The sequence below is a fragment of the Carassius auratus genome, chromosome 8, assembly GCF_003368295.1.
Source record: "Carassius auratus strain Wakin chromosome 8, ASM336829v1, whole genome shotgun sequence".
NCBI classification, from domain to species: domain Eukaryota; kingdom Metazoa; phylum Chordata; class Actinopteri; order Cypriniformes; family Cyprinidae; genus Carassius; species Carassius auratus.
Genome location: NC_039250.1, coordinates 20,640,712 through 20,708,068, shown reverse-complemented (window position 1 = coordinate 20,708,068; position 67,357 = coordinate 20,640,712). Strand labels below are relative to the sequence as shown.

General features: G+C 35.8%; 5 protein-coding genes across 5 annotated transcripts; 1 reads left to right on the top strand and 4 right to left on the bottom strand.

Annotated features, from left to right (window-relative positions):
• Positions 1 to 1,713: 1,713 nt before the first annotated feature.
• LOC113106815 (serine-rich coiled-coil domain-containing protein 1-like) lies at positions 1,714 to 5,146 on the bottom strand. Its single transcript, XM_026268835.1, has 2 exons — positions 5,027 to 5,146; positions 1,714 to 2,877 (listed from the first exon to the last, which is right to left on the bottom strand). The coding sequence occupies exon 2, from the start codon at positions 2,731 to 2,733 to the stop codon at positions 1,714 to 1,716; it is 1,020 nt and encodes a 339-aa protein (XP_026124620.1). The 5' UTR covers positions 2,734 to 2,877; positions 5,027 to 5,146.
• Positions 5,147 to 8,591: 3,445 nt separating this feature from the next.
• On the bottom strand, positions 8,592 to 12,911 carry LOC113107555 (osteoclast stimulatory transmembrane protein). Its single transcript, XM_026270150.1, has 3 exons — positions 12,569 to 12,911; positions 10,682 to 11,681; positions 8,592 to 10,292 (listed from the first exon to the last, which is right to left on the bottom strand). Exons 1-3 carry the CDS (start codon positions 12,628 to 12,630, stop codon positions 9,912 to 9,914), a joined length of 1,443 nt encoding a protein of 480 aa, XP_026125935.1. The 5' UTR covers positions 12,631 to 12,911; the 3' UTR covers positions 8,592 to 9,911.
• Positions 12,912 to 13,229: 318 nt separating this feature from the next.
• LOC113107552 (solute carrier family 13 member 3-like) lies at positions 13,230 to 27,299 on the bottom strand. The gene is made up of 13 exons (XM_026270148.1): positions 27,029 to 27,299; positions 25,890 to 26,155; positions 25,318 to 25,481; positions 24,881 to 24,944; positions 24,452 to 24,631; positions 21,380 to 21,505; positions 21,037 to 21,129; positions 20,841 to 20,945; positions 18,737 to 18,834; positions 15,099 to 15,211; positions 14,731 to 14,892; positions 13,854 to 13,991; positions 13,230 to 13,757 (listed from the first exon to the last, which is right to left on the bottom strand). The coding sequence occupies exons 1-13, from the start codon at positions 27,134 to 27,136 to the stop codon at positions 13,581 to 13,583; spliced, it is 1,794 nt and encodes a 597-aa protein (XP_026125933.1). The 5' UTR covers positions 27,137 to 27,299; the 3' UTR covers positions 13,230 to 13,580.
• A 9,491-nt stretch (positions 27,300 to 36,790) lies between these two features.
• On the top strand, positions 36,791 to 40,104 carry LOC113107554 (melanocortin receptor 3-like). Its single transcript, XM_026270149.1, has one exon. It carries the CDS (start codon positions 37,467 to 37,469, stop codon positions 38,442 to 38,444), a length of 978 nt encoding a protein of 325 aa, XP_026125934.1. The 5' UTR covers positions 36,791 to 37,466; the 3' UTR covers positions 38,445 to 40,104.
• A 4,221-nt stretch (positions 40,105 to 44,325) lies between these two features.
• LOC113107551 (uncharacterized) lies at positions 44,326 to 46,852 on the bottom strand. Its single transcript, XM_026270147.1, has 5 exons — positions 46,632 to 46,852; positions 46,234 to 46,364; positions 45,453 to 45,675; positions 45,034 to 45,212; positions 44,326 to 44,843 (listed from the first exon to the last, which is right to left on the bottom strand). The coding sequence occupies exons 1-5, from the start codon at positions 46,681 to 46,683 to the stop codon at positions 44,802 to 44,804; spliced, it is 627 nt and encodes a 208-aa protein (XP_026125932.1). The 5' UTR covers positions 46,684 to 46,852; the 3' UTR covers positions 44,326 to 44,801.
• Positions 46,853 to 67,357: the final 20,505 nt, after the last annotated feature.

The window sequence follows — 67,357 nt, the reverse complement described above, 5'->3', positions numbered from 1 at the left end:
CAGTTGTCGCTGACAGCAGCCAGCCAACCAAGTCACGTGATCTCTGCTTTTTTTTTTCGAACGGAAGGAATATGGTTACTTTAATATGTTTTTTTTTTTTTTTTTTTTTTACGGGATAAGGAAAACGCAGATCAGAAATCGCAGACTGCAAGGAGTCAGCAGTGTTTTGATTTGAGGGCTCAGGCAAACATAAAGAGAACGTCGTGGCGTGTTTCGATTGCAAGAATTGGGAATCCAGTCATAAAAACGGAATTTACAGTTTAACGCAGAATGACACGTAATTTGCCAAATTTTGAATGAATTAATTAAAAATAGGTCATTGCGCTTACATCAAACCACGATACGGACTAATATCTGTAAATATTAAGCAGGAACAGTCTGTTTAAATATGAATCCTGCATGTTCTGCGTGTCTCTGTTAATGAAAGGAGCAGAAGACGCACTGAAGCGCGCGTGACGCTCGTGGTGATTTCAGTCTCGCGTCTTATGTCTCACTAAATAAGAATGTGAACGCATGAACAACATCTACAGAACTGCTCTTAACAAAAGCTTTAGTTTGCTTAATTTCAATAATTAAAAGATAAATTAATGTTTGGTGTTTAAGTGCATCTCGATGAATGCTTATTTAAAAAACCCACCTGAATGGCACTTAAATGCACTTAATTCATCTTTCAACTTTTTTGTCATTGTTCAAAGTACAAGTAGTACAGACAGAGGAACAATTATTAAATAATTAAATGTTTTTTTTGTTTTTTATGTATGCATGCATTCTATGCATTAAAAAAAAAAATCTAAAAAAAGGAAACTTACTTGTTCATTTAACGCACCCCTGAGCTGGTAATAGTGACCTCTTTCAAAATGCTAACAGTGAAATGGTAAAAACGTACTTCACAGGTAATTTCAGATTTTTGTTTCAATTATTTCCCAGCTACACCATCAACTTCATCCTCAACATCACAGATGCATCACTTCTCAGTGCTGATTTTTCCTCTATAAAGCACAAGGTACCACAAGCTCTATAATTATAGCTGATATCCTGCACAGCCCAGAGTTTAAACTACGTATGTGCTGTCATATTATTAGAAGGAAAGAAAAAAAAAACTGCAAATCACTATTGAATTCCCACCAAACTATTTTTCAAGATGTATTTGCACTGTAAACTTTTTTTTAATTTATATAAAGTGCGGGTGAACTTAAACTGTATGGCCATGCTGTGATTCCTGTAGGCTTTGCGGGGGGGCCCTCTATGTCCATTTTGCTTGGGGCCCCCAAATTCCTTCAAACGGCCCTGTATATAGTTACCTGTTACAAAAGACACTGTAACAGTCTGTCACAGGCAGTTCTAGTATAATTTTTCTTCTGTTAATTCCTTAAATTATCTTTTGACTATGTTCTGGCCCACCATCTAGTGGCACTTTTTTATTTGGCCTGATGCCAAATTACCTGCCAACCCCTGTACTACACAGATTGTTGCCAAAAACAAAGATCTTCTATATAATAGCTGTGATATAATTATATTATGTCTGTCTGAGGTCCCTTCTCTTATAATAAATACATTTCAAGTAAATATTTTTTTGGCAAGTAGCCATGTTATAAGCAGAAAAAACATGCAGATAGCTGGTCAAGTCATTTTGCCTGTTGTTATTAAAAATAATTTAACCGGAAAAAAAATTACTTCATAAATACCTGTAGTAACACAAACAAAAGCAGCAGCTTAGTACCTGTGTGCGGCTTTCTCAGGTAACTTGGCCTGGTCTCCAGTTTTGCTCAGGCCTGATGATCTTCCTGCCTGCTGGATGAGCACGGTGTTCCTGGACCGCCTCTCACGGGCGTCTGGATTGGAGCTGCTGTCCTCACTCAGTTGTGGAGCTTGCTCATTCTCACTGGCCTCTGACTGGTCAGGGTTTGTGTCAAGGTTCAGCTCTTTCACTGTTTGCAGCGTCACAGGTTCGGTATGGGCAGTGGTGCTCTCGCACTGTGTGTTGGCTGTGTGGCTGGTATCTGGCAGTAAGTGCTTTTCCGTGCTGGCCTGGGCTGGGGTGAAAGACACCTGTGAGGTAGAAACAGCTTGGCTGAAGTTTTCTGGTGGAGCAGCTGGACTTGGGGCTGGCAAAGCATCCACTTCCGAAACGGAGTCTTCGGTAACGTGAACAAAATCGGATGGTGTTACTGCCGTGGTGCGGTCTTCTGAGATCATGGGCGACTGTAGAGAACTCTCAACCAGTTCTCCAGGCCAGGAACCTGGAGTACCAGTTTTAGGAGGATCTTCCGCAGCTTCCTGATCTTTACCCTGGTCTGGGACATTGGACAAATTCTTAGAAAACTGTTGGTGAGCTGATAAGGATTTGGGCAGCAGCTGCTTCTTATGCTTGGAAGACCTCTTGCTGCTCACATCATCGAGGAACCCTGAATCATCTCCCTCATTGGTCCCTGAGCTGATGCAATTAATAAACATGCTGCGATTGGTGGACGTTTTCTCAAGGTCTTCCGTCTGAGAATCGGGGGATCTTCTTTTTATGTCGGCCAAATCCAAAGGAATGGCGCGTCTTTGAGATGGAACTGTCTTGAAAGGTGGCTTCAGATCCCTGGCTACGATTGTCCAGGCTGAGCTGGGTCGGGTCGCTGTTTCTTTTGCAGTGGAAGCTGAGGGACGGTGTGTGGAAGAAGCTGCGGCGCTTGCTCGTGCTGCTGGAGCTGGAGTTGGTGCTGGAGGGAGAGGAAGTGTGGACGCCATTGCCGACACCACCGGAGGAGGGCGAGGAAGGGAGCGAGTCCTGCCTCTTTCGCACACTACGTCTAAAGATGGGAAGCCTGGAGACCAGGGTGGAGCGGCGTGTCCCTGATTCGCCCATTAAGATCGAGCACCAGATCAGACACCCTGCAAACAGGTAAAGGACAAACTCAGAATTAGCATGGCAGCCTTAAAGAGACACAATCAAGATTGGAAATGACACCAGCCGAATAATGGTGGTGATTTTGGCTTCTACATTAGGCAACATGTCTTGCTTCTGACGAGAAATTCTGTTGTTTAGAAACAAAAGCAAACTCTTGAGGAACCAATTTGTTAATAGTTGGATAAACAGGCACAGGGAAAGTTGGCAAGACGCATAGGAGCCTGCATTAGCTCGCTGTCTTTGTTTAACAGTTCGGTCTAATAACTAAAAGACATATGCTATAATAATTTTCATATTTCAAACTTCACTGCTCTACCTAAATTATCTTGGTTTAACGCTGGATCAAATGTATGCCACAATCTTTTCTCAACTGCCATACTGTCTGACATGTTTGGGTCAAGCAGGAGAAACTATTAATAAACCTTTAAAATCTCTTTATAAGCAGACTTTAAAAACTCTGGACAAAAAGCCTAACCAATATCCCCACTGTAAGTTTTTTGAGCTTTGAGAAGTTTAGACTTTTCTCAAATTCATTTATGGTATACATTTTTTTAATGGTTTGGCCCCTTCCGTACTTTGTGATTTTGTGCATCTCCGCTCTACAGTCTCTGTAAGATCTACAAGATCATCATCATCTAATAGTGATTGTGTTGTTCTTTTTTGTCATTCTGTCTTTGGATCATCGTCTTACTCCGTGAAAGCTATTATTCATTGGAAAACTAAACTGACATTGTTGTGGTTTAACTGGACACTATCTTTACTGTTCTTTTTTGTCTCTGATAGGATGTATATAATTAAGTATTACTGTCCTGTATGTGTTTGTTGTCTAATGTTTTAATGTTTATTTATGATTATCATTAGGACACCTGCCAAGGGACTGTGGACGAAACCTAGCCATTGGCTAAATTTGGTACAATGCATGAAATGGAAACATTAAATGTTAATATTGTGCATGGTCCCTTTTCAAATAATTTAAATAAATAGTTTAAATAAAATAAGTAGGATCAAAACTATTAAAAATACAAAAACACTGTATGATCACTTGATTTTGAAATATTTCCAAATATTTGTCAAAAATAGATTTGCATTATTGCTAAATACATTATTCTTAGTATTTTAGTGGGAAAAGGAAAGAAAATACTACATCAGCTTTACAGGTAGTCTAAACAGGTTGCAAAAAAAAAACAGCAGACACAGACCTATTCGTTCAGAGCCCACTTATCAGCCAGAAATTCCTCAGTGATCCTCAAGTGTAGGGAAAATGTTAATTAAAATACAGTATAAATTCCCTAATTAATTGGCAGGTAACAATTCCAGATTGTCTTTGTCTAATAGGCAAAAAAAAAATGTATTTCCCACCATAGACACAATGATGCAGATTCACAAGGGAAAAATCCAGGAGAGCTGCGTTTCTGTTTGCTGAGCACAATTAATTACAGCACATTAAGCATACTGTGCTGACCTTCTGCCAATACACACTGTACTGAAATCACAGCGAATCAGTAAAGGTAATGTGAAGGTGTTCCCTCTGACAAATTTACAAAACATGTACACACCCCATAACATTGTTGTGACAATTGGAGATACACCCTTGACAGCATTACTTAGCCCGATTGACCTGACATGTTTTAATAGGCAATGGCAATCCGCGGCACACTTGATTATTTGAAGATATTTATCATAATAATCATGACAATGCCAACGTACTGTAATAAACAACAGACCAACTCATGAAACTTTTATGCAACTCAAATTATGGCACACAAGCTATAACCGTAAGGGTTTTTTATGAAGGTATTTTCGTGGTATACAGGTAGGCTATATCTGACATAACGAACATTCAGAGGCATTGTACGCTAGTAAAAAAAATAATGTTATAAATAATGTAACTGGCATAAAATCTAAGGCGAAACCACGCCAAGCAAGAATAGGCTATCCATTAAGTGTGATAGTCTATGAATCAAAGAAGAAAGGCCTATAACCTACAATCTGTTGTGATCTGCCTCTCTAAACAGCAGTTTTGGCCATCATACGAGCGTACATAATATTTAGGTATCGTAGCACCGATACAGAGCCCAACATTATGTTTAGATATTTCGCTGTTTTGAGACACAACAATTGCGCAATACAGACCTATTCTTATATGTATATATCCATCATATCATCTGCAGTGATGGATAGACGGCATCAGGAAACACGGAATAAGCAATAAAACAGCGACATAAAGCAGCCGCCTGCTGCACTCGCTCTGCCCGCACTAACCTACAGCTCCGCGCACAAACATTACCTTGAGATGAAACCTCTGTTTACAAGCCGCTGAGATTTCCTTCGCTGTCAGTTTGAGCGTGAAGCCGCAATGCTCGTGGCATCACATCCGGCGAGTTTCACGTCAAAGCGCTAGATTCTCATGTCAGAATGCTGCCTCGCTCTCGCTAAATCCACCTCAAGTGACGTGGAATGTGCTCAGGCTTTGCTTCCGCGTTTCCGACCCTGCGCATGACGCGAGGTACCTGCGTGAGCGTCATTTAAAGACGGCACACAGGTGCAGTGGCCCTGAGATAGTAAAAGAAAAGAGTGTAATCACACAATTATCTGCATCATTATTGAAATTCTAAGTATATTAAAAAAATTGTTTCGATTTATAGACATCCTTTCGCATTACTGCAGAATTTGAAGACTAAAAGCAAAAATTCTATTAGAGCATGTTCCCTAATGTTGATATAAGAAGTATCCATTTGTCAGCGAAGTGGTAAGCCTTTCCTCTTTGCCAGGCTTTTTTTTTTTTTTTTTCTTTTTTTACTTTATTGTTTGCATTAATAGGCTACAATCTGTTTATTGTTATTTTTAAATGTTTATTATGAAATATATATATATATATATATATATATATATATATATATATATATATATATATATATATATATATATATATATATATATATATATATATATATATATATATATATATAGGTGTTATGTTAGTATACGTATATAATCCGTTTATTTCATTTTTATTTTATTTTTAAGGACACCGCTGAAATAATTGTCAGATGCAAGTGAGGCGGTCGTTGTTTACTGATGTGTTTATGATGTAGTATACATTGTAGCTTGGCCTCTATGTAACATTATTAAAGAGTAAATGTCGATCAGCTGATTAGAAGGAATCAAAGGGGCACTTTGAACACATCTAGAACACAATACCACTTTTAATAAGCCTATACTTCAATTTTCATTGTCATGTGATTTTTTTTTATTTTTATTATTATTATTATTATTTATTTATTTATTTTGTAAGCAAGCAGGAAAATCATTCTCATAGCTATAATAAATTAATATATATAAAAAAATGGTCGGCCAATACCTATAGGCCTAATATCTAAGTCATACGCTAATCGAGCCAGGAATACAAAAGAGCATGAGTTAAATCACTTCTGAAACAATGTCACGTTTTACAGCGTATTGAATCCCATAACTTATCTGTGCTAAAATTCCTCCAAGCTCCCGCAATTCCTTTGAACTCCACGTGGTGTCCTTGTTGCTACAAAATTAGGCTTCTTACAATGCATGTGTTTGGAAAAGTAGCAATGACATTTGAGACTTCGCTCACTGGTTATTCATTTATGATAACGTTGAGTCTAAAAGTAATAGTTCAACCAGAAATGAAAGTCCTTTCATCATTTTTAGGTATATGACATGCCCAGTTACCATTTAGTATCACTGTATGAAAAAGATGCAATTAATCTGATTCAATTCGTGTAAAAGCAGCTAGGCTGATCGTTATTTGTTCTGTGTAAACTGGGTAAAATGCGCAATCCTAATCCAATAATTACGCGTGACTTATGATTTTCTTTTTTCATGTTTATGTCATAAACACCGTAGTCTTTGTACAAAAGACAGCTCTTTATAAATACAGACTTTAATCAATAAAGTGTCCAACATGGGGCTATGAATAAATGTGTTATAAACATCTAGATTCTAGAAATACAAAATGCTCATTCTTTTATGAAGTTCATTTTTTTAAGTGATCTGAATGGAGTGTCTGTATTATGAGTATTTTTGAATGTAATTTAAAAAGTGTCATCAAACTGCATCAATACCTGTCACTCATAAACCCAGTCTGAAGCAACGCTTGTGTGTGTCTGAGGGCTGATTCATTCAATTCCACACTAATATGTGCATCGTAACTAGCTCTTCTTTCTGTAATCATTTTGTCATCATGATAAAATAAATCTAATAATGTTCTTGATTTGTATATATTTAATGAATTTCTGACATAATTATTTGCTATTTAAAGGTCAGCATGCTGGAGTGTATTGTTTAAATTCTTTTTTTAAATAGATAAATTTATCTTTACATTTTTACATGGGTCTGAATCAGATTCAGTCAGATAATCAGTTTACAATCAGATGCTGCATCTTACCCACTGACTCGGGTCAACTTACCCCTAACTTGGACCAAATTGAATAACGGGAACACTTTTTTTAAGAAGCCATATTTTCAAAACCTTTTTGTCATAGATACATTCTGGTCATTTAAAACTATAAGTAATCCCCTGAAATGACTTTAGATACTTTATTTGTACTTATGCCTCATTTGTCCTCATCCTGAGGACCACATAAGTAAAATAAATCTCACCCCACTCTCCACTGCTTTAAAAAACGTGATTTAAGTAAGTGATTTAAATGTAACTGATCTTAAGTGTTTTAACTCATTGATATTTGACTTAGATTTACATAGTTAAGATGAAATATGTTTGTGATTTAAAACAAAAATATGACTTAGAGGAACAAGGGAGAACTGAAGCTTTCAAGCGTTCTAAAATATGCAAAAGCATGATACAATTACCATAATGGTGCTCCAATATGCTTTGATTCAAGTCTTAAAAAGCAATATGCAAGGAACAGACTGAAATTTGCCATAAAATCTATTTGAATCTTTGACTCCACTTTTCTCAAGAATACACCTAAAGCACATGACAAGATTTTAATTTAATAACTTCAATTTCGAACTTGTTCTGTATCTTACAGTGAATACAACACTAGGACTTAAAATATTCTTTTGGTAGTTTTAAATTGCATTGCAATTGCATGGAAAATATATCCTTCTGGGTTCCACAGATGAAAGAAAGTATGGTTTTGGGAGTGACGTGGGTGAGTAAATAAAAAAAAAAAAAATAAATAAAAAAAAAATATATATATATATATATATATATATATATATATATATATATATATATATTATTATTATTATTATTATTATTATTATTGGGTAACATAACATTATCTAGTATATTGTCCTGAAAGTGTTGTTTTCAGAATCCGCTTCATTCAACTCTCCTTCATGACCTCATCCTCATAATCACCATCTTCTGTGGGAGACATTATTTGTCTCATCATTTTCTGCCTTTAATTTCTTGTTTTGGCTCTAAGACTACATTACTTAAGGGCTCTCGCTTTAGCTTTTCTCTGAAACATTTTAATGCTAATAAATATATTTTTAAGATCTGGCTTTGAATGTCTTTCTGTGTTTCTTTGACTAATACTTGGAGTTTCTTTCCCTGAAAATGGTTATATCAGTATATTAGCTTTAAAATGTCATGGCAATGCAAACAGCTTCAAGAGGCAGTTGCTATGAGACAGACAATAACGCCAGTGCTCAGAGCTTTCTAAGTGTGCTGTGACAGAGGCAAGAATAATGTGGCGCTCATGAAAGTGAGCGCTGCACTTACCCCTGATGGAGTTGGATAAAGCTACAAAGTAAGGGTCTTTATTCTTCTCCCTTATATGTAGTCTTTGATGGACTTGAAAAAAGTCTTTATAAAGTCTAGATAAAGTGGCAGCCAGTGTAGTCATAACTCTTTATAGCAACTATTCCATCTCCTCAGACACACAAGAAAAAGAATATGGTGTTCACCTCCAAGGCTATCAAGATTCCAAAAGCCATATACACTAAGAGTAATATCGACTGTGAAAAGAAAATAATAAAATCAGTCATCTAAAAGATTCGTGATGTCAAGCAAAGCATCACTCTTGCACCCTGACACTTGTTCTCTATCGTTGAGTTTGTTTAAGACTTCTGTATATTCATGAAGTAATTTAAAAGTGTAATTGGCCTGTGAGTCACAGAAAAGGACTGGCATTGCTTAAATGTGTGAAAGCAAAGCTCTACAAGTGTCATTGTTTTCCCTTAAAGGAACAATTCTGTCTTCAGTTATTCATCCTAAACCTGTATGACTGTGAAACAAGAGACATTTCAATTAATTATTTTGCCTTACACATTTAAAGTCAGTTGGGTCGAAAGCAACATTAGAATCCTATTGACTTTCATTGGATGGACATTGGAGACATTTTTCACAATGCCTATTTGTGTTTTTCAACTATACCTTTAAGCTATGTGTGAACCCTACAGATTCACAGATGCAGACAGATATTTGGTTTAAAATGGACATATTCTTATAATTTATATGACGCAAACTGCAAACACTTTATTAAAAATAAACCTAATTTTGGGTTCACATATTCAGATCTACCTGTTCAGATTTACGTCATTAAGACATGAGATCTGATCTTAGTTTGGGTATATAATATGCACACAGCATAATATACTGTGCATATATAATAGCCACTGCAGCCCCCTAAGCATTTAGAGTTTCTTCATGCAGTGACCTTTTGATTTCCTGTCCATTAGTGTCATGTTTCCATCATCCACTCCCTGCAGATCAGGCACTAGGCTAAAGTATATCACTAAAACAGTCCCTTAATGCATCATGAACTGTAAGGTAAAAGCTAAAAGCTGTTTTCACTCTGTTAAACTCTGAGGTATTTTTTCCTTTCATAGCATCATAGGTCAGACATATTTCACTTCACTGCCGTATACATAAACAAGGAATATATATGAATTAAAAACATAAATGTTGTTGAACAAAACATTCGATTCACAAATTTGAATATGTACACTTATTAAGTACATTATTTACAATTCTGTAAAATGTATGACATACAGCCTAGTATTAAGTGATTTATAGCTGATTTATCATCCCAGAGACTTCTTTATCATGATGCATGGTTTCTATAAAGAAAACCTCATTTTGTCTTTCTTTTCGTTTAGTTTGAATTTTTCTAATAAGGAACTGGACCCTTCTCTCCTCCTGCTGCTGGAAGAAAGAAGCTGCTACTTTCCTCCGAAGGCGTCGAGCGTAGACCTCCAGCGGCAGCAGGGTGTAGCTGAACAGATAGAGGAGCACCAGCGCCACCACTGCACTTGGGTTCAGCTCACTGGATTGAGCCTCACACACGTTTGGATCAGAGTGAATGAGGGCTGTGTAAGTTCTATTGAAGTTGAACAGTTCTACCGGACAGTCTGAGCCAAAGATCTGACAAATGGGCACATTTTTACCAACCTAAGAAGAATAGAGGGGAAGAGAAGAGAGAATTGTTATTATTTTTCACAGCGGTGAACAGTATATGGCCTATTTACTGTATCTGAGTATTTTTTGCGAACTTCTACTTAAAGGGATAGTTCACCAAAAAAATGCTAATTCTGAAAAAAAAAGAACAATTGACTTCCAAAGTATATATGAAGTCTGTTTGACTTTGACTTCACTTTGACTCTTTATCATTTACTTAATTACTGTACACAAGTATAAAATTTAAAAACAATGCTTCTTCTACATTTACATTGAGGAACAATCACAAATGAGGAACAGTCGCAATTGGTCAAAGGCTCATTTCTCGAAGTTACTTTTACGGAAACACCAACGGATACGGAGCAACTGGTGGAGTGGTTTACCTTGAAGTTGACATCGATGCTGATGTTGGTTGATGGCATGTTTGAAATCCAAGGTCCACCTGTTTTCACCAGGTGATACAATAAATGGTCCAGCACTACCAAAAAGACTGTCATCAGCAGATACAGAGTGATCACCATCGCTGGAGCCAGACATTTGTAAAGTTCCTTTTTAGTTATTCTGAAACTGGTGGAGTTTACTCCATTTTTCACATCCTTTGCTTCAACCACAAGTCCTTTTTCAACTCCTTTTCTCCTGAGCCCGCTTGTGATATACGTGTTGTCAAATCGTACAGATGTCAGATAAGACCGAAGGTACATGACAGACTCGCTGAACAAATACAAAACAAAAACAGCAGCAAAGATCCTGCTGAATAGCAGTTTCAGGTCCTGTACTTGACGTTTAACTTCAGAGAAATCCTCCTGCACCCGCTGACTCAACACATGCAACCGTCCCTTCACTTCTGAGACATTAATATGTGTGGTGTGATCAAAATCATGCAGCCTTTGCACTAAACTCTCATCCACGCTCTCCTCAGCTCTTCTGACCATATTGTCTTTAATGGTGTTGATGAGGTCTGAGCTGCTTAGGAGACTTTGAGAGAGTTTTTCTGATGCACATTTAACGACATGTGTGAGAGTTGCGATGTTGGCGGCCATGTTGGGTAGGACAAACAGCACTACGATCATCATGGATGCGGACAAGAGCAGTTTACGGCCCTGTCGGGTGAACAACGTCGGGAAGATTAGTGTGAAGGCACATCGGAATGGATGGATGAGAAATGACAGGATAAACACAGCCGTGCCACAGATACCAACTGCAACCAATGCTGTCTGGATGTCATATTTTAAAAGGTCTATGAGCCAGTGGAAAAGTAGTGATGCGGTTACAGCAGCCAATGAGAGACAGAGAACAAGTAGGGCAAGCAGGTGACTTGCACTCTGAGGAGTCGGAGATGAGTAACACAACCACAGCGCCTCCATCCTGCTCATCACTGAGGCTCTAACACACACAAACACATAAGTAGTAAAGACATGATCAATTAGCACATAAAGAGAGACAAAGGAAAATGTTTATCTCTATAGGATAGTTGCATGAGTCTTTATTGGCTTATATCGCTTACAGCAGTTTTAACAGAAAATAAACCATTTAAGCCAATTAAATCACTTCTATGAACTAAATGGAATACATTATATCATTTACACACCTCTAAGTCTTCTCGAAACCCATTTAACTTTATTTCTTTAGTGGAACAGAAATTAAGTATTTACTGTAAAAATCTCAGTCTGCTTTTTCCTTGCAATGAAAGTAAATGATACAAGATTTTCTATGAATAACAACCTAACAAGTACATGGACAATTATGATACTTTAATGGATTGTGTTTTTTATTTTTGCAGCTTGACAGCCACTGGTCCCCATCTACTTTCACTGTATTTCACTGTATTTTAGCTTTGACATTCTAGAAAACATGAATTTTTTTCAACAGAAGAAAAAAAAAAAAAAGTCAAACAGATTTCGAAAGACATTTTGTGACTATCCTATTAAAATTGTTCATCTGAAATATCAGCTGACAAATAAGAAAAACAAATAGCAAGTTTCATTATGAAACATCTGATTACTAAACCCGCTGAACTTTATTATACAGCTTGGTATTGTAATGAACTGCTATAGCAACAGAAATAGGAAAATCAACAACACCACATTTCTTAAATATAGTGCAATAATATTGTTCAGTATTTATATGAGAACACAATATTACCGCTAAACTAACACAGCCTATTACCACTTTGTCTACTTCCATTTGCTTCCTGCTCAATTATAATGATAATCAATAAATGGCCCTATTTGGAGGCACATGTCTTTTATAATTGCAAAATATTGACATACCTGAAAGTAGAGAGATGGTAGTTTCTTAAAGGCCTCATTACTGTTGGCTTGAATAAGAGCATGGATTTATCTCTACATTAAAAGGTTGGTCATAATAGCAGAACAGGTCAGCTTCATATTGACCAGGCACTGAATTCATGCATATTTATATGCACCCAATCCTATGACTCTGAGCTGGATGCTGAACACACATGCACACTGACTCATTCAGTTGCTCAGATTCACATGAAGCCCAAACACCGGTCACACTGCACATCCTCTAACATGGTCACTTACACAACACCACATGACATGGCAGAAAAAGGCAAAACTGCACTTTTCTTGAACCTTAAAAGGAAGATATACAAAAACATTTGTTTAAAAGGGAAGTTTGTAAATGCTGTGCATGCTGGTTTGAAGTGGTTTTAAAACGTGTAATGTTTTGGTCTTCTGTGCACTTATGCTACCATTTCCCATAATCCCACATGATATTTTTTTTGTTCTATACCTCCAGTGGTAATATTTTTTTATTATATATGGATTTTTTTTCATATGGATTTAAGTGTCACTTGGTCCATTTAGAGGCTTGCCAATAACTTCACATAATTTTGATGGATCATTGCTTTAATTGGGACCTATGAATATCACAATATCACAACAACAGAAAATAGAAATGTTACATAATTAATAATTACGGCATAAATACAACAAATTTACAACATCAATACAAATTAAAATTAAAACAACAAATTTACAATCTAAAAAAATTCAGAGGATACATTATTGAAATTTGCATAAATGATTTTAACTTCTTGAATTTATCTTGCTTCCTACCAGTTTAAATCTACATATATCAAGCATCAATGCACAAGAGGGCAGTGCTAAGCAGGAAGTGAGGTCATGATTGTGTTGATCCATCCACACCGGGAATCCCTCAGTTTAGCAACTTTTCCATTTCTTTTTAGTCTTATATCTACAGTATATACAGAATCTGGCCTGACTGTGCGTCTGTATTGGTCTCTGTAGTTGTTCTCTAACCTGTCGTATTCATAGTTGCCATAGCATGTGTAGCCACAGTGGCCAAGGAAGCATTTAAAGGTCTCGCCCAGTCAGGGTATATGTGCAGATTGAACATATGAAGACCCCAGGTGTTCATGGCCAGAGACACACAAAGAATTCCCAGGATGTTCATCACAAATCCTGTTTTAACCTGTGAACATCACACACACACACACACCATCTTTTTCGTCAACTGAAAACAACATGTTTGTGCTCTGATGTAATGTGTTTGTAGTGGTTTTCTCACCATATCTTTGACCATCAGGTGTCCGGAGGCAAAGGCGATTGAGTTGGGAGGTGTGGACACAGGAAGCATGAAAGCGTAAGAGCAACCAGTTGTTGCTGGGATCATGAAGTACAAAGGGTTGACGTTTACACGGATAGCCTAAAAATAAAGTATTTGGTGGATATAATGTCACAATGTAATGCTACATATGATTGTTTTTATTTTATAAACTATGCAAACATAAAATCATATACAGTATGCTTGATATTGGGACATTTAAGTCACACTTGTATGAATTTAATAACATTAGATAAAACATCAAATTAGGAGCCATCTTTAAATAAATGATATTGGAAGCTTTAAAAGCAATTTTTGCCATTAAGCAATTTATTTATTTATTTTATCTCGCCTGATGTTCATTTCTTAGTAAGATTAATAAAAATAAAAATAAACATTCCAAATATAAAATTCGAAAATAAAAAAGTCTTTAAAATAAATGTCACTTTATTTGATGGTATGGTGTGTTATTTAGGAAGGATGCATTGATTCATTGATTAAAAGTGACAGTACAAGGGTGTTTATTAAAATTCTATTCATCAAAACATCACAGGAAAAATTTAATTTTGAAATATACAAGACTAGAAAGCACTTATTTCAAATTGTAATAATATTTTAATATTTACAACTAGCAATATTAATGTTCACTGTTTCATCTAAATTCTGTAGGTAAAACATACACATACTGTATACAGTACATGCACACACATACATACATATACATATACACACACACATACATATATATATATATATATATATACACACACACACACACACACACACACACACACACACACATACACACACACATTTTTTTATGCAGTACATTTGTTCATACCAGTTCAGCAATGACAGGGAGGAAGATGATGATGGTGGCTGTGTTACTGGCAAATTCAGTGAAGCAGGCGATGAAGGCTGTGATGAGGATGACTGCCACAGCTGGAGGAACCTGGGCCAGAGGCTGCAGGTGATTTCCTATCCATACTGCTAACCCTGACTCCTATTGGCAAAAAATCATAGGTCATAGGGTTTACAAAAACTTGTGAGGATCACAGGCTTTACACAATGCCTTCCAGTGAATTATCAACAGGTTAAATGAATAAAATCCTTTTAGGTATTAATTACATTGTATTAATTTTCAGCCATGTAATGGCATGTTCCAGCTTGTATTTCAGTCCAAAAAGTGAAAAGCAGATACTGAGGTACCTCACAGCCTTTGGCCATCGCAAATCCACCACCCAGTAGCAAAATAATATTCCATGGCACGCACTCTTGAGCTTTTCTCCATGACAACAGGGGCACATACGGTGTATTTGTGGCTTGAGAGATAATGATACAAATTTAAATTAATTATGACCTCAAGCTGACTGACCATCTCAAGTGCAAATCATATGTGAAATAAATATTTAATAGTATTGTAGGACATAAACAGATATTCAGTTTGAAGGGGTTAAGGATTTTTTTTAAAGACGCATGTTGATAGACCATTAACCTGAATGATCCTGTATAAATACATAAAACATTCATAAACTACATATAAAACTACACAAAGTTGAAGGCAGTTCCAATCTACAGCTCACTCATCATTCATGTTCATGCACAGGAAAAAACTGTGCATTTGACATCTGAATTTGATTGCATCTTTTGAACTGCACAAGGAAAGAAAATTGATTTGGAATTGGTAGAGAACAAATACATCTGAAAGGAGATGAAATGTAGATTTGTACTTCATTTGATTGCTACTAAAAATGCTACATATGGACTCCAGAATGTCAGATGCTGCCACTTTTCACAGCCTTCACTATAAAATACCACCATGATGAAAAGAAGGATTTATATTTCACAAGTACAAATTGGAAAGCAGATTTAGGCCTTAACAAACACAAAATACTATTTTCACAACATTCATGTTTTACATGTGGTCTAGAATTAATAACTTGATATGCACCGTTAAAAATACCAAATGAATATGAAGAAAGTATTCACGACAAAACACTGAAAAACAAAATGGGTTTTATCAATCAATATTACCTTCATTATTATTACTATTGTTACATCCTAAGATGTATGTTATTGTTGCTCTTAATACTGTGTGTTAACTCCATATCTAACTGTGCTTCATTGATGCTTGACATCCTGTTGGGAGTTGTAGTTTTTGTTGGTTTTCCTCTGTTCCTCCCTGTCCTCTCACAGGAGACCTAATTGATGTCACCTGTTCCTCGTCAGAGCTGTGGAGAGGAGCTTGTATTTAAACAGAGGGAACGGACACAACACCAGAGAGAGTTCGGCTTGTCTGTTTTCCCAGTTGGTGGTTTAAGCAGTGGTGCTGCTTTAAGAAAGCCTGTTGTATTTGATTACTATTGTGTTATCAGGGCCTGTAGTGTATCTTCAAGACAGCCTGTTGTACTGGCTGTAGTGATTAGAAATTGTTTTCTTTTTATTCTTTTGCCTGCAGACGCAGTAAGGAGGTGGGTGCCACTTTTATTTTATCAACTTATGCTTTTCTCCTGGTTTTGTGGAACAGTGAGGAAGTCAGGGAAGAGACATGTTGTTGATTTTGATGTTTTGTTTGCTAGGTAAGTTAGATTACTTTGTTTTCAGTTAGCATCCCCTTTTTGTTTGTTATTTTGGCCTTAACCCCCTCCTGAAGCTACAAGCGTCTTATTCTTTCTTTTTGAATTACCCATATTGTTAAACCTCTAATTTTCCCTTACCCTTTAATGCTGTACAAAGACTTTACATTGTAAATAAAATCTTGAAGAGTTTCCATGAGTTTGAGTGCTGGGATTACGGATAGTCAACTCTCTCTCACTATTTTGTTTGCAAGTTCACCGACATAATTGTTAACTTTTCATAAATAGCATATGTTACTCCCCTTGTCACCCCTAGACACAGAGGGGGACGTAACACTATGATGAATCAACCTCAGCACAAGTTCAAGTTCAACAAGTTCAGCACAAAAATCTATATCTGCCAAATATAAATGTACTGAGCCAAAAACACAATGCTACAAATCACTGTAACAAGTCACTCTTCTGATGCCAAATGAACACAAAGCCACATAGAAAACAACTCAGCAAAGCTGGTGACAATAATAGTGTTACATGTTTTTTCTGATGCTCAACTGGTCTAAACTATGCCATGTAGAAACTTTTCCACTTTAAATTACCTTTAGTAAAGAGAAACTGTTCTATAGATGTGTACGTTTCTTCATGGAACTTTAGATGCAAATAAAGTACCATTATTAAGAGTCTACTATTAGCACTATTTTACAGAACTTCGAACAAGTCAGATAGAAACTGTACAGCAACATTAACACAAGTGACTAAATATTTTTAATCAGAGAGACTTATAAAAACTTAGCAAACAGATTTTCCAAATATAGACAAAATGTACACAGTGTAAAAGAAACAATAATCTCGTTAGATATTTTTATAATCTCTCTGCACACAGTTCTCTGCTGGATCTTTCTTAGACACACTAATCTGAATCATTAACATTCCTCGTCTTATTCAACATGAACAACACTCGCATATACTCTAGAAACCTCTTTGACTGCAGGAATGAATTGCGCAACTGGAAAGTTACTGTGGTAACAACAGAGACAACATTTGTCCTGCCAAAAAAAAAAAAAAAAAACATTCAGTGTCCAGTTTACCAAATTTAAGCCTAACATAAGCCTATTATTATGTCTTAGGGCCCTGATTTATTGTATAAAATTAATAATATTGATTGTAAGGCTGGGCGATAAAAAATCCAATTTACGATCTGAATAGATTTATTCCCCTTACTTAAAATCAATATTGAGATGACAAAGAAAATGTTCAAAACTAATTTAAACTTTATTCTGTTTTGATTTTCCCTTCTGGGATCTGGATTTCCCACTTGGGGTTAAAGGGATAGTTCGCCCAAAAATGAAAGTTCTGTCATCATTTACTCACCCTCATGTCGTTCCAAACGTGTATGACTTGCATTCTTATGTTGAACATTAAAGAAGATATTTTGAAGATTGCTGGTTAATTAAACAGTTGGTGGTTGCCACTGACTTCCACAGTAGGAATAAAAAAAATAGTATGAAAGTCAATGGCAACCACCATTTGTTTGATTACCAGCAATCTTCAAAATATCTTCTTTTAGGTTCAACATAAGAATGCAACTCATACAGGTTTGGAATGACATGAGGGTGAGTAAATGATGGCAATTTAAATTTTTGGGTGAACTATCCCTTTAAAGTGCAATCAGAAACAGATGGTAGGCCCTGCCATTGTAAACAGTTGAAAATGTAACATAACATAACATAAAACGTCACATAACATTTTTATCATACCAGATACAGCTTGTAAATGTTTGTAAGACTGCAAGTGGTCTTCACTGTTTTTTTTAATGTGAACTGCACTGGCAAAGTCAGAGAGCCACTTTTATCCCAAAGTATCAAGAGTTACATAAATAGCATGTCTTTTTATCAATCTGTCATCCCTGATATGCAATGCAATGCAATACAAAAGGGGCTAACAGTCTTTATCACTTGTTAATATTAAAACTGGCAACTCCGCAGTGAGACAGTGTCATGGACGTATAGGTCAGAGCAAGTGTAAATGTATTTTCTTGTCTGTTTTCATCTTTTACTGCCACTATGTTAAGTTTATATATATGTTTTTTTTGCCGGTGTGATTGTGTTGCTGTGGTCTTGTCCATTTCGTAGGGCGCAACCATAGACTGTATAAAAGCATGGACATAGTGTCTGTGATGTCACCCATAGGTTTCCGAAGATTTAAAATGTATAATTCCATAGCTCTCAGCTGCTGTAATACCACAAACAGAAAATCAATAAACCACCCACTGACCTCTTGAATCGAACCACCAGCGGAGAGATGGACGCTCAGATGGAAAGAAAAAGAGGATGGAGATGATGATAACTCCGGTTACTGCGTCAGAAACGTAGCTGGATGGAGATAAACACAGAAACATGTGAAGCGCTGCTAATGTTACCTTCAGTGTTGCTTTTTCAAGCTCCAATTAGCAGCATTCGGGGGAAAGTGAAGTTATTCAGTGCAACCTTCAGATGGTGGATAGAAAAGGTTTCCGGCTGTTTTAAATTGTTGATCTGAGAATTCATTACAGTACAAGATCACTGATGCTATTAGGATGAATAGGATACTTAATGTATGAACCACAGCTTTTTATTGGCTGCCACCAAATTTGCATATTTCTTGCTACTACTATATAGTAGGCAAAGAAACTGTATACTATGTCCAAATTCACAGTGTTCATAAAACATACCCTGATCTGCTACTTTCTTTGAGTTTCTGAGGTGTGATTTTAATGGACTCTTTACTATCCCATGAGAGAAGACTTGTGAAAATAACTTTTTTTAACAGCTTCAGTGTTCTTTTGGACACAGCCATGGTTGAATTGTTGATAGATGGTTGTTTTTTGGTTATCAGATGCTTTTAATGAATTTACAGTTCAAATAATTGTCACTTAATTTGTGAACTGTTTGATTGTTTAATTAAGTGTAGTAACCAAATTTCCAAAAATGCTGATTGAGAACTCCTGTCTGAGTCTTTCATTGGTAAGACAATCTAAATATTTTAGGGGCCAAAGAATGAGCGGGAACTAGCGGTCTGAAAGAAAGATGAATCTGTGAAACGTTTTTGGAAAGAGCAATCAAATGAAATGTTTACTGAAAATTACTGATGGACAAACAAAATGGGAATGATCACCAAACTTTCACTGTCAACTGTAAAAAAAGAAAGTCTTCCTTTTACAAATGTATCATCAACAAATGTCTTATAGCTGTAAGCACTTTTTTTTTTTTTCATTTTTAAGTACTTTAAAATAAAAAACTCACTAACTTTGCCATTAAATAATATACCACTGCAAATATGTTGTGTGAATGAAAATGTCTAAACAATTGTGCAGACAAGGCATTAATGCAAGCAGCAATCCAGATTTCTCACCTCAGCACATCAATATGAACCATTGAATCAGTATAAATGCCATAACCCTGCTGAGTGCTAACCTATTCATCATCTCATGTGCAGAAACAACGTGCTTTCAAACATAGGCCACTCATCTACAGGTGTTGCATCTACCAAATGCACACATTATTCTGTTATTAAGTTGTGGGTTTATCTTGGTATCTTGGGTGACTCCAGGTGAACTGAAATCCTGCAGATAGAGAAAGGTCAGCTCTGTGGAGGGAGCAGATCAACTAGTCCATATTTTGAACCTTTCTGTCTAACTGCATTAGTGTGATGGACCACAAAAAAAAAAAAAAAAAAAAAAATATAGAAGAGGAGGAAATCTTTGTTTCTAGATGCAATTATTTACAGTTCATATGGACAGACTTAATTTCTTCCCTCTGATTGGAAACTTTTTTAACAAACATAAGTGTGTTTTATAAAAAAAAATATTTTATTAGTTTTTAGTTTTAATGATTGCCATTAATATAAACACTATTTATATTAAATGTAAGTATTTAAAGTAACCCCTAATTGCATACATTGTCATTGTTAAGAATAGATTAAATCCTGATGGCACAGGTTTGTTTATGTAAAGGAATTTGACCTTTACATAAAGGCATAAAAATTGTGCCATTGTGTTGGAATGAATTGTATTAGATATTAAATTATGACCAACAACACTCAAACTTTGTCTTCATAGTTGTGAAAAAGCAAGTTATACTAGTTATTAATTAGGTGAATAATGTTAAAAGAATGTTTTATGAAGTTTGTTTTTAGTCCCTCGTGAATTTTACATGTACTTATTAGATGTAATGTACTTCGCATCTTTAAAGGTCAACCTAAACATAGCTTATGAATCAACAACCTATAAACAGCTATTCTAAAAACCTAAAGATAGGACTTCAACAAAATGCTCAAGCAGATTATAAAAGTTTTAATATTTCATTCATTTTGCATAAATTTGAAACTTGAAATACCTTACCCTTTGGTGAAGAAAACCGACCATCCAGTAACAAACTTTGGATCTCGTGTAAACAGAAGTATAGCAAAAAGAATGAAGAAGAAAGTGATAGATCCTTCTGCAAATCTAGGAGCAAAGAAGATATTTTAACTCAATTAATGTCGGGAATAACGGGAAGCAGAAAGTGTATATGATATGTTGAAATACTGTGACTTACTTTATTGGGCCAAGTTTCTTGTAGTCTTCATCAATAACAGCTTTTGCTTTTGCTTCTGCAGCTGCCCGCTTATCATGTTTGTTAATACAAAGCCTGTGTAAAACAGTTACACATTTGTGACATGTAATAGAGTACAGGGGTTTTCAAGCTGGGGTCTAAGAAAAAGATTGTATAAACTGTGCAACAATGTAAATAAATTAATACATTTATTCAAATGAATAAAAATTATGAAATAACAAAAAAGTAGAAAAAAAATAGTTTTGGGTCTATGGGATAGAAAAGATGGAAACCCCTTATATAGTACACGTAATTTTCTGCATATGCATTGAGTCCCAATATTTACCGTGTATTTAGTCCACCATAGAGGAAAGCAATCCAGATCCAGCCCAAAATGAGGAAAAGAAGCATCAGCGGGAAGGCAAAGACAAACCATGAGCCGAAGTTTATGAGGTCACATTCAGGGAAGTAGCTACAGGCAAAAACATGCAAGACATTTAAATTAGTTATCACTGTTTTGGCATCGCCAACAAAAACTTAAAATCACAAGTATTTAAGAAACATGCATTTAATTTGTTATTCTAAGCCAAGTTGTGATAATAAGCGAATCAAAATTATACATATATGCGTTGTGTGTGTGTGTGTGTGTGTGTGTGTGTGTGTGTGTGTATAATTTTGCTTCCCTTATTATCACAACAAAAGATAAGGCTGTCATGAAAACATAAGAGTTTTAATTAGATATTTATAGTCATTTCCTCCTCAGAAATTGATGAGTACTAATTGAGTGTCAAGTGTTTTGTATCTATTAAGTGCTGCCTTGATCTATCTTCTTTACAGAAATAGAGTTATTATTATTTAAATTTTGAATTAAATTACCCTTTTAATTCACTCTAATATATATATATATATATATATATATATATATATATATATATATATATATATATATATATATATATATATATATATATATATATATATTTAAATTTAAAGGGCAAGATACAATTAAAAACTTTACTGGTGATCAGCTGTAATGCATATTTTGTTTAACTTCAGCTTTGCTTTTGCCTCTCCTTTTTTGTCTAGTCATTATGAGACAAAATGTTTAAAGCTGATAAAACATCAGTGATGAATTATGGTAAATGATTGGAGCCTGTATCTGAATGAGTTACTGAAGCAAATGTTTTCCAAACTGATGGTGGAAACTCATTCAGATTACATTCACAAAGCTTAATTTAATTGCATCTGAAGTATGCAAGAAAAGAAAACAAATGTACAGTAGCCTGCATGAATATCACAGTGAGTAAGTTTCCATTTGAGAAGTGCAGCTCACCTTCTGGCTTTTTCACAGAGAATCAACCTCTAAAATGTTAAAGGCTGAACCACAACACTGCATTGTTTTGATTTGAACAAAACATTACATACCTTTGATCATTCACTTTATGATATTTCTGAATTATATGTGTTAAACGAACTTAAGGACGGCCAGTTCAGTCTGAGGTCTTCAGGAGGGTTTATGTTTAACCCCACCACTAAACATAATGGGTTCACACAGGGGCACAAGCAGATCGTATAACAATGTATGAATGGGATGAACAAATTCATACAATTTAGCCACCAATTCACCAAAACTTAAAATAGCTACAAATCGCCATAAGGTTGGCTTATTCAGCCAATGTGTTAAAGCAAGATAAATATATATAATAAAATGTGTTTCTGTGTTTATCTCTCTCGATTTGTATAATTTGATTCAAGACTACATCATTTACTTGCAAGTCATGAACAAACTATTTCAATAGCTGCAATAAACTACATCCACTAAATGTGCTCTTCAGTCTTTTCACACAGCAGATGCTATTCAGACCCATATGTGCTCAATCTTTTACCCGATGCCAGCACAGCTAGACACCCAGCTACATTTTATGCAGATACAGGCGGCCCAAAATCTGGATTTTATTCCTTCAAACCCAGTTGAATAAATATAATTGTTATGGCATGATGAGGAAGAACAAGAAGATGCTGTTATATTTCTTAAGTTACTAACCAAATAAGTAAACCTGTTACCCTGATCATGTGAACTCCTTTGTACAAAAGGTCAGACTAATGCACACAAGATGTTCTTTGGACCATTCTAAAATCATAATATTTAACATGGGTCATGGATGCATTACGGCTTTACGACATGAAAGTGTGGACTTTGAGGACAGGGCCTACAGATTCTTCCTTGATCATGATAGATTAGATTTTTTAAATGATATTTCATTAATAATTTAATGTGGTTTAATGGTTAGAATTCTGTTAAAAGACCATAAACGGTGTACATCAAAATTCTCAATTTGTTCTACAAAGCTGATAATGTCAAATCTCATGCAATGTCTTTGCTTCGTGTTTATAAATTAGTAAAAGTTGATTATTTTCCACATTTAAAACATTTGCGGCATCTCAAACTCTGTGGCACACAAACTAGGAAATCAAACTAGGTTCTATTTTGGCTTGTTGGTAGTGTCCTAATTACGAAACAGCTTTTTCAAAAGCCTGTGCCATCCAAAATTCTTGTTAGCATTCATTAGGTAAAACAGGTCAGTTTATGTCACAAGCATAATCAGTTCAACTGCCAGATTGCTCATCACTGTTTTCACCTCATCATCAAGAGCAGGACTGTTTGCCAAATAGTAAAGCTCATATATAAAGTCAGAATACAACAATACATACAATATAATATAGTGAGCAATGAATAGACTTTTGTACTGCACCTTTCAGTAGCACAAAGACAAATTAAGTCCATTCAGTGGTTATGAAAAGTGAAATGTTATGCATGTTAATTAAAGCTAATGCACTCGTTAGGACTACATTAGCTTTAATGTGTTAACTGAAGCCTGATCTGAATGCAAACTCTTATCTTGACTGCAGATGACAGCAACACTGATTTTGACATGATATAAAGCTAATGCTGCCTGTACAGTACTGCACTCTCTTTTAAAAGACATTAATTTCCATTCATTTCTATTTTTGTTTTATTACTGAATGACGATTTTGTTAAATAATATAATAAGCATTGCACGGTCAGTCTTGCCAATTCAATGTTTTAGAGCTAAGCATAAGTGGAGAACGGTATATTTATCGTAGGTAACATCAATGACTGTTTTTCTGTCTTCACAAAACATCCACATCTCTTCTGTAATCCACTGTGCTTTAGTTAAATCTCTAGCCTGTACTCTTCAGAGCAATTTGGAACTTTGTATTGCAGCACTTTTCATGTTATTTTCTCCTTAAGATAAGTCACTTACATGGTATTTCTCAGAAGGAAGTGACTTTAGATAAAAGCATCTTGTAAATGAATGTAGTTGAATAAAAGAATGACTGCAAAAGAATCACTGGTATGGTGATTTAAAATGACAACCATGAAAAAATGGTATACCTCTTGAGCTGACCCACCAGGATCAGATTAGGGGCAGTGCCAGTGAGGGTCGCAGTTCCTCCGATGCTTGCGGCATAAGGTATAGAAATCAGAAAACCTTTCCACACCTTCATCTGGTATTCAGCCTCTCTTCTGACCTCTGTCAGATTCTTTTGCTCTGATCTGTCGGTCCAATCCGGTCTGTGAGGTTACAGAGGGGGACAGAATCTCTTAATAATTCAGACTTTATTGTTTAGGAGTATGAAAAGATGATATTTTCATGAGAACATTCATAAGGTTGCCCACATGGCTACATTTGTTGCTGAGATAACTGCTAGTTCTAGAGATGATGTTTGACTTTTAATGGTAAATTTTTATCAAATCTTCAAGCTCATTGTGCTTGATCTTTGTTTGTTCAAAGAAAGTCACAGATGAATTATTCTCACTCACGTGTTCTCTGTGTTCAGCACCTGTTTTTCACACGGAAGCACATGCATATTCACCTGAGAATCACCTGCAATGGAATATTTTCTTTTGTGATAACAAATACCTTTCTAATATGAAGCGGATTTCTGAAAAAAACAAGCTACTGGCTGAATTATTTTAAAAGAAAAAGAAGCATTCTCACTCTCTTTGTACATTTAAGATTTCTTGATTTTCAAAGGCGCTCTGTTTAAAAAAATCCAGCTCAAAGTTCTCCATTTAGGTTGTTTATTATATTTTCATGTGTGCAGGTTGATTTCACACACAAACAAATCCTCCAACCGAATGAATCATTGACAGTATGCTGATGTCATGGTTGCATTCAATAAAAACTTTAAAAATAAGACCTTTCATTTCCTAATTAGCTTGAAAAACACACACAATATGAATTTCTCCCCACCCACCTTCTGGATCACTCTTGTCCTTGCAGTTCTCTTTTAGAGTCTCCAGATTCCCAAAAAGACTTTCAAGTATGGCATTAGCAATGGGCAGCATCATGGCTGTTGTGGCTGTATTACTCAACCACATTGACAGGAAAGAGGAAGTGATCATCATGCCTAAAATCAGCCTGGAGAGGAAAGAAAGGCAAGTAGAGCCAAACATAATAAACTATTATGCAACATTCCTGTACAACTAGTACAATAAAATGTGACCATATACATGTAGTACACACTGTATTGTGCATTGTAAAGCAGAGAACAATGAAATCGGTGCTGAATCTGTGTCAGATGGTTCAGTATTCCTATTTAAAAACACATTCATTAAAAAAATATAATAAAATTAATATTGATAAAAACAGAATTGTTTTTGGAGTAAATGACCATAAATGTTGCACCAGCGCATACCTTGAGATATGTAATGTTTATAATAGGTCAGGTGTGCACATCTCAGCTAAAATTGTCTATGTGTTTACCTTCTAAAATTGTTAAAACTTAAGAATGGAGATCTCCTCATTTCAGCGTGGATTCTTTCTTACCAGGCAGGTTTCACTCCGACGATCTTCAAAACCCTGAGGGCTATTCGGCGATGGAGACCCCACTCCTCTATAGCAGATGCCATCACTAAACCACTCAGGAACAGGAAGTTAGTTTCAAGGAAGTACTGCGGACAGACCTTCTTAGAAGGCAGGATTCCCATGGTGGGGAAGAGGCACACGGGAAGCATGGCAGTCACCGCCAGCGGGAGCGCTTCGGTACACCAGTACACCGCCATCAGCAGCACCACATACAAACATTTGCCCTCCTGAAAAAGAGACAGGTGGATGTGTAGATGCAGGGAAGAATATTAAATATGATAAATCAAGTATTATCATTTAATTTTACAAGTATTCCTTTGTTTTACTGACATGTCAATGTCATATACATTTTCTGAAATCTATGGAAGGCACTATAAAATATTGCATTTGTAAATAAATTAAGCTGCCTTTTTTCACAAATAATTTCACTTCTTTGAGAATTTTCCAGTTACTTTTACTAATCATTCTTACCTCACTATTAACCAGATCGTCCTTAATGGATGTATGAGAGTGCAGTATTTATAATCACATTAACTATGAACATTTTTTTTTCATAAAGTGTTTTTTGTTTTTCATGTTAGACAATATCTTATTATCATTCAAAACCTCACAAGCAAATGTTCTGCTTCAAAGGTACCTCTATGTCACAGTTTGCCAAAAACAAAGCCATTTAAGCATGTGAACATGTATGCGTGTGTTTGAAATGGTTTTGGGGGCCTCTGGATTTTGAGTAATCTCAATATTTTTTTCTTTTGCAATGTAAGTAAATGGGCACCAAAATATTTGGTTACCAATAATCTTTAGAATGTCGTATAATTTGTTCCTAAGGAAGTAATACAGGTTTGGGACGACATAAAGAAAAGATAAGTAAATGACGACATAAATTTAGTTTTGGGGTGAACTGTCCCTTTAAGAAACACGTGCTAATGTTCTTATTACTGAAAAACAATTGTATTCTGGAATACGTCAATATCTGCATACATTTACAGTATTGTGATCAACTGGATGGCACAATTAGGCTACTTTAACGCACATTTAATCATCCACTGAGTTCAAAAGGCCAGAGCGGCAGGTGGCTAATTTTAACAACAACGGTTTACCTTTGGTGGCACAACGAAGAGCAGCGGGAGCAGCAGTAACGGGGCGAGCACCAGGATGAGCTGTTTGCGCGCGCTCAAGAGCTTCCTGGAAAACTTTGCAGCGTCCATAGTGGCATAAAACCTCTTTACTTCCCTTTGTCTTTGCACTGGGACAAGCTGCGACTCTGGCGCTTGGTCTCCAACTTTATTACTTTTGCTTTATTTATTTTTTAGCACAGCGGGAGAAGATTAACTATTGGCTCACTCGTTAACTCCCTTAAAGACCCCTCGACTTTAGCCTTCAACGTGAGTCGGTCTACAGCGCCAGCAAAGAAGAAGAGCAAAGTGTTCTGCTTCACACAGAAAGAGTAAGCGTTAACAAGTATACTCTGTTAATTAATTAAAGAAGTGTTAGCAAAGCGATAATAATATGTGCCAAAAACATAAGGTAAAATATTGCCAGCTGTGGTTGCCATGAATTTTAAATAAATGCTGACAGCTATTTAAAAAGTTTGAGATGGCACTGATAGTTTAGTGAATGTATTTCGTTCAACATAATACTTGGCTATAAAATATTAGTGCATGCATACTAACCTACTTAATAAGTTTTGGACCTTAAAATAAACCGATAATAACTCTCATAACAGCGCAGGTGCTTTAAGACTGCCACGTGATGAATCAAAGTTCATCACAAGTGACCTAAACTAAATTACTTTTTTGGCCTAGATTGTATAAGCAGTGTAAAAAATAAATAAATAAATAAATAAAAATAAAAAACCCAAAGCTACTGTAAATGAATGCAGTAAAGGTTGAATGCAACTGAAAAACATTAAATCCTATATACAAAGCAACCTCTGGGAACTATTTGTCTATTTTGTTTTCTAGTTTTGGAGCACATTAAGTGCAGCTGTAATTAAATAATTTATTGTTCTTCTTGCTAGCAATAACATTTTTGATTGCTTAAGGCTTTCATTTTTGTGACTTCTTTTCATTAATTGTAAAAGCAATGGTGCTGCCTAGAGAGGACGAAGTTTAGACAAATATCACCATACCGCATTCATTTTATCAGTGAATGAGACATGTACAAATCTTAATTTAATACTCGTTCCCTGAAAACATGCTGACCCAAACCTCTGCTACCAGGGCTCTCACGTCATCCTGATAATGGGTACCAGAATGCACACATTTTTTTATTTAGTTCAATTATAGTCTGTGCATGGTCAAATGGCTGTAGCTATGCAACCAGTGCATCCTGCCACCAGCAGAACAAGAACAAATAAACTGTCTGACCCGGTAATTTATCAAAATGCTTATTTCGGCTGACACAGTTCCTGTTTGCAGCAGTTTTGCATAAAGAAGATTCAGATTTTAAATGTCATATCTACTAGTGTACAAATCAGCTATTCTCTGTTTAATGCTGTTTAAAGCATCGTAGCAGGTGTTTTAAACTCAAATGGTTTACAATTAACTAAATCAATAATTGACTACTGATTTTCTGTGTTACTACATAGATTATTGACTATTGAAGTATTTATTAGCTAAAAAGGCTGTCCTTTATCAGTAACCGTCTGTTGAAATGTGCATATTATCTGATAAGAAAAAAAATCCTTTTATTGCATCAGCTTTTGTAGTTATTTTTTTTAGTGTTGCTAATAAAAGTATACTTTCTATTCATCAGAGAATCCTGACAATAATCTATCACAATTTCCTCAAAAATATTAAGCAACACAACTGTTTCTTGAGCATCAAATCAGCATAACAGAATGATTTCTGAAGGATGAAGTAACACTGAAGACTAAATAATGGCTGCTGAAAATTCATTTTTGCCACTTTTTTTTCACTTTTTCACTTTTCAGGGAATCAACTACAGACCTGTGCATAATAAGCTGAATTCATTATTTTACGTTTAAAAAAATCAGCTTTAACACAAAGCTTGCCTTCCCATTTTCTTAACCAAATATCAGTCTCTCAAACTGCCCACCAACTGCAGAGTGAGTTCTCAAGCATTTTGCTATCTGCTGAGCCCCAAGGCGTTTTCTGTCTATTTTTTTAATTGTATTGTATAGTCTCTTGGTATATGATTACTAAATGAATGATAAATGTTTCTTTCCAGATAGCAGAATCTTATTGCTTTAATCTAATATTGCATCTCTCATCCTTTGGCAGCAAAACAGAAGCAGCAAGAAACACAGCTAAATGACAGACATGTGCAAAACATCACAAAACATCATATAAGTTGTACATATGAGTACATTCATTGCTTACACAACTAGTAAGTGTGCTGTTTTTAGACCTGAATGGACTGAATCTGACAGTAAATTGAGATTGAGTGCAAAGGAAAAAAAAGCAAATATGCTCCAAGAAAGACCTTGGTGGAAACGATGTGCTGAATTTTTTTTATTATAGATGCCCATTTTACCATCATAATCTTCTTTTATTAGACTACAAAGACCCTTCTAGCCAGTGTCATTTGTTTGATTAAGAATATAAAACCTACTGATTGAATCTGCTGGGAAAGAAAGTCATAGAAACCCACTGAAGAGAAAACCAGATGAGAAGAGGAGAAATGTGATTCCATTTCATGTTCAGTTTGCTTTCTTCGAAAAACTGTGACATTTTCTTTAAATGTCACTGTCACAGCTCTCTTCATATTTACACAGATCTACATCTATTTTGCTCTAAAGGGCACATATGACAATGACTCGGTGATGATATCAAAATAGGTCATATTTAACATCAGGTTATGCATCTTCAAGCATTATTATGATAGAATCTGGAAAATGTATGTGGTCTGCAACTTGTTTGCCATTACATTTTCTGGTTTGTTAGTAACATTAAACTAAAAAGAGAAATACTTACATGATAGAAAATATGTATTTACTTAATATTTATTTCAGCTAGTTGCCAAGGCAATATTACTTATTTTTAGTTTATTTAAAATAAAAAAAACTGTATAAGTAGACATTAAAAAACAATTGCAGTAAAAAAATGACAAAACATCAAAACTTTAACTGCAATTGAAATTGAAATTAAAATATGAAAATAAAAACTCATTCGAAATATTGACAAAAAACTAGTATTGTATAATAATGGTAATAAAATAACACTGGTCTTAAAATGAATTGTTAGAGTCTGGTACTCATTTTAATGACTCATTTGCCCCATGTACTGCACTTACACCCTCTAGTGGACAACTGATCTACACTGTCTGATCTCTCATCAGTGATGTGAGCTCATTAAAATAAAACTGCTTGAGAAATTTGACCCAAATGGCTAAAATGTAAGGTTGTGTTAGGATGAGGACAACATGAAAATTATTGCACATTTCATCGCTGAGTAGTTCATAACAATAATTCAAATAAAGCACATGCACTGCAGCTTAAACTACTTAAATGTCTTTTAAAGAAAAGGCGATTTGTTCGAGAACAATGTCTCAAGCGGCTTTAATTCACAAAGAACATTTAGCAAAATCCTTCTGGATCTGTATTTTTACAGGTTTGTGTGTGGGCACAGCAGGGCAAGGGTCATGGAACGTACTAATAATGTGAAGAGACTGTTAAATACACCCACATGTATTTGAGACTTTATGCAAAAACCTTTGTAAAGTCAGTAGTTATACAGGGTTTAACACACACTGCATCACATTTCATCATTTTATTTGTTGACACTTACAAACATACAAGTGTATGTAATGCCAAACTATTTTTTTATTTAACGAACCCTTTCTAATGAGGGGGAAATTCTTGTAATATTAAATATTTGCTGTTTTATTACACCGAGTAAATATGATTAAAATGATGCAGACATTGCAAGTAGACAGCCACAACTTATGTGAAATTATGTGACAGCTGTCTGAGCGCAGTAATATTGTGAAATTGTGTAATATGGCAATGTCAGAAAAATCTTAGTGAAATCCATCCTCTGTGAAATAGTGTCTTTGGCTGCATGAAGTCTGCACACTAATTCTCAGTGGCTTTCTAAGTGCAAGAATGTATGAAAACATGAAGCAATCGTTCTCACTTGATGAAACACTCGATGATATACAACAACAAAAAAGCCACAGGAATAGTTCACACTAAAATGAAAATGTTCTCTTCCTCAGACCATTCAATGGTGCTTAATCTGTGCATATTTCTCTCTTTTATTCAGACCAGATGATTTTTCATTGAAGAAAGCAGTAGAGGACTCATATTTTGGCCAAAAGCAACAGTTTAAGTTAAAAACATCTTAATTGATGGATTTATTACAAACACGTTGTTCACTTCAGAACTGATGGACTAGGTGTGGATTACCTATGGATAAATATTATGTTTTTATCAGCTTTTGAAACTCTCTTTCTGGTGGCACCCATTCACCGCAGAAGTCCACTGGTGAGCAAGTGATGGAATGCTAAATTCCTCCAAATCTGTCTGATGAAGAAACCCTGCATTTTGGATAGTACGAGGGTGAGGAACCTTTCAGCAAATTGTCATGTTTGGGTGAAAAGTACTTTTGACTCTGAAATTTAGCTGTAATTATAGCAGTTACGAAATCAAGCATGGAGAAGTGAATAGGCTATTTTGTATGGCAGTGTGTGCATAAGTAAATCCCCAAAGGAGTCCTGTCCGTGATCTAGTCTGTCCCCAGGAGACAAAAACAGAATTGTGCACTCTATGAGTCAGAGGGAGGTGCAAGTCAGGGGGTTTGATTAAGACACGAATGGACTCCTGAGCAAAGGTTATATTCCTCCCCGCAGCTACATGTACTGACAGGTATGCAGCGAAGAACAGAAACTTACATGCCAGAGAATTACAGTATATGCCTTTTTTTTTGCATTTAATGCCAAGTTGATTTTTGACACCCTTCTGTCACTCTTCTGCCATTCAATAGTGAAACATATAAAACTGAAAGGGCCAAGGTTTTCTATGAAGTCTGAAGTTTCATAACATTATTATTATTAATGGAAACATCTGGAAACTATGTGTGTGATATGGACAGTAATAAACAAAGAGCGTCTAGGCATTCTGAAGATGGTGTTTTCTGCGTTGTGAGAAAGTGCTTGGGTCTTTTTAATTGATTTTCAAGACCTATTTAGTGTATTTGCTATGATTTAATAAAAAAATAAAATTAATTATCAGGGTTTGCAACAAATGCCATCAGTGTTTAAATACTTATATATAATGTTTTACAGCAATAACAGGGTTTTGCATTGTATAAGAATTTGGGTGTAAATTAGTTTAATTGTGCTGAAAACAATGTCCTAGACATTATTTTCCCCTAAAATTTCCCCCACTATTTTTGGGGTAAAATAAGACATGTACACCCCTGCATGAGATTCACCAAACCATAGGGCTGCATCCAAGGGGGCGAAGCACTGAAATTAATTGTCGTTTGAATCTGAATTTGTATTCCACAAGCAATGTAGTGAACTTTCTCCAATGTGCACACTGTTGAAGTTCACTACATTGCCTGTGGAATACAAACTGTGTTTAAATACCTTCAGTATTCTTTAACCCTGACCCTGTTGTACTCTTGGACCTCCAGTTAGTTACATATTCCGTTTACAAATTCAAGTGCTCCCGAGGCTGGAATGTCCTTGATTTATCCAGTGAAAAGGTACAGATAATCAAAATGTCCAAAAAACGAATTCATTTCTCATGCCAAAGCTCCATTCTTTCTGACTGAATCACTGTCCATTGGTTTGATTGTCAGGTTAATTTATTCACTTCAGTTTAACATGCTTCATCTCTCTTATCAGTGATACAGTACTGTTAGATTAACTGATGAATTTGGCTGTTTTTTTTTAGGGGTTTCATGAGAAGGCAACAAATGGAGTCAGATGTATTGATAAATGATTATCTGCTGGAGTGAACCAAGCATGATGTGAAACAGTCTGGTCTAGAACTTCTCATGAAGTCACTGAAGCAGGTGATGAGGTGTGAAAAAATCAATCAATATCCTGTGGGAATACACTCATCACATAGATGCATCCTTCTCACATTCACACATATGCACACCCACAGGAATGTACACTCTAACTCAATTATTCACTTCATATAAGTTTCTGTAGTTATTTTCTTGTGGCGTTTCATGAATTGTAACACATTTCTCTCCTCAAGGTTTCACAATTAAGACTATCATATATATATATATATATACATATATAAATACACACACACACACACATAAATTACCCTGGAGACTGCATGGAATAGAAGAACATATTTTTCTCTCTCAAGAACAGAAAATTACTACTTTATCACAGCGATCCTATACAATATCAAGAGATTACAAATCACTGCAAAAAAAAAGTAAAAAGTAAAGACTAGTAAAAGAAAAAACTGTAGGTTTGCTATAAACAAATCCATCATTAAGGCATTTAAACCATGTTAAAACTACTTTTTCACTGGCAATATGAACTTGTATTAGCCTGATCAAAGCAGCACTTTGAAGTTAAGAACATTTCAATTCTATATTTTATTACAAACATGCAGCTTTTCAGATAACATCACAGTTAATTGATGGACTGGAGTTGTATTACTTGTGGATTATTGTAATGTTTTTATCAGCAATTTGAACTTTTATTCTGACGGCACCCATTCACTGCAAATGATCCATTGCCAATGTTCTGATGACTTAAAATGAAAGTGGATGGCCTTAGGGTGAGTATTCAACAAACTGACATTTTTAGGTGAGCTATTCTGATTTGAAGAATATGAATTATTATGAAGGAACTCAAGGCTGGCCATTTCGTCCTTCAGTTCCTGTTAAAAGCCAAGGACCACTAGTGATGCGAGAGTCCTGGTGGGCGCCTTTCCCTGTTTAAACTCTCCAGCAACGTGCACTCAGCTGCCCTTTCGACTTTCCTTCCAGGGAGGTTCACACACTGGCCACACCCTTCTGGATTCGGTGGCTGAGGGGAATTTCCTGGAACATCCCAACCATTCCCCTGGCGAAGCCCATTACGGCGTGATCATTAGTGGGCAGTCCCCTCACCACCATCACTCACGTAACACCTTGTGTAAGCCTTTCCCTCTCTGGTAATCATTGTGAGCAGATCGAACTGTTAATTATTGACTCCCCTATGGCCCCATTAATTTTAGGACCTCCTTGGTTGCTGAAATACAACTGACATATTGACTTGTCAATAATTCTATTTTAGTCTTCTCATGTGTCATGTTTAGGTGCTGCTTTCCTGCTATCTCTGTCTTGTGTTTCACAGGTGGCTCCCTCTGACTAGAAGGGCATCCCTGCAGAGTACTGTGATCTTTGTGCAGTTTTCAGTTCCCAGCAACCTCGCTACCTCCTTGTCATCCCTACGACTGTGTCATTGACCTTCTCCCAGGCACTTCTCTGCCTAAGGGTAATTTATACTCCCTTTCGGGTCCCAAAAGAGAGGCCATGGACAGGTATATAAGTGAGTCACTACAGACTGGGCTCATTCGCCATTCCTCCTCTCCCGCCGGTGTGGGGTTTTTCTTCGTTCAGAATAAAGACAGCTCCCTATGCCCTTGTATTGATTACAGAGGTTTGAATGGCATTACAGTAAAGAGCAGGTACCCCTAGCTTAAATGTCTTCTGCTTTTGAATTGTTGCAGGGTGCTCGGGTCTTCACCAAATTAGACCTCTGCAATGCCTACCATCTGGTGCGTACGCATTCGGGAGGGGGATGAGTGGAAGATGGCATTCAACACCCCCCCAGGACACCACAAATATCTGGTTCTTCTGTTTGGTTTTACCAATGCTCTGGCCATTTTCCGGGGTCTGGTCAATATTGTTCTGGGTGACATGATTAATCAGTTTGTCGATTTTCTCCACTTCTCTCCAATTACACACCCTGCACATTACACAGGTCCTCCAGCGTCTGTTAGAGAACCAGTTGTTTGTCAAGGCAGAGAAGTGCGAATTCCATGCTGAATCTGTTACATTCCTTGGCCATATCATCTCTACCAGGGGATTAACCCAGACCCTGCTAAGATAGATGCTGTTGCTAAGTGGCCAGTCCCAGACTCCCATAAGACAATGCAGCATTTCTTGGGTTTAGCCAACTTCTTTCGGTGATACATCTGGAATTTTGGTCAGATAGCTGCACCGCTCATGGCTTTAACCTCCACCAAAGTGTCCTTCAGGTGGAACCAGGATGCTCAGGTAGCCTTTGACACATTAAAGTCCTGTTTTGTCTCTGCACCTGTTCTGTGGGTTCCAGATCCTAAGTCCCAGTTCATTGTCAAGAAGTTGAGCTCGAGTCAGGCCTGTTGGGCACTCCTTTGGCCAATTCAGCATCACCCCCTCGTACCGGCCAGGATTAAAAAATGTCAAGCCCGATGCTCTCTCTCGCCTGTTCGGGGCCCCAGAGGGAGAGTTTACGGCTGAAGCTTTCCTTCCTGAAGGGGTGGTGGTCAGGGATCTTTCTTGGTGCATTGAGCGGTGATTGGAGGAGGCAGGTTGAGGGGTAGAGGTGCCGGGGAGGTGCCTGGCGGCCAGGTTGCCAGCTGTGCTGCATCCTGAAATCCTTCAGTGGGGTCATGCGTCCAGGTTGGTCTGCCATCCAGGGTTTCGGAGAACATTGTTTGCCATCCTTCAATGCTTCTGGTGGCCCGCACTGGCTGCGGATGTCAGAAAGTTTGTGTTGGCCTGCCCCATCTGTGCCCAATGTAAGCCATTGAATCTTTTCCTGTCCCTTCTGGCCAATGGTCTTACATCGTCCCTTGATTTTGTCTCTGGCCTCTCCCCACCAAAGCTAAAACTGTAATTCTCACTGTGGTGGATCGCTTTTCTAAGGCAGTTAATTTCATTCCCCTGCCCAAACTGCCCTCCACCCGGAGGGAGTCCACCCAACTGAGCGACGTGCTTTCAGATAGGGTTCCTCAGTTTGCCTCCCGGTTTCGGAAAGAGTTTTGTTGACAAGTCGGGGCCTCTGCGAGTATCCATCCTTAGACCAATGGACAATATGAGCGGGCCAACCAGGATCTTGAAAGAATGCTCCACTGTCTGACATCCAACAATCCGAGTTCCTGATGGAATGTGCTCATAACTCCCTTCCAGTGGCAGCTTTAGGTATGTCTCCCTTTGAGTGCTCTGTGGGTTATATACTGCCTCTGTTTCCATCACAGGAACCCGAAGCTGCGGTTCAATCTGCCCTGGCTTTCGTTTAGCACTGCTGCCGCACCTGGGAGAAAGTCAGGAGGGTGTTTGGTCCATACCTCAGGACAAACCAAAGTAGTAACCGATCATAATAATCAAGGAATTTTGCTAACTTCCAACAGTAGCCAATTTTTAGGCGCTGTGTAATATCATTGTGCCTGCTGCACCTGTGGTACGGCAGTAAAGTTCCGTAGCCACATCAGGCTAGAAAATCAAAAATTTTCATTTTCCGTCGGTCTTAGTACACAATGTAGCTACAGAAGAGTCAAGTTTTGAATAGGAAAAATATTGAAACTCTTTGGTCATTATTAAGCGAGATGCTGACGGTCTAATCAGAGTTAATGACCTATGCTAAGCTACAGCTAAAGTGCTACCACCTACTCAGAAAATGGTAAAACACAACTGTTTAACTCTGAGGGAGTTTTCAAAAATAGTGGAGTGTTCCCGATTCACACTTAACATGGTTTCATGGATAACAAAAAGTTTTTTTGGTGTAAATTGCACTAAATTGGTGTGTTTGACTTTGATTGGGCATGCACACTGTTTTTTTTTTTTTTTTTTTATTGCATGTCAAAAGTCTTTAAAATCACTTAATGAGTCTCAGCTTTCCTTTTCCATCCATCATCAGAGCATTTTTAAATGTATCATGTTTTATTTAAACATGATCTAGACAGAAGTATTTGACCATTGCAAGGTGTTTCCCACGTGAACACCACATTTTGAATATGCCAACCAAAACAATGACATATGATATAAAGATGACACATATGCACCATAGTGTATAAGCTTTAGAAGGTTAATATAAATTATTAACAACAATGAAAAACCTAAGCGTGACATAGCATTGGAGAAATATATTAAATCAATCATTTATTCATTTGGATGAAAAAAGCACACACCTCCCTGTTGCCATGCACTGTGAATGTGTGTGTCTGTGTCTGTATGTACCCACATCTTTCATTTAAAATCTTGAGCAAACACACAAAGAGCAGGCGGAGGCTGTATCTGCTGACGTACAGCCAGTGGCTGTGAGCGAGAATCCGTTTGCTCCGAGCCTCTGAATCACACAGCATCTCTACAGAAGCATCTCCAACAAACAGAAGAGCAGCAGAGGATTTTGAAAACAAACAATTGTAGAACTGCAACATTTATTAACTACACCTTCAGCTTTAAGATTCCTCTATTTTTATTTATTCCATTATCTGAATCTTTTTTTTTCTTTTTTTTTTACTCTTTATAATTTTTCAGCTTTATTTTATTTTTTTGTTTCCTCCGTAATTTCCATCCCTCATCTGCTATATGTTCTTCCCCATATATTTATCTTAAAAAAATCCTGATGAACGACTCATACCTGCAGTTTCTTGAAAGGCAGAAACCTGCAAACAGCACGTCTTTGCCTCCTAATGGCAGCACCGTTGATCCTCCAGCAGGGGCACTGTGCGAGCAGGTTCAGATCCAGGCAGAGGTTTTTCTCACCTTGGGTATTGTGAGTCTTCTGGAGAACATCCTTGTCATCTTGGCCGTGGTCAAGAACAAGAACCTTCACTCTCCGATGTATTTTTTCCTGTGCAGCCTGGCTGCCGCGGACATGTTGGTGAGTGTTTCGAACTCTTTGGAGACCATTGTCATTGCCATACTAAGCAGTCACCTTTTGGTGGCCAGTGACCATTTTGTGCGTTTGATGGACAATGTGTTTGATTCAATGATCTGTATTTCTCTCGTGGCATCAATCTGCAACCTCTTGGCGATTGCCATCGACCGCTACGTCACGATTTTCTACGCCTTACGCTACCACAGCATAGTTACCGTACGCAGAGCGCTGGTGGCCATCGCTGCGATCTGGTTGGTGTGTGTGGTTTGTGGGATCGTCTTCATAGTGTACTCCGAGAGCAAGACCGTGATTGTTTGTCTGATCACAATGTTCTTTGCCATGCTGGTGCTCATGGCCACTCTCTACGTACACATGTTTCTTCTCGCCAGACTTCACGTCCAGAGAATCGCAGCATTACCCCCAGCGGCTGCCGGTAACCCAGCCCCACGTCAACGCAGCTGTATGAAGGGAGCCGTGACCATCTCCATCCTCCTCGGTGTGTTTGTGTGCTGCTGGGCACCATTTTTCCTCCACCTCATTCTGCTGGTGTCCTGTCCACACCATCCGCTCTGCCTCTGCTACATGTCTCACTTCACCACGTACCTGGTCCTCATTATGTGCAACTCTGTGATTGACCCCCTCATCTACGCCTGCCGCAGTCTGGAAATGAGGAAGACCTTTAAGGAGATACTGTGCTGTTTTGGCTGTCCGCCTCCACTTTAGACGGATTTGATAGGAGACTGAATGTACAAAGAAAAAGTTTATCTTGATGTAAGATGCCAAAGCATGGTGGTCATAATGAGGTTACATATCAAGAGATAAGACAAATGCAGACTCGTAGCACTCAGAAAAAAAAAATGGAAATTTGCTGAGCACAAAAAGGATTTGGAAAGCACAGATGCTGCAAGAAAATTAGAGAACTGGGGATGGATCGAATGTGACCTATCGCTTGCTGAAAGGGCAAATCAATTATGTGTTAGTTGTGTCTATTATGTGCATTCATTATGCAGTGGGGTCTGACAGTATGAAATTACACTGAAAATCTAGAATTTAAAATCTCATTAAATCAATTGACAGTTTTAGGATTTAAGATAAGAAAAAAATGTGTTAAAGAGATGATTAACATTAAAATTAAATACTTGAATTGCTGCATTATTTCTAATTGCCAATTCAAATAAGTAAATTAGTGTCACTCATCGTTTGACATTTTCAGAAGACATTTTGGCAAATCGGTGGTGAATTTGTATGATCTTGTTTGTACATTTACATATTATCTGCTTATGGCCCACTGATGGTTATGTTTATGGGTGGATATTACCAGAAATATGTTGTACCAATCAAATAATAAAAAAAATCAAGTTTGCCAAAACCGTTATCTCTTTGGATCATTTAAATGTATACTGGATCACATCATACCGAGTTCTATACAAACTTGTGGAGTTCATGCAAACTCAAATACTGATGTCATTAATGCAAATGAACAAACAGAATAATAAAATAGATCATTGGAAAATCATGTTTTTTTTTTCATTTTCACTTTTGATTCAAATTATTAGGCTTATAAAGTGAATGCAAAAAAGAAAAAAAATGTAACTAGTGGTCTCATACTTCTAGACCCCACTGTACCATATGTTAAAAATGTGGAGGCTATATAGTTTGGTTAAGTTTCAGTGTTTCCTTTAGTGACCGTGTTCGAGCCATTTTGGTGTGTAAATGAATCTGCTCAAAAGCTGCTGAAGTGGAATCTTACTAACAGTCTGTGGTGAAACTCGCTTGCTGACATCAAAAACAGAGCACTTAGCATCTGTCTGTCTTTTTGAGGTGTCACTAACTTTGTTGCTTTTCATAGTTGTCAGAATCAGATTCAGCTTGGATTGTCTCCAGTTAGCAACATTATGCAGTCAATCCCAGTCCAAAAGCTGCAGTCATCATGTGTGGATCATTTAGCTGTCAAAGTCTCAAATTTCTCTATTTTTGCCTTTCAGTGGTGGAATGTAACTGGGATCTCACAATTTATTTATTTATTTATTTTTGTCAGAGATTTAAGACCGCAGTATACAACTAAACATGTCAGTTCCAACACCAAATAGCCCTCTCTTTTTTTTGGAAAGAGAGAGGCAGATAAGATAAGACCACAAACCAATATTTGAACTTGGATCACCCAAAGTACAACTTAAACACGTTGGCTCTGACTATCCCTCTTTTTCCGTCAATCAGCAACATAGTTTATATTTTTTATGTGTCTAGTGGTTTAAATTTGATACCCTGCCTATTTGGCTGACCTGCATTGAGTCTCACTGCAATCTTATTAGGACTTTGCTTGCACTCTAAGAACACTATTAGTGCATGAGCTTTAGCAATTGACTTGTATTTGTGGCCACAAACTCCAGCAAATGTCTTCATAAATAAAATAAAAGGGTTAAGTTTAATCACAACATGTGTTCTCGGTTTCTTCATGTGTGATACATGAATGCCAGTCTGTCTCTATAAAAAAAAACGTTTCTGTTTGTGTATGCGTGGATGTGTGAGTTTTCAGATCAGATTCAAATCCTCTTTCTTCTCATTCTCACCACAAATGCTTTCAATGAAAAGTGCTGTTCTGTTGTCATATTGGCCTTTAACTTGAACTGTAAGGTGAACAGTAAGATGAACAAAGATACAGTAGAAGAAATCCAAGACTGCATCATTGCAAGCAATCTTTATGTGTTTATCTACATAAACTTTAAATGTCAATATTTGTTTATTATACTCCCAGTGGAGTTACTTGTTTGTTCTTGAGTCTTATTACATGTCAGAAGAACTGTGTACTATATTGTTCTTAATAAACACTTCTGCACTGCTCAAAAATGAACTATAAAATGAGAAAGTGGTCAAAGTCCTTCCATAATAAACCGTTAATGGTAACCTGTATATGCACCATATAGTAGAATTCATAAAACACTGGATCTTATGAAAAACTGCAATGAGCAGTTGTTGGTTGGATTCAAATCTATGTCCTTCGAGTGTATTTTAGAAAGATTATGAAATCATGTGTAATCTATGGCATACCTAGGTTTATCCTGTTATGGATCCTGAATTTTAAAATATAGCAAATAAATAGAATGAACTGGCTGCAAACTTAAAAATAAAGGTTCCAAAGTTGTTCCCAGCGATGCCGCAGAAGAACCAGTTTTGGTTCCCTGAAGTGATCATTTCTTAAAAGGACCATTTTCCTTTGCGTGAAGAACATTTTAATAATCTAAAGATCATTTTTCCACTGCAAAGAGCCTTTTATGAAAAGATTCTATGGATGGTAAAATTCATTGTGGAACCACTGACAATAAAGAACCTTTATTTTTAAGAGTGTACAGAAACACTTAAAAGTAATGAGCCTCAAGTCACTTATCAGTGAGGATAGTAACTAATGACGTTAATGATCTTGATTCACACTCTCGGGATATTAATTGTTGTAGTCCTGAAGCGAGAGCGGGCTGCATCCAGTGATTCAGATGACGTCTTGGAGTCTCATATGTGTAATTGACATCCTTTATGCTGATGCAAACCTCAAAGCAAAGACATGACTGATTACCACAGCGGTCAATAATGACTCAAAATCCTAGACTTTTTGATCTGTATATCCTGTGCCTTAAATGCACAACAGCACCACCTCAATTGCATTGCAAGGGGAAGGTCATTGGGTACCTACACACATCTGCTATGTCACTGAATATATGAGAGTTGGCAGAAATTCTATGGAAGTGGTCTGAAAGCTTCTCACCAGGAAAGAAATATCGGCGAACAAAAATATGAACGGATCATTATTGTGTGCTTTGGGTCCCCCTGCAGCCTAATGAAGGAAACGCGTAAAAGAGAAAATCTCATTATGTGATCACTCACTTAAAAAGTAGTTATACCTGGAAAAAAAACAGCCCATCGTCCATAATGTGTCACTTAGAGTGTTTTGGTTACTAGCATTCAGAATAATTTTGTGGTCTGCAGAATACAGTCAAACATTTAGAGTTTAAAGCGGAGTAATTGAAGAAAATTAACATTTCTGGGTAAAATATGTCTGGTTAAACTATCATTTGAATGAGCTCAAGATCAGTACTTATCATTTCTCTCCCTCTTTCGGTTCTCTGCTTTCTGAGATTTCCCAAATCACTTTTTTACTCTTCAGAAGGAAGCAAAGCATCAAATTAAACTCTTAGTATCTTTGTCTGTTTGAGCTTTGTGGAACTAATTCTTTTTATGATTCAAAATTGTTGTGCTCAGTTCTCAATTTGCCAGAACAGGATATTCAATATGGAGAAAAGTAGAGGAAGTCAGATTTGTGAGGGAATAAAGATACCTGAACTGAGACATGAATGTTGATTTGCTAAAAACAATACCTAAATAGCTTTATGTAGATGGGTGACAATGCATCCTCTTTTCTCCAGACATGTCTGGCTGAGATTTTTTTTTATTTAAATAGTCTTTCTCTTGTTTTTATACTTGCTGGAGTTAATTACTTAAATGTAGTTTAACCAATAGCTGGAAGGCATTTAATAATCCACCAGATATGGCCATATTGTCCTACTGGATATGTGCACATTGATATTGCATAATTATTATCACGGTGAACAACAGGTAATTACTGTAGGCTATCTGCATTATTGTAAGGTTAGGTTTAGGGTTGGGGTAGGTGTAGATGTTAATAAAACACAATAGGTAGCAAGTAGGCCTATACTTTTTTTGTTGTTGTTTTCTGTACGTAGCTTTATCCCATGCACATACCTGTATAATAATAGCTAGTGTGTGAGGACTGTAGGGAGCATGCCATATAGAAAAACAAAGCCAAAACCAGGACATTTTAGGGAAATTTCCAGATAGCTGCAAGATGTCTGTTAAAGATCTCTTGATGGAAAGCACCTGCTGTGTACAAAAATCTGACAGATGTCTGTAAGATGTCAGTTTTAGTTTTACATTCTAAATCATAAACATCTTAAAGACATTTAATAGATGTCTATTTGATATCTGATGTGTCTAAATAACACTTATTGTAGATGAACAAACACTTTAAAATAAAATGTCTTTCAGATGTAGGAGGCGGACGTCAAATAAACGTGTGCTAGAATCCTATCCAGGACATGTTCTGGAAAAAGAGGACATAGCCAATGGTTACTTTATGAATAAAGGTTACAATTATTTTTTTAGCCATTAAGGTGATGTCAAAAGTAAATGGAAAGCGGTTTCATATGACGTTCTTTTAAACTGTGTTAAGAATACAAAAGCTATTTTTTCTTTGGAGAAAAATCCACCGATGAATAACTCACAATAAGACCAGCAATTTACTGTAAGTCTTTAACAGACATCTTACAGTACATTTTGATTAATGTCCGCAATCAGTCAGGAGAGGGAGCTACTGAGTCACTAATCGAGTGAATTGAAGACATAGCCTCGAATTTACTGCCATCAACAGGTAAACAACTTCATTATCCTTCCTGTAGCTTAAAATATTGTCCCTTAATCATTTAGATATCTTGACTATACAAGGAACTGGGCCATAATACATTAGAACACTTATAATAATACAGCTAATGTTGCTTGTAAAGCTTGTATTGAACCGATGATGTTGGTCTTGGAGAAATGTTTTGGCAGCTAAATCCTTGTTTTTAATGGATAAGGCCTGGGTAAGGCACAGAGCAGGTGGATTTAGGGGGATTTGTCCTGGGTTTTAATTCCCTCAGAACTGGCCTTCGTGAGAGGGAAGATACTGGAACAGAAAGTGGTCATGCGTGATTTTCTTACTTTTCTGGAGCAATATAGATTTGTACGGGAGGGGAGCTGGCTGCTGCTGATCCTCTCAACACATCACATAAAGCATCCGCTTGTGTGAAATAATGTCAAGCTGGACCAGACAAACTGATTTAATTATAAAGCTTTACCAGGTGTTTTTGGCAGCACATATATCTTTGCTGTTGCAGACAAGTAATGCCCAGATGGTCATGTAATGGGCAGACCATCTCACACACTCAGAACTTATCATTAAGTTCCCTATATGTAGTTTTTCTTTCGGGGATGAGAGTTAGAAAAAGTTTGAGAGTAAAGGATGAAAAATCTCTGCCTGTCCATCACATAAAGTTCTCGTATGAGGCTTCAGACCACCGTTATGGTGCTTTTGATTATTGGAGGTTAATAGATTTGGCCACTGTAAAAAGCTGTGGTGGATTCTTCATACACTCTTAAAAATCAAGGCATCTATGATTTCACAAAGAACCATCCATGGACACTTTCCATTGCACACAAGTTATTTATAGCAGAAAAGTATTTTTGGAGTTTTTAACTTTTCTTCACACTAAGAAAAAAACAGTTCTTATGACTGTTCACTGAATTTTTTTCTCCATTGTATTGCTGTAAAACCCCCTTAAACTATTTTTATTATTTTTTACATATGAGTTTCATGACTTGGAAGTAAGAATGGGTTGGAATTTGGTTGAGCAAATAAGTATAAGTAAGTTAAGTAAATAAGTATAACAGATATGAAACAAGGCCACTTCCTCAATTAGAGTATCGGTGATGGGTGTCTCATAAAACGTTTTTTTTTTTTTTTTTTGCACATTAGGATACTATCCCTAATCTTAGTCATAACCCATATATTACATGGTCAAAAGCACAGTATATCTGTGTAAGTATTTTTTTCTCATGGGGTTGACCTCATGTGAGCTTTTTCCGAACATTTGCACCCATGGAGCAAACCAGTTTCCACACACACAGAGAAACAAACACATTTATAAAAGCTTAAAGTAGGTCATTAACCTTATTAAATGGACAATTTAAAGCAGTAAAATTGATACAAATTTATTTAGATATTGTAGGAAGCAGTGTTACTGTTAGCTAAAACTATTACAATTTGCTTTGGTACACTTAAATAAATAAAATATTAGTAAATAAAAATGTACAAGACAAAATTAAATAAAAATAAAAATAAAAATGAAAACTAAAAATATAAATATAAAAGCTATTAAGTTAAAAATGCTATTATAGTATAAAATACTATAAATAATTCTAATAATGATGATAATACATTATTAAACCATATGGCAGGTAAACAGTGGCTGGTCCTTAAGTCTCTCTTCTTTTAAGTTTACTGAGTTCCTTGAAAACCTGAAAACAGAAACATATAGGTCATATAGGTCATATAGATTCCTCGTTGTTTTCTTTAAGAGCTTTGGTATTTAAACTTGTTACTTCCTTGTTGTGTTTGGCTACATCTACTGCTTTTCTGAACCTAAACCTTTACAAAATAAATGCTCAGAAGATATGAGATGAATTAGCAACCTTTAGAAAAACTTACCCATATGCAAAAAGCACTGAGGACAAGTTTACTCACAGCCAATCCTACACAACCCCAAAGGACAAAGAGCACTGACTCATCATTCACACGAGGCAGTGGGATGCTGATATTTGCCCATGATTCATTAGTAAACTTAGTGGAGAAATTAAAGATGATGGGTGAAGCTGTTGACACACAATCTAGGCAGACAAAAAATGGGGCAATATTATCTAACCAGAAATGGTCTTCAACAAATGAATCATGCACAGAAATGACTAAAAGAACAATGCAAAGTCATATTGTTTGTCTGAATTTTAAACTGACAGCAATATGTATCTAAACAATAGAAACTAAACCAAAATGTGCAACACTCTGTATAACATATTATACTACATATTCATTTATTTATTTTCACAATTGGTTATTAATATATGAAATACCTGAGATATTAAGTCTAACCCGATTTTGACAGTTCATTCCTCCAGCTTTGGCTCTTATTAAACACATGTAGATCCCAGATTTGGCAGGAGTAACTTTCCTTAAAACCAAAGATGCATTTTTATCCAGTGATAAAGAATTGTTGTGCTTATCAGTCTGGATGACATTTTCAGATTTTATGACAATTGTCATTTTTGAAGCTCCGTCACTGCTGTTATCGTTGAACTAAAAAAAACAAAAGAGAGAAAAAAAAGAGTGAGTTTATATAAGTGTGAGAATAGCTCTGCATTTGCAGCACTAGAAGGTTATGAAAATGAATTGCACCTTCACTTTCTTTCCTTCAAATTTCATTTGATACTGTATTACCACATACTACCAAAATCTGCTTCTTTTATAATCACATTAATTATAAACAAAATATTTTTTGAGATTGAATTAGCCTACTCATTTAATGCAAATTAGATGTAGAATAAAGGGGAATGGGTGTATGAAAGGAAATGAATGTGTCTCAGAATGTTTCCTGCTTAAAGCCACAGACATTAAAGACCACGCGCATCTCGTGTTTTGCATGCACGAGGCGTTCTAAAAACGCGGCGCAAGTCTTTTTTTCCGCGTTTTTAAGCGTAAAACGCCTTATGTTAATTAACTTACCAGACACCTGAACATGACCACATCACCAAATGTTTGAGAACGTAAACATGACGTTGGCTAAACATGATAACAAACGGAATATGGTTTCTAGCAGTGGTCATATGAGATTTGACAGATGGACAAGTGGCTCACCTTGTACCATGTAACAGAGGTGTAGTTCTGACAATTTTTATGGAAAGTACAGTGCAAAGTTATGTCATCTCTGCAACTTGCGGTGACGAAGGTGACTTCATCGCTGCCAACAACTATATCAAGGGTCAGTGCTAAAAACAGACATCACAGGTAACAAAAATAAATAAATAAACATTACAAAGCTTCTGACGTACGCTTAGTTCGATTGGTTACTGGGTAGACAACTACAGATAATGTAGCCTATTTTACATCTGTCGTTAGGCAATGGAGTTTGCGTGAACTGGATAAATTATACTGTTGCCGTTCTTGATTTTTTTAATTATAACAAATATCTATAATTAGGCCCAAGTAAACAGTAAATAAAAATAACGGGTAAATGAAAGAGAAATCTGACTCACCCAACACAATCAAGCGATTCATTATCGCACTGGTGACATGTGAGATGCGCATTTCCTCCCAAGTTGGATGCTTTCCTCAGTTCTTGTGAGAAATCTCTTCAGAAAAAAATGTGGGTTGAACAATGCCCTTCAACACACGTTTATACTTAACGTGGAATGATTGAGATAAATTGCAACACAAGGATCATTGGGATAAAAAAAAAAGTGTACATTGTTTTGACATTATAAACTAAGGGCTGAACATTTCCCCCTCATAAGTGAACATAGAAGCATACTATAGTTTTTTTTAAACTGTTGAACATTTTCCCCTCATATGCATCTCAATAAAAATGTTGTGGAAAAGTTCAATTATTTCAGTAATTCAGTTCAAATTGTGAACTCGTGTATTAAATAAATTAAATTCACACAGACTGAAGTATAGTTTAAGTCGTTTGTTCTTTTACTTATGATGATTTTGGCTCACATTAAAAAAAAAAAAACCCACCAATTCACTATCTCAACAAATTGGAATATGGTGACATGCCAATCAGCTTATCAACTCAAAAGACCTGCAAAGGTTTCCTGAGCCTTCAAGTGGTCTCTCAGTTTGGTTCACTAGGCTAAACAATCATGGGGAAGACTGCTGATCTGTAATAATAATATAATAATATAATAATAAATAAATAAAGAATTTACAGGGTATCTGCAGGATTTTTAACATAACATTTTTAAGGCTTTTTAAGACCTGTGCAAATAAAATAAATACTGTATGGGCAGGGTGGGGCAATATCTATAGCCATAACATATTAACCATAAAATTACTGCAAAAACACATTGCAAAATATTTTTTTAAGTACAGATCTTTTTCTTAATAAAGAAAAGGGATGAATCAAAAGTATAAAGAACTGTTTTCATTTAAAGCACATACCTGTCTTAATTTTTTTTAAGGCACATTAGCTTTTTCTGAATAAAAACAGCAGAGGGGTTTATTAAAAATGTGTATTCATCTTAATTTTTGAACAGCAGAAATAAAGATGTTTCCCTGGTAAGGGCAGTAAACAAAGCCATGTTGCTCTCATAAACGCTACTTTATTAGACATTACACGTTGGTCAGATGAAATGAAAATGCCACTGAAACTTTACTTTTAAGGCAGTCGGTTCACTTCAGAGCTGCTTCAATCTATATTGACTTTGTATGTTTATTTTATTTTAGTCACAACTGTCTTAAGTTTTGTTTAACTGAGCAGGAGTGTTATTGCTTACCTATTAAAATGCTTAAAAACTCAGACTCTCCCATGAAAAAAAGACAGACTTTACAGAACACTTTGCATTATTTTAACCATAATTTGTCATTTTCAAGACAACGCTGACTGAAGTGACATCCTCATGTTTTTATCTCGCACTCTTTGCTATCAGATGGCACACATCAATATTACTTTATTAGTGTATTTGCTAGCACTTCAGTATTGGGGACAATTATTTTATTACTAATTGCTTATTAGCATGCCTATTATTAGCATATTGGCTGTTTATTACACTGTAAACCCTAACCCTCAGATGGTCTTTGGGGGCGTCTTGACCCAAAATGACTTTTGGTCAAATAAAAATTTTTTTTTCCCTTTGTCCAAATGGTATGAAACCTTCTACAGCTCTCAACACTTTCTAGATCTACAAAAAAAATAATAATAATTGGAATGATATCTGTTTTTATATTATGTTAAAATTTGTGACACTCAATGTTTTAGACCCCGCAATCAAAATAAGTTCAAGATAAATTCATCATCAGAAACAACACAGAACACATCGACAGAAATGGCACAAATAAAGTGGCACACTTCCACCAATGCAAAAAATATCCACAATGCTAAATTATATTGCTCACAACATGCGCACACACACACACACACACATATAGAGGAATACATTTTTGAGACTATAAAAACTGTTCTCTTATCATTTGTCAAATAAAATCATCCAAAATGCAGAACCAACACAAATATAAAGTGGTGACACTGACACCGACAATGTGTACACACACACACACACACTCACACACACAAACTTGTGAGGTTATAAAACAACTGCTCTCTTATAATTATTTCAAAAAAATCATGCAAAATGCAGAACCACCAAAGAGGGAGAGAGAGTGAGAGACAGATGACAGGATGAGACAAAACAATTTAGCATGCACACACACACACACACAAACCTCCTCCAACCCCGTCTACAGAAGTCATGCGGTTTACTGCCTGCAACGCATTGTAATGTAACATCATTGAAAAACTGAGATTTTTTCAGTAAAAAATACATTTGACAAAAAATATTTTATTTTTGTTAAAATTGTCATTTTAGAAATGAATCCAACTTGTGAAAAGATATCTTTAAGGTAGTCAAATAGCAAATAGCATATAGTGGAGCTCTAAAGCCATCTAGTGGTTAAAGTGATTTTTTATTTATTTTAAAACTGCATTTTCCAAAAAATGGGTAAATGTTACATTAAATCATTTAAAATGATCCATGTTATCCCCATGAATGAAAGTTAGAAATCTGTGTCTTTTATAAAGTGAATTTTACATAAAATGCTGTTTTTTTTGTTTTTTTTTTTTTTTGTAAAAAGCCTATTTAAATAAATTTTTATTTATTTATAGAAATTTAGAAGATATCATAAATCCTCCAAAAACTGCACATATGTTGAGTAAAAACATGAACAGAGTAAAATTTAATTTGTAAAAAAAAAAAACTATTATCTTGTTACAAAATTAAATGTTTTTGTCTGGGGTCTCTGGAGACCCCAAAAAACACGAGTGTGGACAGGAAACGAAGACCATCAGAGAGCTAATGTTGTCTTTACTTAAACAATCAAATTAATGTTGACTAAACATTACTTAAAATTTGGCATTTTGGCCCTGGCACTTAAAAATATGAGTTAATTTAACTTATTTATCTTCAAAATGCATAAACTTAAGTGGTGTAAACTCAAAATCTTGATTAATCTTTTGGAAAAACTAAACTTCACTCTGTTCATCTTTTAATGTTATTGGCCATGCAAGGAATTCTGCCTAGCAACAAGAGAACAAAAGCACTGATTGGTGGATTACAAAATTGGTCCTGTTGGCTTCAAAACTTAGACTCTCCCATGAAAAAAAAGACAGACTTTACAGAAGACTTTGCATTATTTTGACCATAATTTGTCATTTGTCAACACTGACTGAATTGGCATCCTCCTGGCATGTTTTTATCTCCCACTCTGTGCTATCAGATGGTGCACATCAATAAAAAGGCATTTTATCGAAAAAGTAAACCTTTCAGTAAGAAAATTATTATAAAACCAATGCAATTGCACATGGTTTCAAGCACATTCCAAATCCAAGCACTTTTCAAACCTTGAAAACACTATGTTAAATTCACAAATTTTCAAAGATTTCAAGGACAAACCCTGTATACTTATAGCCCTAGTGTATTGCAATTGAGTGCACTGTATCAGTAAATAAATGAAGTTAGCAAATTTGAACGCTAAAAAAGTAACAAACTCAATATTTTAGTCCTGTACAAATGAAAATTAACTCAAAAATTATGTAGACCTATTGTGAGTTGAGAATTCAGCTCAGTTAAATTAAAGCATGTTTGCAATTATCATGACACTTCCAGCATTTACTGAGAATTTATTAACAAAATATATAATAATATTTGTTAACAACAGTAATAAAAACAAGAAAAAAATGTAATTACTTTATTAGTGTATTTGCAAACATTTTAGTATTGGGAACAATTATCTTATTACCACCAGTTGCTTATTTGCATGCCTATTATAAGCATATTGGCTGTTTATTAGTACTTATAAAGCACATTTTCTGCATGACCATATTCTACATCCCTAACCCAATAACTAAAGTTAACAACCATTATTACTAACTTAACAACTGATAACTATTAAAATGGGACAAAGTAAGAGTTTATTGAGTCATAGTTAACATTTTACAAATAGCGAAAATTTTACATTAAAACAAAGTGTGAGCATGCATTTGGATCATTTTTTTAAAGAACACAGTAACCTTCATTTATAAATATATAACATCATTAGCTGTTGCTGCCTATTGGTGATGCAAAATGAATCCATATACGGTACAAACCAGTTACTTATATGCTTTCATCAGTTTGCAGAAGTTTCTTCTTGATATTATATTTTTCCTTTGTTTTCTTAATCATTCTGATGTTCAGAAACATGATAACAGCAGCACAAGCCATCAGCACACATGGGATTATGATGTATTTAAAACGATCACTGGCAGGAAGATCATGCTTCTTGAAGCTTACCACTTGTAGTTGAGGCTTTATGCAGTCTAAGCACAAAAACAAACACACAAATGTTTTTAGTTTTTAGGTGACACCACATTGTGCCATTTAAGGGAAATGAATAACCATCTGTGAAAGGGGAACAGTATTACACTTTGCATCTTAACATAAGTTCTCACCTGCTGAATAATAATCAGTATTTCCTTCCTGAATGTAATGACCCAGTGGAGGCCATAAAGTGCATCTGTAAATGCCACAGTCTACTTTAGCAGAACTAGGCACCAGAAGAGAGTTGTCTTCCCCCACCTCATAGGAATAATTTGCAAACTTATAGAGGGTTGTGATGTTTTTTAGGAAATCCTTCAAAACAAGTCCAGTCAGCACATCAGAATCCTCTTCAACCTGTAAAAAAGTTAGCCTTTTTTAAACGCTCCTGCCCAATATCCAAGCCACTAAACTGTATGGATGTATAGCTCTTGATTTTGACTGGGCGAATGTGATGATTGACAGGTGAAGCCGGCCTGCAGGGGCTGCAGGTTGTCAGCTATTCTTAACAGCTGACTGTGCATTTGGAATACTGAACATACACGAACCTTGTACCAGGTGATTTTCCTGTATTCTACACCTTGTTCAATGCTAGCTGGACATGGTATTTTAATCCAGTGCTGCTCCTTCATCGATATTGATAGGTCAATCACATAAACTGAAAAATAAATTATGACATTATGATGTATTTATTAAAAGTTGCACTAACTGCCAGTGCCTCGCATGAAAACGCGTTTTTATAGCCTATTATACACATTTTAACAGCTTTTCTGGTTTGGAACACGGAAGTTAATGTAGGCTGCACAGACGGTTAGTTTCACTTTTGTATTTATGCGTTCCTTTCTTTCTTTCTTTAACCTTTTGCAATTATTCAATACATTAAATTGTGCATGTGCACAAATGCATTTTGTACTTACACATTATAAAGTAAATGTGCAGCATGATCAATGTTGTTTCCTGCGCGTTGTCCTTTCGCTTCAGAATAGATCCGGAAACTCCCAGGATGCGATCTCATTGGACGATTCGTAAAAAAACAACAACAACACTTACATTTTTACTTGCTCTTATTTTATTGTTTACACAGTTTAATTAACAAACCGATCTCCAGCACATGCTGTAAATTAACATCTCTTTGGTGTAACGATAATTCGTTTTATTAAAATAGTAAAAAACAAGCAGGTCTACAAGGGTCACGCAAATAAGCTGCGTTATTTAATACATTCACACACACTTCGTTCCCTATCTTAGTGAATACATTGCCTTGGTTAATGATATGTTCTATCACCTATCCAACCCCTACAGCTAAACTTCCCCATACAGAATCTTGTGCAGAACTCATTTAAATAAAACATATTTTGGCTTAGGCTGCTGTACAAAGTGTATTTTACATTTAGCAGACAAATGCGACTTACAGTGTATTCAGGTTGTTATTTTTTATCAGTATGTGTGTTCCCGTGGAACCCACAACATTTTGCATTGCTAACACAATAGCTACCACTTAACCACAGGAACAATTTTCTGTCCCCTTGCAACACCACTCAAAAATTCAAATCATTCAAAACTTTCAGAATTTTTATGTTCAAAAGTATTTTATAATACTTGTTTCCTCATGGGGACCAAAAAGTATGTCCCCACAATGTAAAAAATTACTGGTGGGGACATTTGGTCCCCATTGTAGGGTACACACACACACACATTGTAAAAACATTTTATTACTCAAACATGGACTAGTGATATATAATAGGCTATATTTGTGTTTCCCAGATAGCATGTAGTATTAAGCCCGAGCTTAGCTGCCTCATGCCGCCTGCAGCTCAGACTCGGCATAGACATGGCCTGCAGTGCTCTCTTGCACAGGTATATAGACAGCTACATCGTTCATTTTCATTTCCAGCTTACTGTGTAACGCAGTTTGACTTCACTCAGTTGCATAACTGTGAAACTTTTAAACTGGCACATACAAACAGGCTTGACAAAGAAATCCAGTTAAAGTATCAGAATTAGATTAGAGCTGGACTGATTCTGTCTGCAGTTTAACAGTAACTACTGATGATCCTCATAATGGACAACTTAATTCTAAAGCATTATTTCTCTGTTGAATATTTAGGCTATCCATGTGTGAGCGTACTGGCCATATTATCTATATAAATACATTTAAAATGATTTGTCTATATCTTATATGTATATTCATATTAATAACTGGTTATGTCAATTTAACATGTTAATTTAATCTATACGTTATGGAAAAATAGTGTGATTAGAAATGCACTCACTCCACCCCAGACGTATACGTCATTTTGACAAACATGATGCAGGACAGAAGCTCACTGCATGATGTAGTCCATGAAATGAAACTCAATTTTATGCCCCTTAAATTTTATATATTGGGGCAAAAATGCCCCTGTATGAATTGTCTTAGGTTTATGTCATATGATAAGCAATATCACATGAGCAACAAGTGCAATATCACATGAGTGGTGTTTTTTATCCCAAATAGGACGTGTGCAAATATAATTTTATACAACAGTTCAGTAAATAAGAAGTAATTTTTTGTCTTATATTTTAAACACAGTATGTGACCCATGACCACAAAACCAGTCATAAGGGTCCATTTTCAAAATTACAATTTATACATAATCTAAAAGCTGAATAAACACGTTTTCCGTTGATGTATAGTATGTTAGGATAGGACTATATTTGGAAGAGATACAACTTATGAAAATCTGGAATCTGATGGTGCAAAAAAAATGTAAATATGTTTTATTAAGTCTAAATTAAGTCTTTAGCTATGCATATTACTAATCAAAAATTATGTTTCGATATGGAGATTTACCAAATACCTTCAAGATCTTTACATGAACATGATCTTTACTTAATATCCTAATGATTTTTGCCATAAAAAAAAAAAAATCTATAATTTTGACCCATAGAATATATCTGTGCTACTTATGACTGGTTTCAAGGTCAATTATTGTCTGTTTTTGCTCAATTTTGGCAGCCGAAATATTACTGTATCTATAATGCCACATGCAGCAGAACTTTGAACCATATGAGCAAATCGAACAAAAAATACTTGATTTTTCTCAGATCATTTTGTATTATAGTTTATGTTAGGCTGTTGTACCCTAAACGTGTATTTTCTTTTACTTACTTTCTTTCTTTCTTTTTTAATAAAATAATATATTTATTTATAAAGCTACTTTTTGTCAACTTAACACAATCGTTATAAATTATCTTTTAAGGGTATTTTCACAGTAAAATGTATTAAAATAATAATAATTAATTAATCACCACATTATGTAATTAATTAGATAAATTAACATTTTCATCGAGTGGCAGCCCTAGTAATAAACCTTAAGATTCATAAAGTACATAAATTTGTTGCAAACAGTAAAAATTATTTACAGAGGATATACAATTATAAAAAATGGGGGGAAATGTAAAAACAAACAAAAGGCAAGAGTGTGCAGCTGTGGCAGAGCACAGGCCTAATGAATTGCAGCCCACCCTGACTCTTGTCTCCCTCAACAGCTATAAAACAGCTCCCATTATAGATGTCCTTCTTCCCCCAGGAATAAACCATCCATAAAAAAGTAATTAAGAATAGCCAAACCACACAGAAATAAAATGGATCCTATCAACACAACCTAATGATGTGAATAACCTTGTAAATGTTTACAGGCTTGGACTGTTTTAGTTAGCTAATGGATGCATAAAACTAAAATGATCCTATCAGCTTTTTTGTGAATCTCAGTCTTTCCAGCTTGACCTTCCAGTCTTGCTTCCCCTTCCTTCCTGTTTTCTTCTTACTGTTCTAAATATGACTCGATCACACACCTGTGAAAGGAAAATGTATATGAGCCTGGTTTCAAAATCACTGAAACACACACACACAAAACTTCTCCCACATATTCTTAGCAACGAGCCTGTGGTATGTCATTTCACTAATCTCTGAAACCTAAACGATTGCTAGCTGTTACAGAAAAACAGTCGTGTGAAAAAAAAAATGAAAAAGCCAAAGTACACACACAGCTGCAACGTAATGCATTTACTACAAGACCATCACAGGGTTCAGCAGAAAAAAAGCATTATTTCCTGTGATAGATAAAGTACAGCATGCAAAGACATTGCTGGTGGGGCATATGTAAGTGTGGGGGGATTCGTGTGAAGCTCATGGGCCTCACCGTCTCTGTTTCCTGTTATGCAACAGTTTCTGAAGAGGTAAAGTGCAGAAACAGGTAAAATATGTTTACTGTCAGTCTGTGAGGCATGTGTTTATGCAGTCTGATTCTGAGAATCAGGTCAGAAATACTTCAAACAAATGAACTGCCTAAAATATATAAAAGATCGTTTTGTCTTTTAGGTGAAGACGGACTCAAAACAGACATGAGCTGTGTCTCCTTTTAAAGCACAGCCTCCAGAGGTCACCTTTTCAGCCGCATGCATCGAGTACACTGAAAATACTGCAATTTCAGTGATTTATGCAGATAACTGTATAACTTTTACTTTTATAAAATTAGTCATCCTCTATGACATATGTGGCTGACAAATGCAACCTCAAGCAGCCTGCAAAATGAGACACAGCTTATCTGTTTTGAGGCCATCTATATGGCACATGAATTATCTATTTGTACTGGATGGAATAAAAATGTTACTTTATTTTCTTACAATTCCATTTTTTATCCACATATCTCACAATTTTTGCTCTCCCAGGTTGCATCTGTTTTATATAAAATGCAGTAAAGCGGTATTACGGTGGAATATTAATTCAATTTAAATAGACTTGACATTTTCTATTGCATTATATTTTAAAATATAATTCATCCTGTGATGGGAAAGCTTCATTTTCACCATCATTACTCCAGTACTGCTTTGATGTTCAGGAAATATTTCTTAATTATTATCAATCATGAAAACAATTGTTCTGCTTTATATCTTTGTGGAAACTCATACTTCTTCAGGATTATTTGATGAATAGAAAGAACAGCATTTATTTGAAAAAGAACAGAATTAGAATAGGACAGAAAGTAAAATTATAAATGCCTTTACTTTCACTTTTGATCACTTTAATGCATCCTTTCTAAATAAAAGTTATAATTTCTTTCAAAATAAAAATAACAACTAACCCACTTAACTTACACATAACAGTAATCTACAATGATTCTGTGTGTTTCCTGGAATTGACTGATTGGGATGTTAATATACTCACCCCCACGGTTACAATGCAAAGAATAATTTTGGTGATGCTAATAAGAGAAAAGCCAATCACAGCCCAGGGAACAGTTAATTCTTCTACAGCAGGACAAGATTCAGCAGGGATCATGGTGGTGATGGGATAAACTGTGCTCACATCCAAACATTCTGAAAATTAAGATTTGTTTTAATGGGTTACTTAGTTTTACGAGATCATGCATAATTAGAATACATGCACTTAAAGATACGGTTTTGATGACACCAAAATACAGAATTTCAGAATCAAACCGATTTTATGTGGAATGAACTAGACTGTCCGGGCTCTAAATTACCTGAGATATTCAATCCAACTATAGACTCATCATTTTGACCTCCAACCTCTGCAGCCAGGAAGCATCGATATTCTCCAGAGTCTGAAGGTTGCGTATTTTTTAACACCAGGGTCTCTTTATCTTCCAGAGAAATGTTGGTCAAGTTATAGTATGCATATTCATCTTTTTTCCTCTTGATGATAGGAACATTCTAGAAAAGAAAGACATGGCTTTATTAGGGGATTTTGTTGTGGTGTGGTGTTTTCTGGTTGAACAGAACGACAAAGTCAAATGCCAAATGGTATGCCACTGAGGTGCAGAGGATGCTACTCATCAAAGGAACAGCTTTTTGCTGGCTAACCATCATGCACCTTTCTTTTTTACTTTCAAAACAAATCAGTTAAAAAATATAAAAGCAACTCACATCATTTTTATACCACATGACGTAACGGAAGGTTTTTGTTCGGTCAGTAGCTGTACAAGGAAGTCTGATGACATCATTACAGTTACCCATAATAAAGTCTATTTCTTCTGTTATCCCACAGTGCAATGCTGCCATTGCAAACAACAGTAGTTCTGCAAGGAGAAATATAGAGTGGAAAGTAAACATCAATCTGTTAATAATAGCACCTATTTAAATAATAATTCTCTATCTGGCCTATGTGTTATGGTAGATGAACTTTCAGTGTCTGACTGTGGTGATGCTAAATGGGTCAGTGACCTATACAAATGACCTATAATATTAAATGCATAGTTAACCCCAAAATGAATCATTTTTTTTCTCCTCTTTCCTCTACTAAACTAAAAAGAAAATATTTTGAAGAATGGACCCCATTGACTCTCACAGTATATTTTAACACTCTGATGAAGTCAGTTGTTTTAAACAACAAAAGCAAAAAACAATATGATATATACTGTAGATGCTATTTAATATCACTAACCTAACATAGCTAAAACATATTTTTTAACAGTCATTAGGAATAACACACACAAAACCTTTAAATTACCATAAAATATTATTCACAGACCTGAAAACTTGTACAAAATACTAATAGTTTTGAAGAAAGGCTAAATTTAGGGTCAAGTGACTTGATTGTTTGTTTAGTAACTAAAATAAAGGAAACTGTTTGCCAACCCTCTTCACCTTCTCTGGCTTATAACTGCATGATTCTGTAGAATTTCGCATCCCTGTCATCACATTCAGTTCTGAATTTAACAGGACAGAGAAGTTACAAAAAGAGAAGAAGTCTCAAGTGAAAAAATAAAAAAATAAAAATCACTTGTGTGTCTCTATTTCATAATTTATTTATTTATTTTTTTACTTCTAGCCATTTAGGCATCAGCTCAAAATGATACAGAAAGCACTCAACATAATTTCTGTGAACCTAATGCTTAAATTAAATTATAATATCAGAATTATTTATTTTAAAGTATTTTTCTAAATAGTTAGGTTTTAAAGAGAACCTTTTGACCATTGGCCATGGCTTTGATGAGTTTAAAGTCAGTTGGTAATAAAGTCTGAAATGTACTTACCTGGAATCTTCATATTTCTCATTCTGAGTTCTTTACAGTGGGTAAAACCAAGCCATCAGTGATTACGAGTGGCCTTACAACTGTTTCTTATTGCTCTTCACCTACGAACAGAAAGTGTCATCAGTTTAACAAAAGTGAGGTGCTGCTTGGAGAAAACATGAAAAGGTCATGCATGTCTCAATTCCGCCCTCTGGTGAGTGTAACGATAAATAATAATAATAAAACACAATATAAAAGAAGAAGATAACTACCCCAATACATTTTTTAATCATTGAATCGTCACTGACTTTGACTGGACCAAAATAGGATGGATATTTTAAATATGTGGCAGGGTCAAAAACATATCGATAAAAAAATAAGAAATAAAAGAAAAGCCAGAACTCGCTTATGTAGATATTTTTGTGAATGGTGTAGAGTTTCAGATCATCATTTTATAATAAAATTTAAATCTGAGAAATTACTGTTTAAATGACATTAGTATAATTTACATAGAATAAATTAATAATTATAAATGTATTGATTGCAATAGTATTGTAAATATCCTTACTAAAATAATGTTATTTCAGATAGTCATCTGAATTATACTGAAATATTTCTAACAATATTAACTGAAACAACACACAAATATATACATGAACATAAATATTTACACACATATACTATTCTAATATTATTAGAAAATACGGGATTAGTTTCCATTCAGTGATACTCAAGTATATACAGTGGGGCTCGAAAGTTTGGGCACCCCTTGCAGAATCTGTGAAAATATGAGTAATTTTCAAAAAATAAGAGAGATCATACTAAATGCATGTTATATTTTATTTAGTACTGTCCTGAGTAAGATATTGTGCATAAAAGATATTAACTTTTAGTCCACAAGACAAAAAAAATGCTGAAATTATTAAAATAACCCTACTCAAAAGTTTGGGAACCTTTGGTTCTTAGTACTGTGTTCTGTTACCTGATGATCCTCGACTGTCTTTCTGTTTTGTGAAGGTTGTGCATGAGTCCCTTGTTTGTTCTGAACAGTTAAACTGAGCAGCGTTCTTCAGAAAAATCTTTAAGGTCCTGCAGATTCTTCAGTTTTCCAGCATCTTTGCATATTTGAACCCTTTCCAGCAGTGACTTTATGATTTTGAGATACACCTTATCACACTGAGGACATTTGAGGGACTCAAACACAACTATTTAAAAAGATTCAAACATTCTCTGATGCTCCAGAAGGAAACAAGATGCATTAAGAGCATTAAGAGAACACAATGAAGATGGCCAAATTTGTCTTATTTTGTTGAAATGTAATTTTTTCCCGTTTAGTTCTGCCCTTCGTAAGCAACAGAAGATACTTGTATGTTTCCCGGTACACAAATTAAGTACAATTTACCTTGATCTTCAAATTCCAAAAGTTTTCACCCCCCAGCTCTTTTTTTTTTTTTTTTTATTTAACCTTTATTTAACCAGGAAAGTCCCATTGAGGTTAAAAACCTCTTTTTCAAGGGAGTCCTGGCCAAGAGGCAGCAAAAACACAGTCAATTACATTTATAAAAGTTATACAATACAAATAATTAAAAACATTTGCAATTTAAACAGGTCATTTCAGGTTCTCTCAATCTGGACTTAAAAGCATTTAAGGAAATGAGTTCAGATAATTTCAAGTCTTTTTGCAAAAAGTTCCATGCAGAAGGAGCTGAGTAGACAAAAGCCCTTTTTCCCAGTTCTGTACGGGCAAATGGAACAAAGAGCAGCAAGTGATCATTTGATCGCAATGAATAAGAATCAACACTTCTCCATGTGATTAAACTACAGATGTAGGATGGCAAAAGACCAAGCATGGCCTTATAGATAAAAGTATGCCAGTGCCCTGATCTCCTGTTGGACAACGATGGCCATCCCACTCTGGAATATAATTCACAATGATGGGTCAAGTTTTTACAATTCGTAATAAATCTCAGAGACGCATGATAAACAGTGTCAATCTTATACAGACATTGTGCTGAAGCGGTCCTATACACCAGGTCTCCATAATCTAAGACAGATAAAAATGTTGCAGTGACTAGCTGCTTTTTTGCTTTAAAAGAAAAACAAAATTTATTTCGAAAGAAAAAGGACAGTTTAAGTTTGAGTTTCTTCACAAGGTTGTCTATATGAGGCTTAAAAGTGAGAGCATCATCAAGCCAGATACCAAGGTACTTATAAGAATGAACCACCTCTATGACACTTCCAGTCAAAGTGAACACAGGAGGAGGAGCTTGAGAAACCTTCTTAGTATTTCTAAACAGCATCAGTTTGGTCTTATCAGCATTGAGAACCAGCTTAAGCTGCATAAGCGTACGTTGAACCACATCAAAAGCTTTCTGCAAAGACTCAACCGCTTTAGCTGGGGATGATCCAAAACAATAAATAATCGTGTCATCAGCATAGAAATGCATATTAGCATCTGACATATTGTGGCCTAGTTCATTTATATACATAATAAACAATAGAGGACCTAATATTGAGCCTTGTGGCACCCCCTTTTGGACCTTCACTAATGCAGAACATAGACCATCACATTTAATGCACTGAGTCCTGTCACTCAGATAATTCATGAACCAGGAAACTACACAATCAGACAATCCCAGACAAAGAAGCCTTTGCTTTAAAACAGCATGGTCCACTGTGTCAAAAGCTTTCGACAGATCAAGAAAAAGTGATGCACAGAATTGCTTTCTATCAAGAGCGACAAGTATGTCATTAATTACTTTTGTAACAGCAGTGATGGTACTGTGCTTTTTCCTGAAGCCTGACTGCAGTTTAGAAAGGAGTTCATTTGAGTATAAAAACTCTTTTATTTGGTCTGAAACAAGGGATTCTAAAATTTTTGACAAAACACACAAATTAGATATAGGCCGATAGTTAGTTAAAACTGCTGGATCACCTCCTTTAAACAAGGGAGTAACAAAAGCTGACTTCCAAACTGATGGTATTTCATTGTTTTGAATTGACAGATTAAAAATAATTGTAAGGGGCTCTGCAACAAAATCAGCCGCCTTTTTCAAAAAGTAAGGCTCTATTAAATCTGGTCCAGGAGGTTTTCTGTGATCTAATGCTTTAAGAGCTCCATGCACCTGCTGCACAGTAAAAGAAACAAAATTAAAAGGCTCTCCAGAAAACACTGATGAGTATGTGCATGGAGTGACAGCGACTACTCCTGTCGACTGGGACAGAGAACCAACTGATACAAAATGCTCATTAAAGCAATTTAAGACATCAACTCTGTCGTAGACTGGGAGAGAGTTTTTTAAGACAAATTTTGGGAGGGCTTCATTACTTTTATTCACAGAAAGAGAATAAATGCATCTTGTTTCCTTCTGGAGCATCAGTGAATGTTTGAATCTTTTTAAATAGTTGTGTTTGAGTCCCTCAAATGTCCTCAGTCTGAAAAGATGTATCTCAAAATCATACAGTCACTGCTGGAAAGGGTTCAAATATGCAAAGATGCTGGAAAACTGAAGAATCTGCAGGACCTTAAAGATTTTTCTGAAGAACGCTGCTCAGTTTAACTGTTCAGAACAAACAAGGGACTCATGCACAACCATCACAAAACAGAAAGACAGTCGAGGATCATCAGGTAACAGAACACAGTATTAAGAACCAAGGGTTCCCAAACTTTAGAGTGGGGTTATTTTAATAATTTCAGCAATTTTTTTGTCTTGTGGAATAAATGTTAAAATATTTTATGTACAATATCTTACTCAGGACAGTACTAAATAAAAAATAACATGCATTTAGTATGATCTCTCTTATTTTTTGAAAATTACTCATATTTTCACAGATTCTGCAAGGGGTGCCCAAACCCCTTTTTAGGGGAAGTCGTGGCCTAATGGTTAGAGGGTTGGACTGCCAATCGAAGGGTTGTGAGTTCTAGTCTCGGGCCGGACGGAATTGTGGGTGGGGGGAGTGCATGAACAGCTCTCTCTCCACCTTCAATACCACGACTGAGGTGCCCTTGAGCAAGGCATCGAACCCCCAACTGCTCCCCGGGCGCCGCAGTATAAATGGCTGCCCACTCCTCCGGGTGTGTGCTCACAGTGTGTGTGTGTGTGTGTTCACTGCTCTGTGTGTGTGCATTTCGGATGGGTTAAATGCAGAGCACAAATTCTGAGTATGGGTCACCATACTTGGCTGAATGTCACTTCACTTTCACTTAACTTCCGATCCCCACTGTATATATATATATATATATATATATATATATATATATATATATAAACTATAATTATATATTTATTATATTTAAAGGGGTCATCGGATGATACATGCACTTTTATAAGTTGTTTGAACTGAAATGTGTGTTGGCAGTGTGTGTACACAACCACCCTATTATGATAAAAATGATCTCAGATGCCTGTCTTTGTGGTGTCATGATAGTTTGATTGACAGTAGCATTTTAGCACAGACTGGACTGTCAGTTTTTATCATGGTTTTTATAGTCTATGGTATTACCTTGTTTTCGATGCTGGAGCAGGCATAGAATATCTTGTTGGATGTAATAATAAACATAGCAGTCGTCATTTGCTGACATCTGAGTGGATTAAATTTGTTTTTGAAGAGAATGTCCCCCCTGATCTACCTAAATTTGTCTGTCTTCATGCAAATCATTTGTGATTCAACTTCACCAACAGAAAAAGTAAGTACGGTAAACGTTTTTTTAATGAATCTATAATGTGCTAATTAACAAGTTTCACATGAATGTGGCTAAAGTAAACAATTTCTATGAGAGCAGCTTGGAAGAGAGGGGTGGGATCAGCAGAGCTCATTAACATTTAAAAGAAAATGCTACAAAACGGCTCACTCTGAAAAGAGCTGTTGTTGACAGGGTAAAAAAAAAAAATTAAATATATTTTCAGAACTATGTATGAACATGTTTCTACTTTTATTTATATGTATTAATGATGTATAGAAACACATTAGGCCTATACATTCTCTGTCCTAATGTTTTGGACCCGTTTAGAGTCAACACAGTCAGACACTGAAAGTATCTTTAAACCTACAATGATTGGCCAAGAAAAAAAAAAAAAAAAAGATTTACCATACACAGGTTAAAAACGTTCATAAGATTCAGAAATGCTAGATAAAACAAATGGATCATATTACATAGGCAGATTTGGCATGTTTGACATATCTGATTTCTGTTAAATATAATGGGATATAATGGAAATACTGACAAGTTAGAAACTGCTGAACGCAAAAGAGCAAAGTGGAAACACACTTGTGTTAGTCACTGGTGAACTGTTTTGCTGGGTCTGCACTTGTGGTTTATCACAACGGAACTTTAGTCATCAGTATGTTGAACTAATGTTATTCGTGGTCGTTTGAAAGCTATAGCCTACTTAAACACATTCGTATTGAAATGTAACTTTTGCTCATACGTGAATGAGCCACCTGCTCCTGTTGTGGAAGTTACAAATATTTCACAAAAGGTTTCAGAACTATCTTCTCCTGTTTCTCTCTCTCACTCACTTTGGTTTGCTCTTTTGAAGTCTTTGTTTTCCTTTGAGTCCCATTTGCAGTCACAAATGGCTGAATCACAGAGCTGTAAAGCTGCTCTTCCATGGCAGTAAATAAGGCGTCTGTGAAAGTGGTTGACGGTGGACTTGCTTTTCTTCAGTCCGGAACTCGACCCTCTCCTCTCTCTGGCCGCAGAGATCCTCCTGCCCGTAATGACTGTATGACATGCTCTTCTCCATCCTGTTGTTCTTCATATTGGGGTTCCCCCACTTTTTTCTTTTTCTTCCCTCCTTCTTTCCCTCTCCTAATTTGTCCCAGTGTTTGCTGGAGTCTTGCTTGCTGACAGGATAGTGAGGGATCAGGATATTAATAGGAGGCTGTATGAATAGGAAGAGGAAGACACAGAGAGAGGGTTGCGATTACGCCATCTGGATTAAACAATGCCTGGGCTACTTCAGGATGGACACAATAAATGAGAGGACAGCAGGGGCAAGTGAGAAAGGAGGAGAGCCTCTGCTTCATGCAGAATGCATACTGTAATTTATACAAAGATTATTACACATTCATTGACATTTCAGACATCTGATATTAGGTTAAATAGCATCTGCTTGTTACATTTTGTGTGCTACTGACTACTAGGCTACCATATTTTCACAACAATGTTCACAGCAGTTCTAAACGTACATGACAGCTACATAATGTATCTCCACACTGAATAGTGACAGACACATCATATTTGTGGATATGCATTTATGATCGAGATACAGATAATTCTGCATATTCAAGCAAGACTTTTGTCAGAGTAAATGCGACACACTCTTAAGCGTAGATTTCCGTACGATCTGCTGAAGCCCCATTGACAGTCAGGTTTAAGGGTGGACATTTGAATTCACCTTTTTTATTTCGAAAAATCATATTTGACTTTAAATATAATAGTAAATAGGGCCTTTCTTTCAGAGCATGGGCACAACATCAAACTAAATCTCAATTATATATGATTAAAGATATAAAGCTAGCTGCAGGCGAGCTTGTTTTTTAATAATTTTATTACTTTTCAAGATACATAAAAACAAGAATATCAAAGTCATTAACTAAATAAGCAATAGTGTGATGATGCCTGCATGGAGAAATTTGCGTTAATTTATAAAAAAAATTGTGTATTTTTCTGCAATTTCAGTTTTTTTGTTTTTGTTTACACTTTTGTTACTTGTTTTGTAGTGCTCAAAGTATTTATTTTTATATAAAATATTGGCAATTCATGCTAAATTTCATCACATCGAGATGGAAAACACCCTGTCCCTTCGATCACTTACAACAGTACGGAACAAATTATGATTCCACTGAAGAGTCCATCATTATTAGCTTATTCTGTGAATATAATAACATATAGTAGAAGACTATAGGCCTGTAGTTCATTTTAACAGTAGCTTTTTGTGACAGAAAATTATCTTGTTTGCACTTATGTTACAGTATAAATTTGAAACCAGAAAATAAATTATTGTTTTACAAGATCCTGTTTTTGACTATTTACTGAATTTATTAGTTATTACTGAGAAAAAGCTAAAAGCTAAAATGTATCCCTAAATGGTACATAATCATACCTTAAGTATACATATTAGTAACTATTAGTTTACAATTTTTTTTTTTCGGAAAGTATCAAATGTGTATTTACAGCATACGTATAAATGTATGGGAAGACTGAACGAAATTAACAAGAATTAATTAAAGGTTGAACTGCAAAAAACTAAAATACATTAGTACCACTAATGTTTACTATATTTGTTTGAAGGTTCCCTCAGAAATGTTTTGGTAGTCATGGAGATCTTAGCTTATGTTATTCATTTTAAATATGCAGTTATCAATGTGCGTATGTGTCTCTGTGGGTGTGTGTTTTGTGCAGTCTACAGCAGGTCCCTGAGGTTATTAGAAGCCACAGCTGTGTGTGTGTGTGTTTATCTGAAGGCCCATGTTTCTGTCAGTGAGCTTGTTCAGAGCGCTCTTACTGCGTCTGATTGAGGATTTCCTCTAGATGATCGTTACCTCCACACACACACACACATACACACACACACATAGAGGAACGCCCCAAATGTTCCATCAATACACAGCAGACTCTCAAAGCCTCCACAGCTGGGAGATTTTCCCATGCGAAAACACAGTACAAAAATGCAGACACACACACCAGTGACGTAATAAACGTAATGACAATACCGTGTAAATTTGACCTTTATTATATAGATATCATGTGAATCGGGAAGATTTAGGAATACAAAATCATTTGGGATTTTTCTTTTGATTGATTATGGATTGTGTGACTATGATTTTGCATTAATAGATTTTGCTGATACTAGATTAGATATGTTGAAACTCTTAAAGACCTAAAGTTTAAAGACATCATTCTGGGACTGATACGTGTGTGTGGGTGTGTGTGTGTTGTGCTGTGTTTTGGCTGAGAGCTGCTTCCTCTGACCCAGTTTTGTTATGGTCCTTATTAAAAATACTTTGATGATGCTTGATGATTGTGATGATGATAATTATGATGGCCCGTCTCCCTCTGCACCCCTCCTGTTGTGTGGATGTCTTATTGTTTGATTGTTTTCTTTCGGAAGCATCGCTAGCACGATACCGAAACTGACCCCTCACCCTGAGTACGGTTAATGTCTGGGAGGGCCACATCTTCTGCTCGACGGCATTCCGCGCTGATAGCTGTGGAGCGTTTACATTGTCCAGCAATTCCCCACTCAGGGAATTCCGCTTCCAGACTCCTGAATACTGAACAAAAACAATAAGTGTGTTTGTGTATGTGTATGTGTGAGTGAGAGACTGAGAATGTGAGGCAGCAAGCGTGTGTATTAATGATGCTTGCTCCTTCCTTCTCAAAGCTTCAGAGGTTGGTAAATGTTTGAGCTGAGTTTTTAATGTTACCTTATGAGAGAGGGAAAGAACAAGTTAAAGTCATTAAATTATATTTACATCGAATAAATGTTAACTGAATTGCCTATATATATATAGAGAGAGAGAGAGAGAGAGAGAGAGAGAGAGAGAGAGAGAGAGGTCAGTTATTTGGAGGGAATTCTTTTTTTTCTGTATCTATTAATTTATTCTAAAATAGATTTAATAAATGCAGTTTATATCAACATTTAATTGATTTAACTGATTTAATTGAATTAATTATTATTTAAAAAAAAAAGATAGGCAGTGAAGCAGTTGTGTTTTAAAATATTATTAATTTTTGAGAAAATAATGTCCACCAAATCAGTTTTTTTTTTGTTTTGTTTTTTGTTTTTTTTGCAAATAAAACAGATTATTGGAGTATATTTTACTAAATTGCATGTTTCATTTAATGTGTTACTTGCCATTCCTTTGTAATTGTTTGTGAAATTTGCTTGTCCTATATCCTATATTTTCAGTGAATAAGAAAACAAATGTATTATGAAAAGTAAGGCTAAAACATTTTTTTTTAACATTTATTTTTACCTTTTTGTTGATTAGCTAAAATAGTATCCAAATTATGATTCAACCCCTTTTTTTACCTTGAAATATGTGTTTAAAATTGTCTAATAAAATTTATTAGTGTCTTTGTATTTTGTATTTTGTCTTTTGTCTATTGTATTGTATTCTTTTCTACATGGTACAGGGGTACAAAGCTAGATTTTTAAAATTTTTCTCTTTTAAGATTTCAAATATCTTAAATATTATGCAAATAATAATGTTAAAAATATATTTCATACATATATTTTAACTTTACACCATATGAAATTCTCTCATAATCTGTGTAATGTTTTTTCTAAAGCAACCGTCCTTTACCCTGGTTGCAGTTAGAAGGGTCCCAAAGTAGAATTAGTTTCAAACATAATGTTTTTATTTCAGTATTAATATAATTGG

Bases quoted from the DNA above. Each gene is read 5' to 3' on its own strand.
- LOC113107554 (XM_026270149.1), top strand. From the start codon at position 37,467: ATGAACGACTCATACCTGCAGTTTCTTGAAAGGCAGAAACCTGCAAAC.
- LOC113106815 (XM_026268835.1), bottom strand. From the start codon at position 2,733: ATGGCGTCCACACTTCCTCTCCCTCCAGCACCAACTCCAGCTCCAGCA.
- LOC113107555 (XM_026270150.1), bottom strand. From the start codon at position 12,630: ATGCTCTTATTCAAGCCAACAGTAATGAGGCCTTTAAGAAACTACCAT. The intron at 11,682-12,568 runs GTATGTCAATAT...TGTGTGTGTTAG, and splicing joins TACCATCTCTCTACTTTCAG to AGCCTCAGTGATGAGCAGGA. The intron at 10,293-10,681 runs GTAAACCACTCC...TATTCTTCTTAG, and splicing joins GCATCGATGTCAACTTCAAG to GTTGGTAAAAATGTGCCCAT.
- LOC113107551 (XM_026270147.1), bottom strand. From the start codon at position 46,683: ATGCGCATCTCACATGTCACCAGTGCGATAATGAATCGCTTGATTGTG. The intron at 45,676-46,233 runs GTGAGCCACTTG...TGTTTTTTTTAG, and splicing joins CCTCTGTTACATGGTACAAG to TTCAACGATAACAGCAGTGA. The intron at 44,844-45,033 runs GTAAGTTTTTCT...TTCTGTTTTCAG, and splicing joins TCAGTGCTTTTTGCATATGG to GTTTTCAAGGAACTCAGTAA.
- LOC113107552 (XM_026270148.1), bottom strand. From the start codon at position 27,136: ATGGACGCTGCAAAGTTTTCCAGGAAGCTCTTGAGCGCGCGCAAACAG. The intron at 26,156-27,028 runs GTAAACCGTTGT...TCTCTTTTTCAG, and splicing joins TCTTCGTTGTGCCACCAAAG to GAGGGCAAATGTTTGTATGT. The intron at 13,992-14,730 runs GTATGAACAAAT...CTTTATTTTTAG, and splicing joins TCCCTGTCATTGCTGAACTG to GCTATCCGTGTAAACGTCAA.